Source organism: Podarcis filfolensis, assembly GCF_964270895.1.
Source record: "Podarcis filfolensis genome assembly, chromosome: 1".
NCBI classification, from domain to species: Eukaryota; Metazoa; Chordata; class Lepidosauria; order Squamata; family Lacertidae; genus Podarcis; species Podarcis filfolensis.
The window spans coordinates 72,317,320-72,389,408 of record NC_139604.1 but is presented as its reverse complement, the minus strand read 5'-3'; the positions used below and the strand labels follow the sequence as shown (position 1 = coordinate 72,389,408).

At 41.8% G+C, this 72,089-nt stretch overlaps 2 protein-coding genes across 3 annotated transcripts; one reads left to right on the top strand and one right to left on the bottom strand.

Moving 5' to 3' along the window:
- Nucleotides 1–31,600: 31,600 nt before the first annotated feature.
- LOC310756418 (uncharacterized protein) lies at nucleotides 31,601–51,145 on the bottom strand. Of its 2 annotated transcripts, XM_083600409.1 has the most exons (4): nucleotides 50,937–51,145; nucleotides 43,277–43,372; nucleotides 40,409–40,505; nucleotides 40,112–40,277 (listed from the first exon to the last, which is right to left on the bottom strand). In XM_083600409.1, exons 1-4 carry the CDS (start codon nucleotides 50,953–50,955, stop codon nucleotides 40,175–40,177), a joined length of 315 nt encoding a protein of 104 aa, XP_083456535.1. In that variant the 5' UTR covers nucleotides 50,956–51,145; the 3' UTR covers nucleotides 40,112–40,174. The 2 variants fall into 2 exon arrangements, 1 of the variants encoding a protein (XP_083456535.1); XR_014544859.1 differs by lacking the exons at nucleotides 40,112–40,277; nucleotides 40,409–40,505 and adding an exon at nucleotides 31,601–31,809.
- Nucleotides 51,146–51,231: 86 nt separating this feature from the next.
- RCN1 (reticulocalbin 1) lies at nucleotides 51,232–66,027 on the top strand. The gene is made up of 6 exons (XM_083599943.1): nucleotides 51,232–51,854; nucleotides 56,649–56,842; nucleotides 57,674–57,852; nucleotides 59,283–59,343; nucleotides 63,243–63,442; nucleotides 64,711–66,027. The coding sequence occupies exons 1-6, from the start codon at nucleotides 51,613–51,615 to the stop codon at nucleotides 64,816–64,818; spliced, it is 984 nt and encodes a 327-aa protein (XP_083456069.1). The 5' UTR covers nucleotides 51,232–51,612; the 3' UTR covers nucleotides 64,819–66,027.
- Nucleotides 66,028–72,089: the final 6,062 nt, after the last annotated feature.

Here is a 72,089-nt window from a genome sequence, read left to right as displayed (position 1 = left end):
ATTAAAGAAGCTGCAATTTGAAACTGGCAAAAAAAAACCCCTTAATTAGCCTTTGATGTCTTCATTGTCAGCATCTCCAAAGGTCTCATGGACCAATGCAATTCGAGATTATGAATGTTTTCAGCCATTGCAAAACATGAATGCAATCATGAAATCTAGTTTTGGTCAGTTCTTTTGTTGAATTTAGAATTCTTTTCTGCAAGAAATCTACATAGGAGCAGGTTAGTTACTAAAATCAAGAATATTATGCATACAGATAGAAGGAACATTTCAGAACTTAATCAGTGGAATATTAGGCATGACTAGTTTGAAATTACTCATTAGTACCACAAGGTCCTCAGTTGTTTCTCTTGCTTTTGGACTTCTTCCAAACCACTGGCTGACAGGGAGAATAGAATGCTGGATTAGATGGGCCATTTTATTGTGCTTTTAATTCTGTTGGGAGCAGCAGAATTATTATTAGCCTGAACCAGCAGGGATCTTCTAATGCTCTTATGCATTCACTTTGTGTTTTTTAAGTTGGCTTTTTATGCTTTGATTTTGGAAGCCCTGAAATATTACAGTAAAATATTGGGGAAACAGTGATGCAGATTGTTGTGATGAGCAACACTGAAGCAAAGTGGATGCTGTCTGTTTTGGAAAGAATGGGAAAAACATTATGGAAAGTGTAGAGTTGGGAGGGGTTCTTGTCTTTGACCATCACTTCTTTCCACAGCAACTTTTCTTCTTACATTTTCACTTATAGGCTTCATGGTTTAGTGCCACAACACTCATATCTAGCAGAGTCAATAGAATCGCTGCTTCTCTAAAGACTGGTAACAGATCATAGCTCATGATACCAGCAAACATATGTCCCAATTCAGGGAAAGTGAAGTGCACCTAAGGCTACATTTCTATACCCACTTACTTGGAAGTAAGTCCCATTGAATTTAATGGAACTTAATTCTGGGTTGACATGTATAGAATGGTACTGTAAGCCAGACTGAAAGCAGTGGGACAGGTTATCAGGTACATTTCATGTAACAATAGAAAATGAAAATATAACTTAAATGATTTTCTGATGTCCCCAATCTGTTCATTTCCCATATAAGACAAATGTCTGAAGTTACTCAATTGAATCATGCACTCACTATTCATTTAGAATGATGATACCTTGAGTTATTGATCTTTGTGCTTGCAAGTACATAAGTAATGCACTGGAACATATGAAGTTGCCCTTTGTCATTGCTCCAACCACCCCAATCCTGTCTCTGTTGCTTTCAAGGGTTTCAAAGACTTCTGCTGCAGTCTGGAAACCATAATGCACTGTGCCACTGATACTGGGGATAAATGCATGCAATAGCATCCTGAACAGTAATGATAGGAAAATATAAGGCATAATCTGAGTGATGAAGGAGAGAGGAGATGCAAACATTCTTACTTGGACAAAGGGCAATGAGTATCAGCTCTGACAGGCCTAGATGAATGGGAGAATGCAGAAGGCGATCAACAATCAGCATGGCTATGGTTGGTTTAGATACACAATGAGTAACAGTGCAAAGAGCACAGCAAAGCAGACCCCGATGGCCACAGAGGAAGTCACTGGCAGAGTGGGAAAGGTAACAAAAAGCAAACTTTGAGTTTCTGGTCCATGGTCTCTGATATAGCTCCTTGCCAAGGGTGCAAGGGAGCCTAGGTACGCCTCTGCCTGAGAAGGAGAATGCTAAGCAATTGTCTCCCCTTTCTGCTATGACTAGGACAAGAGGCAATGGTTTTAAAACACTGTGGGTGGGGAGTACCAATGCCAGGTTTAGAGGTGCCCACCTCATTGTCATCAGAATCATACCATGTGAGGAGAGAAGATTTAACTCGCCCCTCCCTAGATGTGAAACCAATTAAAATTCCCTGCCCCAAGACCACAGTTAGCCTTAGAAAAACAGTTCCCACTGGTGCAAATGGAAACTGCCCCCTGCTAAGGCTAACCACAGTCCAGGCTCTTTGCTCTGGATTGCCTTGAAGATGGAAAAGTTAAACCTCCTTTCCTCATGCACTGCGATTCCTATGAATCTGATGCCTTCTTAGAATCTGCTAATCTGGCTACTAGCCATGCAATTGGCATAATATGTAGTTCAGGATGAAATAAACTACTTGTGAAAGTTGAAGACTATTTTTCCTTGGCCATTTTGGTGGTGCTGATTTTAAAAACATAATGTTTACATATATGACATGTATGCAGTATGTGACTGAACTAGGCGATCCACTGAATCATTTCCAAAGCTTTATTTTATCACAGAATGGGATCACCTAAAGCATTTTCCGCAGTCCTTACACTGACTACTCATAATTTGATCCCATTAAACTAAATGGTATTCATGGTATTCGGGCTCTGTGTTGGTTTGAATCAAACCTACATTGGTCTAGGACTCTTAGCAGAAGTATAGGAGCCTTGCACCCCACTCAGAAGGCACTTGGCAGAGAATGCTGTGAAAGGGTGAAAAGCAACTGCTTAAAGATGGGACCCAAAATGTGGGGATTTCAACAAAGCCAGATTCCCTAAGTGGGTAACCCTATTAAACTGCTTTATACCACTGCTTTAGCTTATTCTTTGACACTTACATGCTCATTTAGTCAATTACCCATCTCATTTTCTTCCCCCAAGTTAAGAGAGAAGATATTGTCAGATAGCAGCACTATGGGAATGTTCTCAAAATGCCAACGTTTTTGTTATACTTTGCAGAACACAAAAAAAAAATAAAAAATGTACTTGGCATGATTTTCATCATGGTGATTCTTCTGGGTTCTCAAATATTATGGTCTATGGGAAAAAAATCTGGATTCATGCTTGCTTCTGCTCTCCATTCTGCCAGTCATAGCTGAATCACGAGTCGAGCAGGCTGCAGATACAGTAGGAGGCCTTGCTGAATAAAATACACACCACAGCTGTACCTGGCCTTGTCAGAGAGCCAACTTGCTTTACACCAGTCTGTTCTCCTCTGTTTCCTGGTCATAGTCCATCTGTTTCAAATTCGCAAAATGCTGAAGAACACAAATATCCCAACCTATTATGGGCACCATGCTTCAATTAAATTCCGATTGTGGAGCTGTGCTTAACAGAGTAACACTAGTAATGCATCTCCTTCAAATTTGTCAATAAAATAGATGCCAGCCCATGGATTCTTCTGTACCATTTGGAGCCTTTACATAAGGAAAGCTTGCACATAAGGTGCACCTGTCCAGCAGACCTCCACCGGCCAAGCTGGGGGTGGTGGGGAGGAACAGAGAGTACTAGGTTATGAAGACAGATTAGCAAAGAAGCCACATAGAGAGCAGGATACCATGGTGGGAATACTTAAAAGTAAAATAAACTAGACACATTAATCTGCCAGGAAGTAAAGTGCTTTTAGTTTTCAATTTAATTTAGCAGGAACTGATAGAGAAATAACGTGCCTCATTTAAAAAAAAAAAAGGTTTACCTTGTACATTGATATATATTTTTCCATTGGAGGTGAAACGCTCAACTTTACAAGGTCAGTTTGATAAGATTAAAAAATTAGAAGAATTTAGCAGGCTGTCCATAGCTGATTTAATAGGAACAGACTAAAGTTGAAAACGTAGGTGAGGGATATAGCCCCAGGATATTTGCTGAGGCTACATACAGTTTCCAGGATTAAACTAACTGTCCTCTGAATGTCAGAACTGCTCTTTTCATACGTTCTTGGCTGAAAGTAGGTCTAGCTGCGGTCCAGAGAAATGTCCTTTTCATAGGCTGCTATTGGTATTTCAGAGCATCTATAATCAGAGTTTAATACAAGGTGGCATAATCCAATATTACAATCCAGGGAACATTAAACATACTTAAATCCCATTGAAATCAGTGGGAATTAAGTGCTCAACTGTGCTTTCCTAAATGGGATTTAGGTCTGTTTACATGTTACATTAGTAACATGCAGACCAGTTGAAACAGCTCACCCCTTGGACCAACAATTTCTATGCAGAGTCACCACCCCACCCCCACCCTCATGTTACCATTATTCTGGATATCTTCTACATGCATAATAGACCACTTTGCACAGTAAAGAGGCATGGCAAATGAAGAACAAACAAGCAAATGGCTCTACAAAGATGGTCACTCCAGTGTTAGAATAGTGGTGATGAGGGCTACGGCACCTAAGTGTTCCCTGACTGTTTTTACTGAGGAAATGTTTCCCGTTACTCTTTCTAACCAATCTATACATAAACACTCAGGGCTCTATGCTTCTTAGAGCAGCCTTCCCCAGCCTTGAGTCCCCATATCTTTTTAGAGTACAACTCCCATAATCCTTCATCATGGGCCATACTGGCTGAGGATCATGGGGGCTGTAGTCCATTTCCAATTAACTTGTCATTTATTGTCATTTTTTTTATTTTTCAGTGAGCTAGGACTTTTTGTTGAAAATGTTTAGGCTTGTTGGGAATTTCCCAATACACAGGTTTATTTGGGTGTAGGCTGTGCAGCTTCCGTAGACCCAGGGATTTGCTTGCAGCTGTACAACTCTTCTGGTCATGCTGGTAAGTTTCCCAGACTTGTTCCTTTAGGATTTGGTTGGTGACTCCAGGACTCATTTGAACATTAATGGTATAGGACAGTGCTCCATGTGACCTTGCTACACCAGAGACCTAAGGGTGATGAGACAGGCTGGATGAGTGGCGAAAGACATGCTGCAAAGCTGGCTGAACATGAGAGAACATAATCATGACAACTGACTGCATTCACCCTAGTAAAAATGTTCATGGCAACGTCCCCCAATCATGAGCCTTCCTGATGTTTTGGGCTATAACTTGCACCAGCCCCAGCCTGCATGGCCAGGCTTACTGGGAATGATGGGAGTTGTAGTCCAAAATATATGGAGGGCACCAGGTTGAGGAAGGCTGGTTTAGGGATTGCAGCCTTAATTATTTGCTTAATTGCTTACATTTGACTGGCTAGGTTTTGGCTTTTTCCTCAGTTAATGCAGCATAAACAAGCCCAGCAAATTATCAACTAAAGCGATTGATTAACTAGTCGATGTAGGATGTTCTCTGAATCTTGCACTTCTCTGTTGTATCAATATATCCGAGATTGCTGTGTGCTGGCCTTGGATCTATTATTTAACAAGAGCCACAATCTTGCAAAATGTCAGGCACACCTCACTCTGTGTGCTGGACTGTAGACAAGATGCTTAACTTCTCACACAACAAACTGATGGATAAATGATGGGGTGTGTACCACTGTATTACCTCTTGTAACACAGTCCTATGCATGCTTATTCAAGAGTAAGCCCCATTGTGTTTGATGGCTCTTAACTCCCAAGTAAGCATGCAAGGACAATCAGGTCTATTTCTCTGTGTCAGCTGAATCACGCGAAGCTGCAGAAATGCCGGATTGATGCCTAGGATCAGTAGATGAGGGCCAGTAAACAGATTCAATCCCAACAAAATAGAGGTGCCCTGGATAGATGGTTCTGTGATTCAGGGAGATTGTATTCAGCCATTTGAACAGGGTTGCACTCCCCCTGTAAGTTTTTTTGCAGCTTCAAGGTTCTCCTGGATCCATCGCCGTCACCAGAAGCTCCAGTAGCCTTAGTGTAGGCTGGCCCTGCCATGCAGCAGGATGAAGCAACCATAATGGGAGTGGGGGAGCAAGTGTTTCTGAGCAGTGCAGCAAGAGATGTGTTTCTGAATAGTGCAGCAAGACTTCTAAGTGCTGGCACAGGAGAGTGCCTGTGGGGGATACCATTTGGGCTTCATGTCAGGCACTAAAATGTCCAGGGCTACCACTCCCTTAGCGGCATGCAGTACTGTTTGTTTCCTACAGATGGCTAACTAGTTGTGACTTCTCCTCTCCCCTGGTCATCCATGCTCTGGTAGCTTCCTGTTTGGATTACTGAAATGCATTATACATGGGGCAGCCCTTGAAGATGGTTCAGAAGCTACCATTTGTGCAGAACACAGCTGTGAATCAGTGGTGTGTGGTCAGTGGACTAGGGGGACTAGGCTAGTCCCCTAAATGTTCCCCGGCACTGCCTTCTCAAAGCCCGGGAAGTTTCTGACTGACTTAGGTAGGGAGGTGCAGTGCTCATGCGTGTGACATCAGGACGTCATGTGTGCGATGTTGGCCCCCCAATCACCTTCGCAAGATGGCACCTCTGGCCCTAACTGTTTCCCTATGAAAAATTTCCAGGGACTTCCAAGAGAGCACCACTGGTTTCCTGTATGCTTGTGATCCCAATTCGAAATGCTAATGTCTCTGGTTAAAGCTCAAAATGGCTTGGGGCCCAAGCACCTCCTGGATTACCTTCTCCCAAACCAATGTCTCAATGCTCTTAAGTCACCTGCTCAGGCTTTTCATGGCGTGCAAACCTCATCAGATGTGGATGAGAGGGGAACTTTTCACTGGAAGCTGCACTGCTTCATCACAGGAGCGGCTGGTGTGGAAGGACAGCACCATGGACCTGGCCTGTTGGCACTGGCATCACTGCCAGTTACTGGGATGGGGCAGCAGTAAGGGAAGTACAGGTACACCAGCAAGTGTGCCGGACTGGAGTGTGTGTGTATTGTCCTGCTGGAGATTGAACCTGTGACATCCTGTATGTGCTCTACGCCCGAGCCATGCGCTCCCTAAGGAGGTTTGTCTGGCACCTGCACAGCTTTCTTCTAAACATAGTTGATTTATTCTTATTTTGGTGACAGGTATGTGCCATAATCAGAACAGTTGCATGATTTAGCCTGTATTCTTTGTAAGTCAGGCACGGGGAACCCTCTTCAGCTTGAGGCTGACATTCGCTTCTGGACAACCTTTGGGTGTATGTGTGTCACATGCCAGCTGTAGGCGGGGCCAGAGGCAAAAGTGAGCAGAGCCACAAATGTAAATTTAACTTGTGTGCAGTAAGGCTCCCCCCCCCACACACACACTAACACATCTCTCCTAATTCTCCATCCGGGCAAGCAGGAAACAGGATCAGAATTCAAGGATACATTCCAGCCACCCAAAAACATTTAAAAAGGGTGCAGAGTCTTGGTATTGTCACTCAGAAGCGTGCGTAGCTCAGGGAAAATCCCAAGAGCCAGACAGAGCGGCCAGGAGACCTGAGGTTTTCTTAACCCTTTGTAAAATCTGGCATGACTTCTATTTTCTTGGTGGTTTTGAGCATTACGTCTATTATGTGTATGACGATGAAGATGATTGAGCCAGAGGTTTTGCTCTCTTTTCCACTCAGTTTTCATTTTACTTTGGGGCGAATGTCATACCCCCTAAGCATAAATGGAATGGGAATAAAGAGGACTTTTTACTACCATGTTGGTTATAATTATACACACCATTTTCTCCGAGTTGCTATGAAGGTTCCTTAACAAGGTTTGATAGTTCATTTTGAAAATTTCAAAATGGAACAGAAGGTTCTATTGAAGTGCAAAGTAGTATCAATAACAGGTTTATATTAAAATTATTAGCCAACGCTATGAGTTTTGGTGTGGAGATATGAAATTGCAAGATGGTGCTAAAAATATCATTACAATGCCTCTGTATTTTACTGCTGGCACTTTGCCTCGCATACTAATGTGCGCATATTCTCATGCGTAAGCTGTACTAACTGTCCTCCTTCCTTGTTTCTATTTATTTTGGGAACAGCATATGTTTACTAAATCGATTGCAAAGTGTTAATGATCATTTCGCAGAATACTTACTATTATGGATTCAAAATTACTTTCACATGAATCGAGACAAATGAAAAAAAAAAGTTATGTGATCATAAATTGCTTTAAAGAGCTCCAGACTTTCAAATGCTGCTTAGTTTGAAGATGGGTGGGAGAGATAATAACTAGATTTTTTAACCCTTTAGCAGAGAACACCACCATTCTGAAATCTTGTGAGGCATCTACATATTATGGAAGTTGAACAGACACTGAGATAGGCTTGCCATTAAATAATAATGAATGCCAGATTGTTCCTCCCTCAAAAAAAGTTGATGATGCACACTAACAATGAATAATACCAACATTGTTTATGCATTTTAGAAGTTCATTGGATTCAGTGGGACTTATTCTGAGTAGACTTGGTTAGGGTTGTACTGTTGGAGTTTTATAGCAAATTCATTGGCTGGTTAAATACTTTAGACATTATACAGACTGGGGCCCAAAATTACAGAATTTTTTTTGGGGGGTGGGGGATTTCCTGACCATAAAGGTAAAGGTAAAGGTACCCCTGCCCGTACGGGCCAGTCGTGTCCGACTCGAGGGTTGTGCGCTCATCTCACTTAAGAGGCCGGGAGCCAGCGCTGTCCGAAGACACTTCCGGGTCACGTGGCCAGCATGACGAAGCTGCTCTGGCGAGTCAGCACCAGCGCAGCACACGGAAACCCCGTTTACCTTCCTGCTATAAAGCGGTACCTATTTATCTACTTGCACTTAGGGGTGTTTTCGAACTGCTAGGTGGGCAGGAGCTGGGACCGAAGACGGGAGCTCACCCCGCCGCGGGGATTTGAACCGCCGACCATACGATCGGCAAGTCCTAGGCACTGAGGTTTTACCCACAGCGCCACCCGCGTCCCCTGACCATAACTCTTAAAAAATGGTGAGGCACTGCATTTTGATGTTTGATCCTTTTCTTGCACCATTTTCTTGTGCTACCCTCCTCCAAACTGCTATTAGCCCCACAATGTCTATGATGGGATTATTATTGTATTCATTTATATCACTCCTTTCCCCCAGACTAGGGCTCAAGGCAGCTAGCAGTTCACATAGAAAAAATAGTAATTAAACAGTAAAAGAATTAAAACCATTTAAAAAGATATATTAAAAGTCCACCCAAAAACCTATGGTAGCTATGTGATATCTGTATTAAATCTCTGCTATAGAACTCATAGCATCAGGGATGAGGGAAGAAAATTTTTTTCTGGTTTTGACAGGGGCTAATGGCTAAGCATCCCCCCCTCCCCGGTCCAGTGCCATTGCTATGATCAGAATCAAAGCTCCACGCAGGGCTTTAAAGTAAAAAGGAAGTAAGGAGAGCTGATTGTGACTTGGCCCAAGTTAATCTTTTTTAAGTCCCACTGTTAAAATGCAGTGAGGTCTTTCCCCCGTGCTGTGCTTCAAGTCACACTTACACACACAAGAGCAGGGATGGGCAAGGATGTTGTTACCTAATGCAGGGATGTCTATACCTCCTTACTTTCCTTGCTCCTGCAACCCCCAACCCAAACTCCTATTTATGAAGCTGTCTACTGCACATGTGCTGCTTTCTGAGCATCACAATGGCTGTCTCAAATGTACACAACTCTGCTTAACTGCAAAATGAATGTGGCTTAAGTTTTCCTTTTGGACTGTAGCCAGTTTAAGGGAAACCAACAACGTTTCTCAAGAAACTATAGGAAAGCTCTGCATCATGGGTAACGTTGTGTGTACACAGATTAAAAAATGTGTACACAGCCTGCAAGTCCAGCACTTAAACTTGATTGTGTCCCTCATTTTCTAGATTTCTGATCAGCAGCTTCAATTATTTTTTCAGCACAGCAATTTCTGTCAGAGAAACACAGCCTAATGCAGATTAGGTACGTAATTTCCTAACCCGTGCGCCTTTTGAGGACAGTCATTTATCACTCTAGTTTTTGTGCCATACACCACCAAACAGAATGAAAACCCTGGGCTGGTTCATTTATTGCCAAGCATCTAAATGCAAACGTTTCTGTTCCAGGAGAATTGTGCTTAAAACTTCAGTGTGCGGTTGAAGGGGAAACATTGTTCTTTTGCAAAGCAGCTGGTTGGTCCGTTGAAATGTGGGTGCTGTTTGGATTATGATTGGATGAATATCATGGGCAGCTATTGGACTGTGCCCTTAATAAGATTATGACAGAACTGCCCTTTGCCATGCCCATACCTCATGACCTTTGCTTCATGGTAAATCTTCTGCTGTGCATGCAGAAGGCCCCAGGTTCAGGGTATATAGAATACAGTATATCCCTATGGATATATCATAGGGATAAGTTGAAACAGTGGTTGAGTTTCACAAAATGTATTTGACCCTCCTGTGGAAAAAAAATTCCATGGCGATTTGGGAGAGGGAGACGGTTGACGTGGAAGAAAATGTTTGCAAACATCAGAATGAGGGCAGGAAGCAGTGCCATCACTATGTTATGGCTTCATGACAGCACCACAAACTAAACCTGATTGGTTATGCAGAGAATGATGGCAATGCTTCCTACCATTGCTCTGATTTGGATTCATGGCATTGTTGCACAGATCTGATTAACTATATGTAATTATTACTATGTGAGCCTTCACAGCCAGGATTGCCGGGTTTGATTTTTTAAGTTAAAGAACTGGCATGGAAGCAACTGTGAACAAGTGGTGAACCATACATGAAGCAAAAGTGAAATATTAATCTCTCTGAAAATTTTACATAGTGTTTTTGTGCATAAAAATTCAGTGCAGCCTTGGGTATATTCCATGTTAAACTGGAGTGGGGAGGCCATATGGTAGGGAAGAGAGTCTGTCCCCTGCCCTCCTCAAATGGCAGCCCAGTGAAAATTGTCTGCCTTCTTAAGCCTATACAGTACCTTGGCAAGTAGCAATACTAATAGTTCTGCCTAGCTAATTTCTAACAATGCAAAACACTGTCCACATCTTCTCTTACTGTGAGGAATGGTAATCAGGTCAAGCACCACTAGCTATGAGAATAGTGAACGGTAGAAAATGGCTTTTCAGCACTAAGTAACAGTGTCATAGGCTGCCCAAGGTAAATAACATGTTCATTATTCAGGATCTCATTCTTCATATGTATAGGAAAAATTGATACGCGGTCAAACCGCAAGCTTTGGAGCTTTTAACAGTTAATGAATGCCACGTGCGGCCTCTGATCAGTATCTGATCTATTATCATAAAAGGCTTCCCAAAATGAAATTCAGTGTGGTAATATAAAGGGCTAATTTAGAATGAAAGATGTGTGTGGAAGGTCCATTGCTATTACAATTATACGACGACAACTCGCTTAAATGGTTAGAAGGCTTCAGAGAAATTGTTCTTTCTGTACAGAACACCCATCTATATTACTAGTAGTACTATTATTACACTGATGGACAACAAAATAGTTAAATTACTAAATCTGGGATCATAAATAACAAGATGAATATTTCTTATAAAATGCAACAGAGGAATATACATTTGTGTATTTTTTATTTTTGCTTTTTAATTGCATATATATGCATAATAAGGTACCCAAAAGGAAATGGTTGTGCCCTATTTACCCCTCATGGGGGTTTGAAATACAATGGTGTTTTTTTAAAAATAAAATCAGAACTCAAAGCACCACTTCTCTTTTATTGAGATAGATAGATAAGTAGATAGCTAGCTAGCTAGCTAGATATACGAAGCAACAGCAAAGGGAAAGAAAAACAAAAACAAAATTCTCCTGTTTCTACACAACAGAAATGGCCAAACTTATTTATAACCATTATTCTATTCTGCCTGCCATTCCAATAGTTTAAAACATTTCCAATTTCTCTCAATATTAACACTGTGCATACCTTGTCATGTCCGCTTACGGTAGTTCTTGTGGGTTTATCAATGCAACTAGATCCCACACTTTAAGATACCATACTCTCAGCCTCAGAATTTGAGGGATTTCCCAATATCTACTGCACATAATTCTGGCAACCACAGTTGGAAGGAAATAAGACTTCTTTTTCTCTATAAACTTTACCTTTTAGAAAGGTTAATAAAAAACACATCAGGATTCAGCATTAACCTGTCTCCTAAGGAACCACTAATAACCTTGAGTATATTATTCCCTACCCTGGCACAAAACCACCATCAGTGGAGGAAATCACCTTTTATTCTTCCACATTTCCAGTAAATACTTGAATTTAGCTGGTGTATAATCTTAAAGTATTTTTTAAACAACAATTTATTCACCTTTGTCCAAAGGTTGGGCTATTGTTCCATCATGATAAGGATGGGAAATGGCTGCCCACCTGTTCACATATCCTGGATTTAAAAGCACTTTTCTATTTTTTTATTTTTTATTTTTTTTTGAGAAATTAAAAGATAAAGTGCGAGACTGGCTACATTATTATCAAATAAGAGAGGCCTACAATTTGGATAAAAAAAATTGGCTTCCAGTTGGAAAAATCAAAATTGGAAACAGAACTGTTAGATCCCAAAACTAAGATACTTTCAAGAATGTATAACTTGCTGTTAAAATGGAATACACAGGATGAAACGGTTAAATCTGCTATGATTAAATGGGCACAAGATGTTGGACATAACATTAGGGAACAGTTGTGGACCACTGGTATGAAATTTACGGCATGTAATGCCTTAAGAGAGAATATTATGAAAATGATATACAGGTGGTACATGACACCAGTCAAGCTTACAAAAATATATCATCTGCCCGATAATAAATGTTGGAAATGTAAAGAAAATGAAGGTACATTCTTTCACCTTTGGTGGACGTGCCCAAAGATTAAGGCTTTCTGGGAGATGATCTATAATGAAATGAAAAAGGTATTTAAATATACCTTTCTGAAGAAACCAGAGGCCTTTCTCCTGGGCATAGTCGGCCAATTGGTGCCAAAGAAGGATAGAACTTTCTTCATGTATGCAACAACAGCAGCAAGAATACTTATTGCAAAGTATTGGAAGACACAAGATTTACCCACCCTGGAAGAGTGGCAGATGAAGGTAATGGACTATATGGAATTGGCGGAAATGACTGGCAGAATCCGAGACCTGAGAGAAGAGTTGGTGGAAGAAGATTGGAAGAAATTTAAAGACTATCTGCAGAAATACTGTAAAATCAATGAATGTTAAAATGATGTTGGATTGAAAATAAGTGGCATTAGCAACAAAGTTAATAAGAATATGCAAAAATGAATTGATAATGGATGAAAATATAGAGTTAAAAAATGTTAAGATATAGAGTTAAGATAAATGAAAGAGGGTAAGGATTTGCTGACTTGATTATGTAAATGGGAATACAAAAAGGGGAGGTGTGAGGAGGTCAAAGAAACAAGCAAAGGAGTTTAAAGTTATGAAAAACGGATTTGTTTTTAAATTTTTCTTATTTTTTTTTGGTCTTTTGTATGTTGTATTTTTTATTTTTATTTTTTCTTTCATGTATTTTTGTATTCATGCTTTTGTAAAACTTTAATAAATAGTTCTTAAAAAAATAAAATAAAAGCACTTTTCTAACTAATAAAAACGAGTGCATGTGTGTATAGATGTGCAGTGGTTTTTGTTTCCACTTAAACTGGATATTACTGCTATTGGTTCAGTCAAAGATAGCAGATATGTGCCTGCCACCGTGGATTCCCTGCCTGTCTGATCAATTGCTAACTAAAAATTGCAGACCTGGCTGTACTGACCCACTTTCACTTTGCCTCCATGCAGCATAGCACAGCTGTGATGAGAAAGGAGGAAGGTAGGCTGGCAATGTTCCCTTATGTAATGATCCTCAGAGTAGTCCTTGATCTTTTGAAGTGTCAGAGCTATTGCCTCCATGCACGGAACAAAAAAAATTAAAAAAAATGAGATGGATCTTCCTCTCTTTCCAAGTCAAAGCATGATGTCAATAACACCTCCTCCCATATAGCTGGATCAGGGCCCCCACAAAACTTTGTGTCATAGTGTCACACTGTTGTTTCTGTACCTTATTTTTCATTTTTCCTATATCACTATATTACTCTGGGCTTTGCAGAATGTGAGACTGTATAAAATATTGCCTGCAGAGCACTGAAGAACTCAGGATCACTTTGTTAAAGCATAGAATGACTTTTTTTAAAACAAACAAACAAACATCATTTAAGTTATAGGGAAAGAGACACCCTACATTGCTTTGCTTTAATAACACCAACTCTGCAGGGCAGTATTCTAAATAGCCTCAAGTTGTAAAGCAAGAAATACAGATTGCTTGGCTACCTCTTGTTTTAAGGCAAGAGATAAATCCCTGCTGCTCTCCTCATCAATATGAAATTAATGTTGATTATGGAGGAAAGTAGATTCCTTTTACTTACGCCACAAAAAGCTCCAGTACTTATTTGTCTGACAAGTTTAATCCACTGTGGGGGGGCTTCTGTGCCTGAAAATTTCATCCGCTTTGGTCAACGGTGGGAAAAAAGGCTATAGTCATTTCTAGATTCCCCATTATAATTTATAGGGATCTGTAAACCTTCATGTTACTCACAGCAGCTCGGAGTACGGTGCAGATGAAAGTGGAAAGAACATAGAGTGACTCAGAAGCAGACCAGAATTCTCTCCACAGTGGCAGGCACATATCTGCTACCTTTGATTGAACCAATAACATTATATTTGTCCTTGTGTTTCAGCGTCTCTTCTCACTGATGTCCATTCCTGGCCTCACATAGATTGTTAGGTAGCCACTTACTGACTACTAGAGACAGAGTGACTTGCTCAAGCCCAACCAGTGAGGTGGGTATACCCAGAAGCAAGTCCAGCATCCTATCTAAAATCATTACCACAGAATGTAGGCTCTGGAATGAGTGTAAAACACTAACCCACCAATAATACACAAGCTTTGATGTCCTTGAGTGCCATGAAGAATTCAACACCTTAAGGTGCAGGGGGTGAAGAGAAAAGAAGGGGACAGAGAGGATTTGGAGTATTACGTCTCAAGCATTTTCATTGGCTTATATCCAATGGTGGTGTTGTGCACAATGCTCTTTAAGTCACACAAGATCCTCCCTCTTTCCCCCTATCTTTTATCCTATCCACTGCAGCCCCTTCCCTGGTCTACATCTCTAAAATGTATCGTACAAATCAGGGGTCCCACCTCACATACAGAGAAATATTTTTTCACACTCAAAATCCAAAAGCTTCTCTCTGTTCCCTCTATGTTATCTTTACTTTCTATTCTTTCTCCATCCTACTTCAGTTCCTTGCTAATTTTCTTAAATTGTGTACAGGTCTTTATGCTTGGGAGCATTTAGTATAGGCTGATTCAGGGAAAGAGAGGAGAAAATTATTTGAACTATATCCTGCCCCACAATATAATTTGTGTTTCATGCTTTAATGAAAATAAAAAAAAATGTGATTGGTAATTTAAAGAAACATGGGGGCATGAGGACCATGCTGACACTTCAGCATCTTGACTCACAATTATCTCATGAGGTATACATCATGCTTGGTTTTCAAATAAACAGATCTATTTTGCAAATGTTTGCATTGGGGATCCAGTAATTTGCATACCTCAGGAACTGAGTTGCCCCATAGCAGACTACTGCTTTTGACATTATCTTGTAAACTCTGCCTCATGATGTGATTGAAAGAGAGGAATGGAGAGCACAGAATGAAACATCAATTAATTATCTTCAGAAATTATTCCTGATTCTCATTGATCCCCTGTTCCTCGTGTTTAGCGGTACTAAATTGCTAAATTAGATTGAGCCAAATATATTAAAAGGCACTTTACCTGGGCAAATAAATAGCAGCTTTGACTGTAAAAATTGTTTCCTTGTGCAAAAAAACTGCTTCTCAACCTGAATCAATACAGAAGTCTGTCTCTAAATGCTAGTTATCTAGCCTTTTTTTTAGTACTACAAATGTTTGTTGACCCAAATTATGAAAATATGATTTGTAATCGTGTTTTTATCTGCTGTGAAGCAAGTTTACCTAAAAGCTAAACTGCATGTGATTTGTGCCTAAAAGTAAATTGGGAAAAAAATAGCCAATTAAAAATGTGGAGATTTATTTTTAAGAAAATGCTTTAAAATTGTTTGCTTATCTATGAGAGAAGTGCACTGCCATCTGTTGGAAAAACTTTGCAAATTCACTAAACTGTACAAGACTTTTATTGCCATGTAAGTAAGAATCAGGGAGAATAAAAGGCTAAGATTTAATACTGTGTGAGTTGTCATGCTGTTAGATATACAGTGTAAGCTCTTGCTATTTATTAAGCACAATACAGATAAAACAATATCTAGTGAGCATTATATGTAGATATGCTTATGGGCAAATAATCTTTCAAAACTGCAAGATTCTTAGCTTGAAAGGATGTGTAAAGATTCACAATAAAGAGTGTAAGAAAAACAAAATAAGTTTATATGTTACTTATGTCAAATATTTTCCAATAATCTTGACTGCAGAACTCAGCACTTATCAAGTAAATAGCATGCAACAGTACTAACATGTTATCTCTTATGGAAGAAAAACAATGTTATGTTTGATATAGGGAATAAAGATTCTTGTGGAATATTCAGCAGCATTTGATCTTTTTAAATTTAGTTTGTATGATTCAAATAAAAAATGTCACGTAGTAGATTCAATAGCTCCTCATTCACTTTCATTTTAAAAGCCACACAAAACTGTTTTTAAAACCTGAAATTGAAACACTACAAAATGTCTATGATTTTTGTTAGCTAGTCATTCATTTGAATATTCAAGGAATAGCAGAGGTTTGCAGATGTCAAACTATGTAAAATGTTGTTCGCATCAATTAGATTTCCCACAGATGTGCACTCAACAAAATTGTCACTTTTCCCTCAGCTTTCCATGCAAAATAAACCCATATTCCAAATAAATAGTAAAGCAACTACATTTTAATAATCTGGTGAATATTTGCATGGTGGGGGTGGAATCTGCCTTTTAAAAAAGAAATAAAGGCAAATAGGGAACGTGTACTGAAAAAATATGCTGCAATGAACTATTTTCCAATAAAATTTGTTTCACAGAAGATTGCTGCTAAATTTTATATTTTTAAAAAACACATAGCAAAAAAGGCATCAAGAAATAACATGTAGGGCATTCAAGGTAGAATTAAAAGCTGCCCTTTTTTATTTTAGGTTATATTTCTTGCTTCGCTTGGATCATCTCTTTTTCCGTATTAATTTCCTGAGCTCCACAGAGCAAAGCCCACAAAATCTCTCTTGTTTTTGAAATTTTAATCTGGCAAACCTAGGCTTGGGCTGCATGGAGATGTTCTTTTCCACAGTAAGTACAAGATGAATGTTTTATTCAATACCACCAAGCAGTTTTGTAAAAGCTACATGCATGGCCAGAGAATGCATTAACTATGACCTTGACCAGACTTAAACACATGAGCTTTTTTTTAAAAAAAGTAGATTTGTAATAATAAAATAAATAAATATTACTTTAGGAACCAAACCATGCTAGGTTATTAAGTATGCAATTAAGCTCCGGAAGGTAGGACCCTAACCAATGGATTCAAGTTACAAGAAAGGTGATTGCAACTAAACACCGGGAAGAACTTCCTGATGGTAAGAGCTGTTCAACAGTTGAACTGGCCCCCTTGGAAGGTGATGGACTTGCCTACCTTGGAGGTGCTTAAGCAGAGGTTGGTTAGCTATCTAGCATGGATGCTTTAGTTGAGATTCCTGCTTTGCAGGGGGTTGGACTGGATGGGTTTCGGCGTCCCTTCCAACTCTACAATTCTTTGATTCTATGAAACTCAAAATCGATTGTCTACATACATCTCTCCTGGCAGTGGAATACTAAATCTTGATGAAGAGAACCATACATGTTTGCTTAGAACATTTTAAATCTTCAACGCCAAAGGATTCTTAGAGCATCTCACAAAAAGCAATGTATAGAGAGGGCACTGGTCCATACACCATGGACATAAATGAGAACAGTCCAAGAGCATTGCTGTAATGTATCTGGGCACAATGCAGCAGGGAAAAGGCCATAGGTCAGTGGCAGAGTACATGCAAAAGATTCTAGGTTTAATCTCTGCCCTCTCCAAGGAGGGCTGGGAATGGGTCTGAAACCTTGGATAGCCAATAAGTGTAGAGAATACGGAGATAGGTGGGCCAATAGTGTGACTAGGCATTATGAAGCTGCCTGTGTTTCCTTTGTGCAAGCAGGGTAAAAGTGAATGATAGTATCAAAACACAGCATATCAGATGCATTGTACACTAAAATTCTCACAATACCTGCAATCCTGTACATATCTATCATGTTGCAATCCTACATATACAAACCGGAGGGTAAGCCACTGGACTCAATTGGGCTTACTTCTAAGTTGATATGTTTAGGATTGCACTGTTATCCCGATGGTGTTCAGGTTTAACCCTGGCAACTACAGGTCAACTCAGATGAGGAAGATATTACATCACTTTTGTTGATCATTTTGTTCCCTTCCCCTGAACACTTTGGCTTTTGACAGCACAGATGCATATTCTGTTCCACAGTAAAACAGTGCTCGGCGTTCCATGGGCAGCTGTAACAAAAGGGCAAATTGCAGGAGGAAAGATGTTTGCCTGTGACAACCCACACAACATCCAACACTCAGAAATACTCAGTGACCCTTAACAGTGTCAGTGCATAATTTGAGAAACTGGTATTTTCCATTGGAACATACAGTTGCCAGAAACGCACCGTCACCATCTGCAAGACAGTCTGATAGCAAATGATGTCCATCCAAGTCCTACATTGTATTTCACAAGAATATTCCTGCCAGGGCTGGAAAATCCCCCCTGCACACTGTCATTCACTTCCTCATGGCACCCCCCCCCCATAACCCTTACCCTCTCTCCTTTTAAAAATCCCACCTCCAAGTGATACATCTTTCCTGTTGGAATGTTCTTCTTAATATTTTCTTTCTTCTTTCTTCTTTCCTCAACAAAATACATCATGAGATGAAGAGGTGGCTCTTAAGTACCTTCGACGCTCACTGTCTTGCTACAAGGGCTCTGCAGGAAGAATCAGCATCTTTCCAAATCTCAGAAGTGAAGTTCTGCCACCTTCTATTTGTCAAGAATTAGGAAAGCCCGATAAATATTGAAAATGACATTTTTGTTTCATTGGATCTCTTCTCCTCCCTGTTCCACTAAAGGGAAATACTACAATAACGCTGCTAATTTTTATTTGCCACTAACATTCTTTTGTCAGGTTATGCCTAGAAAGATAATACTGTATATGGCTGAGTAACATGTATTTCCACTTATTTTGAGTCTCATTCAGGAAGATACTGCAATGTATGCACTAATTTAAGCTTAAACAGGACTGCTCAAGTGCCTAAAACTTGGTTGCTGAAGCTGTAAAGTAACTGCTGCAGTGCAGATGGATAGTTTTAGTCTTAAAGACTTTGGCTAAATTATTTTATTTAGTTATTTATAAACACACACACACACACACTTGTTTACAACCATTATACGTAAAATAATACAAAAAAAAACATATTAAAGAATTAAAATAAGAAATCAGCTAACTATTGCGGAAAGACGTATTCTTAATTGGCTGTGCAACAATTTTTAGAAGGCATTTAAAAGTTGAAACAGAAGGTGTCTGCTGATTTCAGGTTACACAGGGTATTTGCAGTTGTAGCAAAATCTGTTCCCATCCAGCACCATTTTACTTCACTACGTGGAATAGCAATAAATGCTGCATGTGCAGCAGTCTCACATGTGCTGCCACCCCATTGCAGCAATGGTGGCGATTGTCTTTTTAAAGTTTAACTACAGCCAACTGCTATGCTTTAAACAGAAATTGCTGCTGCAGCAAATCAGCAATAGTGCAAATACTCTCCAGGGCCACCCTGCCCACAGTGTCTCACATTGACGAAGGAAGGACCTTACTCAGTGTCACAAAGTAGGGTCCTTCCTCAGAGTGAGGCAGTATGGGCGAGATGGCCCAGGACATCCTAGTAGTGCTAATCTTGCCACTACAGCAAGTACTTTTAAAACAGAAGCAGCAGCCTGGGGACTGTAGAAGGAGGAGGTCAGCGCACAGGGGGCAGACAGAGAGAAGAAGACTGATCTGCCTCAGGTAGAACAATGAATTATACTGACCCTGTACAAAGCTGTGCTAAGCACACCACTCTCTGATCACACTGACACTGATGGATTTGAGCTGATTTGGACTTAATCTCCAGCCCAGGCCTACTGGATTCCTCCCTCCTGCTTCTTTTAATGGCAGTATTACTGGACGGAGTAGCCAGTGAAACTAGTGCTTTTATCAGAGCAAATAAAAGTACTCTATGTGCAGAAATTAACTCTCCAGACACAGTACAATTCTGAGACATTTCAAGTGCTTTAGACTCTCCTTCCAACGAAACCCAAAAGAGAGAGTTTGTTTGTTTGGGACTGCTTTGGTGCAACCCCTTTCATCTGGCAGTCTCCCTCCCTTCCTTCTATTTTAAGGGATGGAATAACCCTAGGGAATATTATTTAGTGAGTATAAATGCTTACCTCCATTATCCAGCACTGCTCATTTGACAGAGTTGGCTACCCCTAAAATTGCTCACACCAAATTTGAGTTTGGATATGAGAAAAGCAGTGCCAGGAGGTATTGGGAAGACTTAAAAACTAACAGCATTCCATATTTTGCACTGGTACAAAATCACATATGTTATATTAGAATCACAGAAAAATATTGCAGCAGCAGTTTTCATGTTTGGAAAATAAGGAAAAACATATTCCTGCTCCCTTCTGCTGTAAAATTGAAGATCTGGCAGTTATTTCCCTATTTCTTAATAATCTCCCACTACAGTCAAATGCTAGTAAATAATGTTTGGTGGATACACAATATTTATAAATCCAGAACATGAATGAAGAGAGTCTGATATGCTTTGTTGCTCCCAGCTAAGCTACATATGGGACTTCTGATGTGATCATTCACATCTACTCTGATTGTCAATCCAACATCTGCTTTCACCATATTGGACTGTGAATATTTCAGATCAACAGCTCAAATCCAGATGTGTTTTTTCCCATGAACTCTATGCATTATACGTTAAATTATTGGTGTTTTGAAAAAAAGAATTAAAAATGCATTCAGGCATGCAAGAGTGACCTAAAATGTACTTGATGCATTAAAAAGATTTTGTGACAGACTCCAGGCACCTGGGTACAAGCATATTCCTTGTCCCTATCACATTTGGCAAAGAATGCAAGCAAAACACTCCTTTAAAATGCTCTATGAAACAGCAACATAAAAGACAAAATGTGAGTCACAAAGGTTTTCACCCACACCGTTACTTCTGACTTCTAAAATGAGAATGTTATTGTAGTTTTTACCAAATGGACTGTCGGGCTCCTCTCAAACTGTGTCCATAATGGCTCTAATAGATTTGTAAAGGAGCATGGCATTAACAATACATCCATGCCTGAAGCCCATCTATTCACTCTAATCTAATGACCGGTCAAGGGAGGGGTAGCCAACGCGATGCCATCCAGATGTTGAGGGACTCCAGCTCCCAACATTCCTGAACACTGACCATGCTGGCTGGGACTGATGGAAATTGGAGTCTATCAACATCTGGAAGGTGCAATATTGGCTGCTCCAGGCTGAAAGTGCAAGAAACACATGAAGCATTTATTGCTCCTCCCTACTATAGTCAGTAGGGACGCGGGTGGTGCTGTGGTCTGAACCACAGAGCCTAGGGCTTGCCAATCAGAAGGTCGGCAGTTCAAACCCCTGCAACGGGTTGAGCTCCCATTGCTCGGTCCCTGCTCCTGCCAACCTAGCAGTTTGAAAGCACGTCAAAGTGCAAGTAGATAAATTGGTATCGCTCCAGGGGGAAGGTAAATGCCGTTTCCGTGCGCTGCTCTGGTTCGCCAGAAGCGGCTTAGTCATGCTGGCCACATGGCCCAGAAGCTGTACGCCAGCTCCCTAGGCCAGTAAAGTGAGATAAGTGCTGCAACCCCAGAGTCATCCGCGACTGGACTTAACGGTCAGGGGTCCCTTTTCCTTTTACTATAGTCAGTGCTACAAGTGAATGTTGTGGCCTCCTATGATGTATCTCTTGGTGAGTGACCCAACTTTTGATGCCAAAACTGGGCCTGAAACCAGACTGGATCTAGATATGTTGCTTCCTTCAGGTACAGCTGCAGTTGGCTGGCTGTAATCACTGTGCCCCCTAAAGGTATATTTAGTACCTGGTTGCTAGTTGTCCAACATTTCTGGGTCAAAGGAGGGCATCTTCTGGAGGTGTAATACCACCACTTCTTTTCATGCAGTTGACACCATACCTTTCCTTAGTAAGGCATCAACCACCCCCTGGATCCACCCAGTCAATTCCTCTCTGCTTCTTTCAAAAGGAAGGCTGGGCAGGGGGTGAGACACTACATGGTTGGCCTCACTCCTGTGGGTGCCCTGTTCACATCCTCAGGTTGCAACACCTGAAACTGATTCCATATACATGGACCAAATGGTGCTCTAAACACCTCCTTCAGACTTGCATTGACTCTGGCATCATGGCTGAAGTGGTTGTGAGCATTAGTTCTCTCAAAATACTATGCAAAACTCTCAGTGTTTTGTTGCAGCTCAGATTAACCAGTCCACTCCTCGAAAAAGCACAGGGGGGGGTTCAGACCCCCTAACCCCATGCAACAAGGTCTGGTCCAGATCAGGGGCTCCCACTATTTCAGTGTTAATTAATAAATCCCCAAACAACCCCAGGATTAAGCAATCACATGGCAAAAACATTTTCTGTTCCAGACACTGGGCTAGGAGATAAATATAAATAACATACAAGTTTCAACTTATTGCAGACACAAATGATCATTATTTATTAAGTTTATATACCAGCCTATACCTGCAAGTCTCGGGGTGATTCAGATCCTTGAGGAGATAATTCAGATTTCATATCCCATCTGCAGTTTCCACACTTACACAGGAATGAATGTGTGAGATCCAAGATGTTGGATTTAATAAGGACCAGACCTTTATTAATAGTAAAAAGTTCTGATCCTTGTTAAATCCAACAACTTGGATCTCACACATTCCTTCCTGTGTAAGTGTGCAAACTGCAGATGTGATATGAAATCTGAATTGTGTCCTCAAGGATCTGAACTTTCTTTTCTGAATAAAACATTGCTTCCAATATTCTACAGTCCCAGTAAATGCCACACTACCTGCTGCATTCCCCATACCATTGAGATTTGTCACTGTTTTTCTGCTTCATAACTGTAGGAATGAGACTATATTAGGAGTGGCAGTCTAATCAATGACCACTGTGGGCATGCATTCTGTCACAGCTGAAAATTCATGAATGGGCTGCAATGGGTCAGCAACTTCCTAACATATCAGCTTAAGTAGGAGGTTCCAGTGCACTGGAGCTCTATTTACCATATGTGCTAGAATGTGCTAGGAATAGCAGAAAGCTGTAGATGAATATCTTGCAATACAAAATAGGTACAGAAGAGGCAAAGCAGATGTCCTGCTATTGCTCCCTGAAAGCACGTTAGACACTCAGTTGTCCTCTGAGAGTACTGTATTTTGTTGACTGTCATTCAGGGTAAGCTATTTTTAATCTAAGGAATAACATAAATCCCCCATTTTTTCCCCACAGCAGTTGCAAACCTGACAAAGAACCTCAATCGCAGAGAAGCAGATGCAGAGAACAGAATTGGATCCTATTCATCAAATTGCTTCAGTGGCCAGGAGGTGGAGCATTAGTTCTGCAGCACCATCACTTGGGCCAGGTTCCCTGTCAGAAGCCATTGGATCACCATGTTTTCCAGCCTCATCCCTGAAAGACTGTCCAAAAGGATATGATGGTCTATGGCAGGGATTTTCAACCTTCCAGATTTTGCTGCTCTACAGGTTCCATAATCACTGAGCATTGGCCAAATTGGTTGGGGCTGATGGGAATTGGCATCCAGTATCTGGAGGGCCACAGGTTCTGGCACCACAGGACTATGATACTGAAAGTTCAGAGAATTAATAGAGTGGCACTCCCTCTGTCCATCTCCCAGTGTATTTTGTCTACACAAGGTAGCTTCAATTATGGGCCAGGAATGTGAGTGATAATGATGTAGATAATGAGTAACTTCCAGGAAGACCTGGAGATAAGATGCCACTATGAACTCCATCATCTTGCTCGAGAATGGTAAATTGGAAAATGCCCAATAGTTAGTCCTCCAGGATGCATTGAAAGCTTTTTCAAGCAAAATCATACAATGTCCTTCAAAGGGGCAACAATGACCACTTCCCTCAAGGAGGCATCACAAGCTCTCCCTCCCAAGATGTCAGCTTTAACCAGCTAGGAAAGGCAAGAATCAAGAACATAATTACTTAATTTCACTCCATCAAGAATCCTATCTACATCCTCCGGTTGCACATACTGCAAAGTATCCATAAGACGACAAGATGGAACCCTTGCCTAGGTACATCCAATGTTATCTTTTTCATTGTGGAGCTGAAGTCAGAATGGATACAACCAACTTTATCTGCCAAGTGTGCAGCAGACTGATCTTGGCGTGTTACTGAGGTTTCCCCAAACAGGCCAGAAGGAAACAGCTTTTCCAGATGACAAAGGAAATGCAATGAAGACACAGAAATAGAACCCCTTTGCCGCAATCACTACCATGCAGTAGTATCTAACAGCAGTTCTATATGCAGTCAGATACATCATAAGTTTTCTTTGACCTTCACTCGGGTCATTGGCGCAACTGTTTCAGAATCCTCAGTAAATGAAGGAGCCAAGCAGGCTTTGCTTAGGGGAGAGTGTCTAGAAACAATTGTTTCTAGTCATGATTGCAGAGACTGACCACGACATTAGCAAGACCACTAGTCCTATTCACAGAACCCTCTCCCACAGTATTTTGTAGTTGCTGGTCAGATGCAACAAAAGGGAAAGAAATTATAGAAAGGCAAAATTTGTGATAGAGGAATGGTGTTCAAGGAGATGTGATGTGTCTGTTTTAAATTGTAAGCTTCTCAGGGCCAGGATCCAGTTCCCTTCTCTTCAGGAAAGCGCCATGCACACTAATGGCACTAAATAAGTACATGATAAGATCATCTGCCTGTGGCTTATCCCTGACACTTGGACACAGGCCAGTGCATTAAATTCCATTTATAGACGGCATTTCTGCCAAGAGACACAAAATAATCTAAAACTACAGTCATCAATAAAAATAATAAAACATCCATCATGATCAATAAAACAGCCAGTGAAACTCAGAGAGCACAGCCAGATATAAAAATTCATAACCAGAATAAAACAGCAGCAATTAAAAACAACCAGTTACACACACTCTGTATCTCTGTTCTCCAAAGGCTTTCTATGCTATATATAAACTTGCTCCATTGGAAGCAAAACCTACATATGTTGATGCCAGGGAGGCGGATCTGAGATAACATCTAGGATTGTGTGTAAACTGTGATCTAGAATTTGCTCACCTATCTGTCTGTGTGCAAATCTAAAAGAAGCATCATTGGTGGCACCCAGTCCACCTCCATGAAGATTCATCAGAATAACAAGACTTAGAGACCCCTATGGCAGAACAACTTTGGGAAAACTGACTCTTCTTCCATCTGTGGTGAAATTGCTACATGACCTAAATATTATTTGAAATGGCCTATATGAGCAAAGCTGCTTGAACAGCTGTGAGCAGAATCAAGGTGAGCACAACCTCCTACAGTCTTACCCCCCCACACACACACACATCTTGATCCTGGACACACCCCTGTCTTCAGGAGAGAGGTCAAGGGACCAGGTGGAAGAGGGCTCCTTCAGAGATGGTAAAGGCCCACTACCTTCTCCTCTTTCCTGGATTTTAAGTAAAGCATTTACTATTGGTGTTTAGGAGTTGAACTATAAGAGAGTTGCTGAAAAGGAAAAATACAGCCGAATGTCATCATGCCAAATCTCAGTGGTTACATATAGATATTTAAAAGTGCTGGGTCAAGATGGGGCTTAGTAGCATCCCACAAATCAAGCTCATGGGACACAGCAGCAATCATCTGATGATGCTGACTTACTAGATGAGGGTGGAGTCCCTGCAGAGCAGTGACTCTCCAAAGCCCAATCATCTCTAGAAGTCTAGAAAGGTTTTCTACTGTATAACGAGAGTGGGAAATGTGTGTCTCCCCAGATGTTGTTAAGACTCCAGTTTCCAGCAGCTGCAATCAACAAGGTCAGGGATTGTGGTAGTCCAAAAACATCTGCAGGGCTATGGCTTCCCCACCCCTGTTGAATAGATCACACACCATGGAGAGATCAAGGAGAATGAGCAGGGTCACCCTCCCCCCCCAACAGATGAAAATAATCAACCATGGTAGCAAAGATGATTTCGGTCTCAAACCCTATTCTTATCATCCAAATATTTCATTCAGTCTACAAATTAAACATTGGAGGCAGGATCTGAAATGTGAAATGTTAATACTGAATAGGGATGAAGAACAACTCTTGGGTTGGGGTAACCGGCTAAAATGTTTTTTTAAAAAAATTAAATGGTTCTAATGGGATGCGGGTGGCACTGTGGTCTAAACCACAGAGCCTAGGGCTTGCCGATCAGAAGGTTGGCGGTTCGAATCCCCGCGACGGGGTGAACTCCCGTTGTTCGGTCCCTGCTCCTGCCAACCTAGCAGTTCAAAAGCACACAGTGCAAGCAGATAAATAGGTACCGCTCCGGCGGGAAGGTAAATATCGTTTCCGTGTGCTGCTCTGGTTTCGCCAGAAGCGGCTTAGTCATGCTGGCCACATGACCCAGAAGCTGTACGCCGGCTCCCTCAGCCAATAAAGTGAGATGAGCACCGCAACCCCAGATTCGTCCGCGACTGGACCCAATGATCAGGGGTCCCTTTACCTTTACCTAATTTTGATTCCTCTGTTTTATTTTTGTTGGGTTGGGGTTGGTTAAATGTTTAGTTGGGGTTGGTGATTATTTTAATTTGGGTATCTGTAAACTGGATGTTGTTGTTGTTTTCTATTGATTTATTGACTGGTTTGTTGCTTGTTTTGTTGTGTTTTTATATATGTTGTAAGCCACCCAGGGGGCTGGGGAATCCCAGCCAGATGGGCAGGATATAAATTTAAAAATTATCATCATCATCTTCAGATGCGCTTGATAAATGCTGTATTAGCAGATGTGCCACACCCTGAATAGCCATGCAGTCCAATCATGAGTCATTGTTCTGGAGATGATTTCTATCAAATGATACTAGGTTGACTCCTATTGTCCCTGGATGACATTCCAGACACTAACTCATTTCCCTTTGGCAGGACTCTTTTGGTTTGCATGCACTTGGATTCCTGAAACAGTTACTCCAGCGCATCCATCATATATATTTGCGTTCCCATGGGAAATTCCTAGAGCTTTATATCATGTATCTCTTATCTTGTCTCTTAAGGTCCTACTTTGAGAGCAGTTTTATACAGCGAACCCTGTGCAGGTTTTGGGCCTGAAAAGAGTTTTACCGTCCCTTAGGGATTTTTGAACAGGCCAGTCCCCTACACGAAGAGAGTGCTTGCCAGATGATTTCACAGGTGCATTTCTAACATAAATATCCTTCTAAAGTCTGGGTGGGAAACCAGCCCAAGGGCCACATTGTCTTCTGGGGACCATAGGTTGTAGCCTGGGGAGAATCCCAAAGGTTAGAGAGGCCTGGAGGATCATATTCAGCCCCTGTACCTGAGGTTCTACACCCATGTTCTAAAATGTTAGATACCCATTTGGTATATGACATATACCATAGCCCAAAGGGGGCATTATGGGGATATGGCAGGGGTGGGACATGACAAAGGAAGACTTGTTCCTTTCCCAAACTCCATTCAGCTTGGCCATTTGACCTAGCAACCCAGCAGAAGTCACACTGGCAAAAACATTCAAAACTTTAAAGGCTCCCCCCACCCCCTGCAAGGTTTGAGATAATTCAGCTGACAGTAGCCTAACTTTTGAATGGAGTTTAAAACAGGGTAACTTATACCAAGATAATTTACTCTTGGTAAATGATGCTGACTTCCTTTAGTTTGGATTGTTTCGTGAATTGGATCCCCACCTCCCCAGGAAAATTGTCAAAGTTAGCACTGCTTCTGGACAGTGACTGGGTCAAAACAACTACTAAACTGATAGCCAAGACCGGATTTTCATTTGATTGTTTATTAATACAGGGAGCAAATAAAGCTTTGAACTTGGTGAATCAGCATACCTTGAGTTTAGATTTTCATGAATTGTTGGCAGAGATTAATACCCAATGAACATTTTTCTCCTCCCCAAGAATGGATGTCAGGACTTTCCTTCCACCATCCAGAACAAAACCTGTTTCCTAAGTGCTAAGGAGGCATCATCCTGACAAGATAGAATAGTTTACCTTCTGCTGTTATGTTAGGACAGTTTCAAGGGAATCTCCCGGAGGCATGCTGATGCCAGTGTAGACAACCAAAAGCGGAAACCTTGGAGCATATAGTGATGTAGTTCAGTCTATATAATTGCCCAAGACAGAAATTTATAGCAAAGTGGTTGGGAGTCAAAAGAGATTGAGCAGAAAAGGATGTATTGGGCCTTTGGCTGACAAACCAGACCTAGGATCAGATTTGACTTAGCTAGCTTTCTAGTTATGGTTTTGTCTATTAAAAAGGAATGGGCCAAATCTCATATGATTGATTGCCAGCATGATTTAGAATAATGAAGGGGGATGAAGAATGCAGGGGACTGTCAACCCTATTGTTAAAGTGTTGAGCTAAATTGTAAAGGAGTAGGATCCTGGGGTATTTTTTGGAATAAATAGGGCTTTTCCTACTATGGTAAAAGAAATTGGATATGCATTATGTTATTAGTTGATTTTGATCATATTTTGAGTTGAGTGCCATTTTTTGGATTATTGTATGATTGATAATGGCAAAGCAATAAATATTAGTGATTTGTAATTACAGTGTATATTTTTGTTTCCATAATGCAGATGAATGGGCTGAGGCTTGTGGTTGACATCACCTAGTGACTTCATAGATGAGGTTAAATTTGAACTAGAGATTTCCTTGCTCCCAAGTCACATCCATAGTCACTGTGCTATGCACTACAGGTGTGCACCACCCATGAGATTCAATTTGGAGTCTGATTCTCAACTATTATGGAGATCATTATTATTTTTACCAAACCAGATAAAATTTACAGGCATAGTAGTCCCTCCTGAATGGATAAAACTTGGCAAATTAAAAAAAGTTGTTAAACTTTGGAGGTTCCTGCTTCAGACTGAGATGCATCACAGATTCCATGTCAGCTCAGATAAGCCCTAAACCTGACCAAAGTGGTCCACTTCATTTTGGGATTTGCCCAAATCTGATGCACACCCCATTACACACCACTTATGATTATGTGTTGTGAGAGCTATTCAAAGGTCATTTCCCCTCACTTCCTCGTTGAAAAACTTTACCATGTAATTGCCAAACTGCATGTTGATTTTAAAGAGGAATTTGAAGAATAAATTTGGGTTTCCTTCTACAAAGGTAACAGGCAAAATAAAAATAAATCAGATTAATCTGCAGAACATGTCTGTGTATCCCTTTGATTATTGAGTACTGTTCCTGAACCTAGATCCCAAGAGACTATAAATAATACAATTGTATGCTGCTAAGGTTCAGCTGAAGGATGTAGCCAAAGGGCTGAGCAGTTGCACACAATAACAACACACACACAAATGCATCACAATGTAATAATCAATGTGTAATCCAAGCTGGGGGGTTAGTTAAATAAAATGTGAAGGCTGTATTAATGAAGCTTTTTGGTGTCCAACACAGCATTTCATTTTCTTTCACAGGCTGCATAATGCAGAGCCTGGGAATAAATTATAAATGAAATCCCCATCATATGTTTATAAATACACTAACATTAGCATTTTACTTCCTCATAAATCTACACTAAACATTCAGGCACAAGATCGAAAGCCCTGTAAAACAATGATATATTCTCGGCTCGCAGGCCTTGACTAGTGGCCCATTCATTTCTACCGCTGTTCTTCAAACATTACTTCTTTCGCTCATGCCCCCTCATTTAAAATCCATTTTAATTTAAAGATGCTCGGTGCCGTCCTAGTGGTACATTTACTCATCCTAGTTATACATCATGGAGCAGGGAAAAGAAAATTGTTTAATCTAGAGATACGGTTCAATGTGGTCACCACTGAACAGTGGAGTAATTACCAGATCAGCTCCGCTAAAAATGCACTCAGGGTGTTCTGTGACCTATCATCTTCTAATCTGCATAGTGAAGTATAGCTTCATAACTATAAATTGCTGACTTAATTAAAACCAGGACCTTTCTGTCATTTAATTACAGGGAGAAAGGTTATTGCTTAAATGCAATTTTCCAAATGTGATTTCTTAACAGTTATTAACTGCTTCACCATCATTTATTGTTTCAGATTTTTCAATTTGAAAATAGTCCCTGTGACAGAAGTAATGACTTCATGAAAAACTCAATCTAGATGGAGCTGAGTAGACCCATTTGTTTCTCGTAAGTGGAGCAGACAGAAAACTTGAAAATGTCACCAGAGGATCCTCTGATTGCTCTCAGTTTGCAGGAGTAATTAAAAACCAAGAGGCTGTATTAGAGGTGAAGGGAAGAGGTTTATGACAATTTCAGGGTTTTATCCCCCATTGCCAGAATATGGAGCTTGTATTAGCAACTCTTTCAGGGGAATGGATAGTTTCATAATTATTGACGGATATCAATTTAATATACATTACATGGAAAGTACCTGAGCCATGTTATAGATCTACTGGAGAAAAAGTGAAGTTTAAAAGGAAGAAATAAGGGTTCTTTATAGCTCTCATGTTCCCTCAAGACTTTCTGAGCCCCAATAATTATGATGGACAAGTTTTAAAAAATATTCTTCAAAAATTATTTTTATTCCCTTTTGAGAAAAAGTTTTTTCCCCAAGCAATTAATCAAATGATGGGGAAATCGCTACAACCAAACCCCAAATTAGCTCTACTATCTTATTTTAAGCAGTGGAAGACAGGAGTGCCTGTCATGCTCTGGTCCATGGGGTCACGAAGAGTTGGACACGACTAAACAACAACAATCTTATTTTACTCCTCAGATTAAGAACATAACCAATAAAGACCTTATCCTCCATTTATTAACTGCAGGTAGATTAGGAGTGCAAAAAATTGGAAATTTTAAAATGCAAATATTTTTGAAGCCTGGATTTCACGTGTATGGGACATCACAATTATGGACAAATTGACCATTTCACAAAAGAAATATCAAGTTGGGAGGGGAAAGATTCACCCCTTCTCTATGTTTTGTTACTTGAAATTAATGATTCTGGATGTAGGAGCAAAAGCACCAAAGTACAATACCTCTAACTCCCACCTTCCTGAGCTGTTCTGGAAGAATATTTTGTTCAACATTATCAAAAGGTCATACTTCTGAGGTCCTCATCCGAAGACTCCCATGCAGAACCCTCACTGAAGCCACATTTCCCCCTGCATCCTTGGAGCCAATGGCTTCTGTAGCAGGCGAGGCCTCTTTAAGTGAAAGAAGTTGATCCAAGGAGAAGCATGGTTAACCAATCAGACTGGGTTGCATCCCAGTTTAGGTCTCAGTCTGGGTTGTCAGTGTCTTAAGCAACGTTTAGGCTGCTTGTATGAATCTCCAGCTCGAGTGCATCTTGGAGCTATCCATGGTACTACCAGAACTTGAACTTTGTCTTTTTATGACTTACTGGAAACTGAACATTGACACGCTTTGCTTGCCTGGACAGAATCCAAACTTTTGCCTAGAACCCCCAGTTGGAATCTCATCTGACAGAGATCATCTCCACAGAATATCTTGCAGACCCAGGGATTGCCAAAGTGCTCAACCTTTGTGGAACAGAAAGAAGCTAACCATTTCTCAGGCACAATTTTAATATAGTTTTGCACAATGCAATTTCAATATAGTTACCTACATACAACTGAATGCAGAGAACAAAGCCTTCTTTGTTCTGGTCTTCATCTGCATCTGGTCATGAGCATCATGAGTTGATTGATTCAGGTAAGTATAGTTGTCACAGAACTGTTTGAGAAGGCCTTGAATTTCAATGGTATAGAGATGTGCTTAATTCCACTCCAGGAGTTGAGAGGGCTTTGATTATTTCTTCCCAGGAGTGCTCATGCTCAGAGTAGAGAGCATATCTCTGAAATTAAGATCAGTTGGGGGAAGATAATTCATAGTTGCAGCCTTTAGGAGTCAGGAAAGAGAGGCCATCCAAGATGGAATTGAAGCGTGGAACTTTGTGCTTTGAAACTACAAATTAACAAGCCCCACTCCCAACAATCCAAAATCATACAGTAAATAAAGTAAAACCACTTTAAAACCATGGATTGGAGCCTAACCTTTTGTTTTGTGAATGGAAGAAACTTCTATTCATGGAAGGATCCATCCTGTGGGTATAACGCTTCTTCCTTAATTGGAAGCTCCTTCCATTCCTAAGATCCAAACACATTTTTAAAAGAGGGGAGAGGAGGGGTAAATAATTCATGCCGAAGAGAATAAAAAATGTATCTCTTCCAATATCACTTGGAGAACCCACATGACTTTCAGAACTTGTAAATGTATGGCAACAGTTTCCCTTTAACCTAATCTTATAGCAGGGATTACAAACCTCAAGCCCAGAAACCAATGATATCAAACCTCATTTTGTTTAGCTAGCCCCAGGACGCTGAGGTCACCCCTCCCTGTGCCACACCCTTTACCTGAGCTAAAATGTGTTCTTGAACTATGATAACACTTATTGCTTGCCTGAACAGAAGATACAGAGATGTGTGTGTGTGTGAGTCCTTTGAATTTTTAGTAGCTGCGATGTAGCCTACTGTACAAAGGTAAGTCACACGAGTTGCTCTGTCCTTTTTTCCATCTGGCCCCACCTACTTTATTCCTCTGATTCTGCTCAACCACTGGCACACATCCTCCACAAGTTGCTTATGAATGAATGTAGCTTAAAAAAAGACTCCTCTACATTTTGCACATTGCCTTGCGACATGTGTGGAAGGCTGTTTAGATCGATCGATCGATAAAATAATACCTTGTCTTCTGTGACTGAATGTATGGAATGGGTGTATGGCAATAAACCTTTCCAATTTCACTGCAGAGAATACGAACATGGCCTGTGTCATTATTTTCGAAGCAAAAATTGAAGGATGGAAAGAAAGAAATGACTGGGATCTTAACTAGGCTTCTGGAAGTTTCACTCAGCTCATGCTCCCATCAGCAGAAGAGAGAGGTGATTTTCACTGATCGCCTTTTTCCTCTGCAGTCCTTTTTGTCCCTCCTAAATCTGCTCTGGAGCGTTGGGGTGGCCCCTTGGAGCAGAACAATGGGTAGCATACGAGGATGTGGGTAAGGAGGAATAAACTAAAATGGCCTTCCCACTTCTGCTGAGATCCTTTCGTGGGTCTTGGTCATCTCCACGAACAACAGGAGTCTTTCCATTTGCAGATGGCTACTTAGGATCCAGGTAAGAATTTCAAAGGCTCCATTGAGAGAGAGAGACAGAGAGAGAGAGAGAGAGAGAGAGAGAGAGAGAGAGAGAGAATGAATTATGCCTGCTTTTCACAAATGAATCCAATTTGAATAGACAGCTGAGGTTTGGTAATGTGATACAGGAGTGTGTGTTTACAGATTGGCAGACTGTGTTGCACTCCTGAGCTTTTCCATGTGCATAATGTACAAGAATACATGCCTATCACATGAGCAACTCATGGGTTGCTGACCACATTGTACGACATTCAGGTTAATAGCCTGAAAAATATAGCAAGCCTTGTTCTGGTTTGTTCTTTTGATAAACTGTGACAAGTCAATTGTCATGCGAGATTATTCTGAAGTCTGTAGTCCCAGTTATTTAATGTCTTCCAGAAGCGGTTTTGGAGACTTCAAGAACTTAACATTCTAACGGCAAGTCCCTGACACCATTGTCTCTTCCCACAATTCTAATTCTATGTTCTGATAATAAAATTTCATTAGTGTCTGCACATTCCCTTCCATACCTTTGAAGGACTGTCTTGTGCTGAAACAATTAGCAGTACTTTTACGTCCTATCACTTGACTGTTTGACAAGCACTGTGAGTGAACTAAATTGTGAGGAATTAAAATTTCTGACAATTCCCATTACTTCTAAATTGCTGATAAATTAAAGGATATTTACTTCTACAAATATTAAAGGTTGTTTAAAATTTAAACTGACTTTATTTTATCAGGAGGTTCTACAATGTGCTAATTCAAAATGACTACACGCCTTTATTTGAATAAATTACCAAGTCATATTCCAAACGCCAAGGACATTTCCTCCAGGCAGAGTTTTCTTTTTTTCTCCCCTCTTTTTTTTTACTGTTTATGTTCAGTATTTAAAAAGAAAACAGAAATACATATGAACATTTCTGGATAGAAGGTTGATGAAGAGCTTCCTTGTTTTTAGTTCAGGAGAATAATGCTGAAGATTATTAGCATACATCTAATATTTAAGGGACCAACCCTATACACAAGAAGCTGGTATAAAACAAGGTGTATGTTAAGCAAGTATAAAGTTACACTAGAGCCAAACTCTATTCAGCAGTGTGGCTACCACTGGCTGAGTCGGCCTAAGTCTGGCAGAAGGAAAACAAACCTTTAAAATAGTGTTTCAGTCACATCATCCTTTTTGACAGCTTAACCATCAAGCCCCCCTCCCCGCCCGTGGAACACCCTTTTTTCAGGGCTTATGCCATACAGTGGTACCTCAGGTTACATACGCTTCAGGTTACATACACTTCAGGTTACAGACTCCACTAACCCAGAAATAGTACCTCGGGTTAAGAACTTTGCTTCAGGATGAGAACAGAAATCGTGCTCCGGCGGCGCGGCAGCAGCAGCAGGCCCCATTAGTTAAAGTGGTGCTTCAGGTTAAGAACAGTTTCAGGTTAAGAACCGACCTCCGGAACGAATTCAGTTCTTAACCCAAGGTACCACTGTACTAAGCTCATACCCCCCCAACTGTCCCGTTTTAAGTGGGACACCCCACGATCACAGAAATCAATCCCAACTTTTATTCTTTGCTAGATTTACAAAAAGATAAACACGCACCAATAAATAAATTTTACAAAGGGGAAAGATTTTTTAAAAATAAGGGTTCCGTGTGCTCTGCTCAGCTTCCCCTTTCTTCCCACCCAGTGTGTCCCTGCCCTCTGCCTGCCCCTCAGAGCTGGTGCACCACACAAGGCTGGGCCTCAGCGGTGGCAGCTTCCCCTCTTCCTTGCCTGCTCTCCAGCAGCCACTATGAGCTGCCCAAGAGAGAAGGGTGGCAGCAGTGGCCCTCAAAAGCCTTGGAGACACAACGGGACGCTTCCTTGCCACTGTCACTCAGGACAAGTGCCGGCTCGTCCTCCTCCCTGATCTCAGTGGCAGCAGCACTAGCAGGGCAAGTAGGGACATTCCGGGATCAAATCAGAGGCCAGGATGGCTTTCATAATTCTGGGACTGTCCCTGGAAAATCAGGACACTTGGAGGGGATGGGGTCATTGCTGAACCCTACATATCTCGATTTAGATTGGACTCACTCTTTTCAGGCAGAGAATTCACAGAAGAATATTGGACTTATTTGGAGAATTCCCCTCCAAACTCAGAAATACCCAGCAATTAAGAGTCAACCTGCTGAAAATAACAATGAGGAAAGTGTTGCCTCCTTCCCCTTTTCTGTTGAGGACTAGAATCTTCCCCAGAAGCTATCCCTCCCTCTCCCTAGGAAGACTACTCCCATGCTTTTTGATACTGAGCTAAGTGGTGCTGCCCATGCATTAATAGTGGTTCCTGGCAATGTAAAAGGACATTTTTCTATAGCCATTTGGCCTCTGGAACAGACACACACACACATCTTCCCATCTCAGTTCTTTATCATTTAGCAAAGTGCATTTTAGATCATAAAAGCACTGGAAGACAAACTCTGGGATGAAAAAGTACTCCCAGAGAGCAAACGATTCTTAACTTACTATTCTAGCTTCTGTTCAAGGCTCTTTTATATGAAGTCCGTGTTTTGAATGAGGGAGTGCGGGGGAGCTTTTACATTGCTGCTTTATTGCTTTAAAATACACACACACACAACCCAATGACTTCTGCAGCTTGCATTTGTTTGGAGTCATCATACATATTCTAAATGCTAAAAAGGGAGAAAGAATAGCATGTCTGAGTGTGAATAAAGGGTGATTTATATCACGGAAAAGCAAGCAAGCAAAAGTTCCATTGTTGAATGAGCGCATACGCCAAGAGACAGATATTCAAATATAGAAACTTTAAAAAGTTTGAAGCATTCTGATTAAATGGAGGCCTTCATGAATAATGTAAATAGTGTAAGAAATCTTGAGGCAAGGCTTGATGAGAGGCTCTTAAAGGAGGACGATTACAATGTTGTTGATGCCTTTTTGTTGCTGTTGTTTTGAGCAAAGAAGAGCAGTTGGAGTGCTGGCAAGTGGAACTTGCTCCAGACACCACTGTCAGGGCTCATTTATTCTCTTTAAGAGGTGTTCATGCACTAAACATACCAATTCACAGTAAGCAGTTCCCTGGTGGAGATGTTGGGGAACCAGTCAAACATTTTGCACAAAAATAAGGGTTAAAGCAGTGAAATACTGGGCTTACTGGGACCTCTTGATGCTATAATCTTCAGGATAAATTAATTTTCTATTACGTATCAAATTACATACATATAATTTTGTTTCTATACCATATGTTGCTATACCCTCTGCTTCTTGGATTATTGATTGCATGGTATATTAGAAATCCTGGATTATTCTGTTTCCCTTTTCCTTTCTTTTTTGTTAAGCTAGGCTATGAATGTGCCCCAGGGTGAGGCTCTCCCCTCCCTGTTTATTTTTATAGTTTATTTTATAAAGCTGTACAGTGGTACCTCGGGTTACAGACGCTTCAGGTTACAGACGCTTCAGGTTACAGACTCCGTTAACCCAGAAATATTACCTCGGGTTAAGAACTTTGCTTCAGAATGAGAACAGAAATTGAGCGGCGGCAGCGGGAGCCCCCATTAGCTAAAGTGGTACCTCAGGTTAAGAACAGTTTCAGGTTAAGAACGGACCTCCGGAACGAATTAAGTTCTTAACCTGAGGTACCACTGTAACTGGTGTTTAGTTAATTCAGAATTAGTTTATTCGCTTTTGGATTTGTTTTTTTGGAAAACATTATTGTTGATGGGAGACCCACCATGTCTTCTGTCGCCTATTACATTTTAAATCTGAATGGGAGTAAATTTTCAGGATTTTGTTCAGCATTCCACAAGGACACCATACCTGCCAACAAGGGTGCCAACTCTAGGGGACCCTGGGCACCCACAACTTCCTGCTGCCGTGTGCGGCCACCACCACCTGCCCGCCCAACAATTTTTTTGCTGCAAGTGCCCAAGTCCCCTGTCATTGTGTGGGGCTGGCTGTGTGCCATTACTCTGCCCTACTTAGGCTAATCTTGGGATCCCCCTGGCTTTTTTCCTAACCATGTTTATAACTCTGCAAACCTTGGCGTTTCCTCAAAAGTTCTGATACCTCCCTCTTGTGCACAGATGCATAAGGATCTGCATAAGGATCCACACATTTCCAGAAACTGCACCATATGCAGCTGACAGCTGGTGTATATGTTACCATTGCAGAATCACAGAATTGTAGAGTTGGAAAGGACCACAAGGATCACCTTGGCCAATCCCCTGCAGTGCTGGAATCTTTGACCCAACCAAGAGGTGTTCCAATTAACCCTTATACATAATGTTCTTTTATGATGTACAAACCTGTTAACATTGCAAGTGCTTGTATTTAATGCTGTGGTAGCCTGAGACAAATGATGTACTTTAAACAAATGCCTGCATTGCCACAGCTAACTTGGTACTTCTGCTTGGCAAATGATACAGAGCTGCCCAACGATTTTCCTCCTGCGTTACTTAATGGCCCTCACAAACATCAGCTCTGTCTTGTTCCCAGCAGACACAAAGGCAGAGACAATAATCATGCTAAAGTCTGCTGCTGCTCTGTAGTCTGTCCGGCCCCAAATCTAGTGTAAGGGTATGCATTATGCTCTAATCAGGCCTGATTTAAAGTGTCTGGCAGCAAAATCCTGATCACATGACCTAATAACACATGTATGGAATGAAGTTGTAATCAATGGGCTTTTGTTCCTGTTATTGGTTTCGGATCAATACAAGTTTTCTTGAATAGCATGTAGCTTGAACTGCATATGCTGAAATTACTTCATAATCTTTATTCATTGCTATTGTCATCAGAAAACCCTACAAAGTTAATAAATATTCTTGCTCTTTTATGTATTAGGCATTGAGGTCACCAGCATGCTCTGGGCTCAGCTGGCTTTTAAACTAATGCCTCAGCTTCCTAGCTAACCATGCAGTGAAAGATCATGCACGCAGACATTTTTGAATTTTTTTTTTCTTATTGCAGATTAACCTGATGCAACAAGGGAGATCTGTACACAGAAAGAGGCATTTATATGTTCTGCTAATAGGAGTACAGATGTACATATGGATTCCAGGTGTGTAGCTAATGTGGGTACAGATCTGTAGCACTCATCTGAACCCATTGAAAAGGATGGATGCTCCCTTTGATGTAAATGGGATTTTACACTGCTTTCTGAGGACACAAGCTGGATGTAACTAGGGTAACTAGAGTTATAATGCAGTTGAGGAAACTGTTTGGGGGTTTTCTACAGGGGGTGGTGTTTGGTTCCACACATTTACATGAAGTGCAGAGTTGGGCCTTGAGGAACACATAGTTAGAAACACTCTCTTGAGACACAAAAAATGTTTTAATTTGTTCAGATTTGTACAGTGCATTCAAGTGAATTGAGACAATTGCAAATATAGCTTGTTAATTACACACTTGAAGATGTTATAGGCGTGTGTATATATATCAGATATGTTTCCACCTCCAAATAATTAATTTTTTATATTAAATATAGTCAAGGGAAGGTATTGACTTACCATGTTCATGCAGAAGGGAGAGACTTAAAAATCTTGATAGAATAACTTCATAAAAAGTGATTGCTTGATAGTATCTTTTGCTCCCTAAAACATCCAAAACGAACAGTAGAAGCTGTTCTTTTACATTTCCTCCAGCAGGTGGAGCTGCAGCAGTTGTCAATAGTTGAGAATAACTGGCCTTTGCAATTTGTATTTATGTATAGTAATTTTAGCCTCCAGGTAAAAAAATCTTTTTAAAAAGAGGATACAGGTTCAAAATGCTAAAATTAAGGCAAAAATCTCTTAAAGGTCAGAGTATAGCATATATTTAAATAAGAGTGGTTTAGGCTACAACCCTATGCGCACTTATCTGGAAGTAAGCCATATTACAGCTGCATAGCTCTACACAGAATTGCGCTTCATATTTTCAAAGATGACCCAACTGTGGCTTATTGCTTTAGCCTGATATTTAGGTGTTTGGCATCTCTTTAGTTACTTTAATATGGATTTAGGAGAATGTCACTCAAAGAGACCCGAAAGGATTGGCAAGCTCAAATATGGAAATGAGGCAGAGCGATCCAGTGCTTTTGCTTATTATGGCGTCTTCCCCTTTTTCTGGGGAAAAACAGAAAAATGAGAATATTACATTTTTTTAAAAAAAATGCTGCAATTTGCTTTCAATATGCAGTGTGGTTGGTAGCCTACATGTTAGAGCAGTGGTGGCCAAACATGGCCCTCCAGCTGTTTTTGCACTACAACTCCCTTCATCCCTAGCTAACAGGACTAGTGGCCAGGGATGATGGGAATTGTAGTCCCAAAACAGCTGGAGGGCCAAGTTTGGCCACCACTGTGCTAGAGGATTATGAGCCCAAGAAATCACATATATATATTCTTACTTATGAAGATGCAGCCACGCTAAAGGGACCCCTGACCGTTAGGTCCAGTCGCGGACGACTCTTGGGTTGCGGTGCTCATCTCGCTTTATTGGCCGAGGGAGCCAGCGTACAGCTTCCGGGTCATGTGGCCAGCATGACTAAGCCACTTCTGGTGAACCAGAGCAGTGTATGGAAATGCCGTTTACCTTCCCGCCGGAGCAGCAGGCCTCTGCTGCTACCAACTCCTCCTCCCACACAGTCCTTTGATACCTATGACTGCTGTTTGTTCTCCCTCCTTCTTCAAATTCTCCATTCCTTCATACTTTCCAACTGTCTCCCTATGGCCTTCATCACTGCTGCTACTTTTTAAAGATTCCCAATGCACACAGTCCTTGCTTCTCAATCCATCTCTCCAATGAGCGTACCTTCCTATTTGTACTTAGCATGGTGTATGGTTCTGAAGGATCTTCATGGGTTGCTCTTTGCCCTCTTCTCACAGGTCTGGCTTGCGCCTTTGCAGCAGTGCTAAGAACTTTGTGTTAAACACTGCAAGGTGCGCTTTCAGCAAAAACAGATCATGGTTCCTAAGCTCAGGACATGGCACATAAAATTAAATCTAAGAAATCAGGTTTGGGGGGGGAATTATCCGATCATGACAAATACAAACCCACACCAATCCAAGGTCAGTCTGTTCACAAGCTGACGAAAGAGGATAAAAACATGATTTTTGAAAGGTAGAAAGTGGAAGGCAGTGCAGTTGTTGGAGGGCAGAACAGCAAGGAGGGAAGAGATGTCCTAAGGAGGGAGAAAGGGGAGAAAGTTGATTATGCAAGTTCAAGGAAAACAGAAGGAAGGATAATTAGCGGTAACCTATCTGCATGTTGCCCTGTTTGTGAGACTCCAGCTTTTGCTAACCTGTGACTTACAGATGGCCCTGCTGGCTATGTCTGATGGGGACTGTAGTCCAAAACATCTTGAGGTCACTAGGTTGGTGAAGGCAGCTCCAGAGCATCTGCCCAGTCTCTGTTGAAAACAGAAATGCTGAATGAGGTGAGCCTTGAGTTTCAGCCAGTGTTTACTTTATGAAGTAAGGATTACAAAAGTAAAAGGAAAGGTACAGATCCAAAGGAGTGTTTCATTTTTCTTGTATATTACTCGCTCTGTCTGGAAATGTCCCCATACTCCAGCCTCGATCCATCCCATCCCACTTTGTCTCTTGTCGTTTTTTTAAAACTCCAATCCCGGCCCATTGGTGGATTTTCCAGTAGCACTTTTTCTGATGCCTGTCAGGGCTCTCCAGTGTCAAGTATGATTTTGTCTTGCTGCTTTTGATGATAAATCTCTTATGATCTAATGTTTTTTTCTTGCACTTCCTCATTTTTTGGACATTGAAACAGTACATGTCTCTCTCTTTCAATCTCTTCTCTGTCATGTTGCTTATACATATTTTCCCTTCCCGCGATTTGCTCGCTCTGACTTCTGCCATGAATTTATGATCACCAGTATTATCTGTGGTAGGGCCCTGTTTTAGTTTTGCACATTTAACAAAGTATCTACGTGCACATACTTTGCAGCAAACTACCCGCTGTCTTGTGGGACATCTTCAGGAGAAGAAAAGGCTAAGGAGTAAACAAATCTGGAGTGGAGTCCCTAAGATGGTTGGATGGTGCCTTCTACACCTCCTTCCAGCAACTCCTGCAGCCAAGCTAGTGCCAAATGTATTGCTCTGCTTTCCTTTGGACCACATCAGCAAGGCCAAGAGGAGGATCTTCTTGTGTGGGCAGCCCAGGACCTCCAAACACACTGTCCAGGCTTGCACCCCAAGGAGATGACTTTGGTACTGCCAATGCAGCACTTTGACTTCACCCCTGGAGGCTTACTCCATTGTCTCTTGAGACAGATGGACGCCAACAAAAATTGTGCATATGCAGTCTGGAATCTTTGCCCTGATCTCTAGGCTGGGAGCTGGGAATGGGTACACTTGTCTTGGGGTAGTAGGTAAGCTACTAGCTGGTAGTTTTGGTTTCTCCAGCTGCATGATTGTATTTTTTATTTTCTATTTTCCTCAGAGTAAAACAAGGTACAGTGGTACCTCTACTTACAGACGCAATCCATTATGGGGTGCCGTTCGCACCCCGAAAAGTCTGTAAGTAGAGCGTCACTTCTGCGCGTGACACGATAGAACGCTTCTGTGCATGCGTGAAGCGGCAAACTTGGAAGTAAACACGTTCATAACCTGAAAAAACGCAATGTGAAGCAAACGCAACTCGAGGTATGACTGTAATACAATTATGACAAGCATGAACTGCATGCTGACATTGAGTCTTAAACTCCTGCCTAGTTTTGAAAACTAGAAATGGGGGAAATTGGCATATATATATATATATATATATATATATATATATAAACATATTTTCTCTCTCTCTAATTATTAAGTTTTTCTATTTTAAACAACCTTAAAATATCAATAACTTCCCTTCTTCTCTTTCCATGTTTCATTTCACATAACATAAATCCCTGCATATTTTACATGAACTAAACCGTTCAGTATTCCATTATTACATCCATCAAAACTTATTTACACTGTGGAATTTATCTTAATGCTGTCAACACTTTCAAATATACACAATTTCCACCCATATAGTCAATAAACACTTTCCAATCTTCTTTAAACATATCTTCTTCTTGTTCTCTTATTCTGTATGTTAAGTTCCAACTAAAGAAGAATGGCAACCTAAGCTGATGGAATATGCGCAGCTTGCAGGCTTTAAAATATATCACATATTCTTGATGGCACAGCAAAGTAGGGTGGAGTTTCGATCAGTTTGTGCACCAGCAGGGGTGGTGTGTCCTGTTTCATTGCTCAAGTTGAAATGGGAAGTGCTGCCCTGCCACTACCACCTTGTCCTGTGCTTTCTAGGCATGGGTTTGAGTGGTTTTGCCTTTGCCCCACAGCTTTCCCCTGGAAAATGTGCTATTTACTGCTGAATCAGAGCAAATGCCCCCCCCCCCCCCCGAAAACCTGATTGCTGTTTGGTCCAATTTCAGCGGTAAACTGCAGGTTTCCCTGGGGGAAAGTGGCAGGGCAAACGGAGGTGTGGATGAGCACTGTGAGACAAAGCAGGTATATTGTTGTTTTTAACCTGGCAGAAAGTTCCTAAGTGGTGGGTGATGGATGCTTCTGATAATATACCTTTCAAACCTTCAACTCCAAAATGCAGGACTACATGAAATGAAATTGGAAGGAGAATTAAAATGGAAGGCAGGGTGCAACACTGAGACTGAGGAGGAGGAAGAGGAGGAAGAGGACAGGCTGTGCCGCTCCCTGGACCAGTTGCAAGTGAGAAAGGAGGCAGGTGGGGGCTGGCTGAAGGCAGACTGAGGTGGCTAGGGCAGTGCTCCATTTTAATAAAGCAACAACGAGGGGGGGGGATGTTTAACTATTCTCCACAGAACTGCTTCTCTGATCTAAATCCCTCCTCCTGAGGCTGCTATCAGCTTCTGTGCCTGATTTTATTTATTTATTATTATTATTGCTGTGGACACCTTCAGAGATAAGTTAGATCAGAGAAATTGCACAAAGGGAAAAGGTGAAACAATCCTTTCCCCAGTGCCACTACCCCAATCAAAACTGCTCCCCCACCCCCGCAAAGGTAGCCACTTTTAAATAAAACGAAACATGTCTTACTGCTCACAAATATTAAGGACTTTCCCGTTTAAGGAAAGGGGGAACGGGTCCTCTGAAAAAAGATAACCATTTCATATTTCGGATTCAAGGCTTTTCTCTTACTTACCAACATCTTTAACCTTCTTGAGGGAGGGGAGACCTAAATTCACTGAGGTAGATTTACACTGTCCTACCCTTTGACTGCATTGTTGAAGATCCTCACCTGCACGAGAAAAATGACAAGCAAAATCTCCTTATTGTTCTTGAAATAGCTCTGTACATACATCAGGAAAGAAAAGCATCTGCAAAGCTGAACCTTTTACATTTCACATTATTTAAATTTGCAGGGCTGTTTAATGCTCACCACACTCTCAATCCTTAAAGTGTAAGCAATTTTCTTTCAGTAGGCTTCCTCCCCCGACCCCCATTTTATTTTTAACAAGGAAAACTGCCCCTCCAAATAGAAAGGCTGCTTGTTATTTTGAGGCAGTGAGGCAAAACATGCAACATGAAGACTACATTTGGCTTGCCGAGCAGATGTCTACAGATCACTTGATGTTAATTTCAACATAAAAGCTATTATATTCCTGGCCTTGCCCTATTAGTTGTTAAATAATTATTTATGGTTGGCGCATGAAATCTTAGGACCTTAAAGAAGGCCCATCAACACTGCTAAGCTAACTGTGTTTGACATAAAGAGTTTTCTGTCACAAATCGGCCTCAGTGTAATGTTTATTTCATATACAATTCCATTTTGCAAACTAAAAAGTAATTTGGCACTTATATTTTCAGAAAACCTGTGCTTAATGTGACCACTAACACTACCTCAGTGGTAAGGCATTAGACGGTCTAGTTCACTGACATTTACAAAAGTGTACTATAGGTATCCAATTACTCAGTATATCATCATAATCTTCGTCTCACTTCACAGCTCTGTTGTTTGCTAATATGTTTTAAGTTTAGCTTTTGTGGTCTTGGTTAACTCTACGTGGGATTTAATCAAGTCTGGTTGGCTGATACAACACAACAATAACTAGAAATTGCTGACTGATAATTTACAGATTCAGCTATCAGGTTGTGTGTGCGTACGCAGATACAGAAATGGAGGCATTTAATACAGTGACTTCCGTCACCATCTGCTTAACTGAATTAAACGCCAATCTTATACAAAACGTAGCAGACTTGAATGTGTGCTAACAAGAGTTAAATGTACAAGGCATTGTATGAACATTCTCGAAACAAATCTCTGGCTTTTCATATGCTGCTGTCGGAAGCCCTTTTGATGATTTGCCTCATCTCATGAGCATGCCCTTTTTTTTATCTAATTAAAGTTTTGCATCTCTAACAGTCAAGCTAGAATTTTAGAAAGTTGAAGGACAAAGATTCTGAATGTGGCATTAGACACAATTCAGTTGAGCTGCCTACTTCAATTGCGTTTGTCTCTTAGGAGAAGCACTGTCTCTCCATTAAAATAGACATTATGGCTGTGTTTTTATAGGGCTTCCCCGCCCCCTTGTTTATTATTTGTTTGCAATGTCCACTCAAATAAAATGTAGAAACCCAAAATAAGGGAGTCAATGAATTCAAGTGCAGAATTTACACTTTAGTGTATTCTTGGCTTCCAGTCCCAAACTACCAATCCAGGGTTGCTAGGCCGAGAATCTGTGCAGGAATTATTATACTGAAGCAGACAATTGAGCCTTAGTTAGAATAACAATTGGGAGACAAAAAAAAGCCCCTGCAAGAACTCTGTGAGATAGGTCATTATTATTTCTAGTTTCGAAACGGGGAACGGAGGCTGACAGAAAATGACTTGCCCAATCAATGGCGGAGTTACGATTGGAGCCCAGGTCATCAGCAGATCAAATTTAAAGCAAAACCAGAGGTTTATGCTTCTTTCTTCAGTTTTCTAGTTTGCAAGCACAAATAGCTGAGTGCAGCCAAGGTCTCGATGGGTCCCAAAGACAATTCCCCCCCGCGTTTTCTGACTCCCCGTCTTGAAAGGCCCCCTTCCTTGTTGGGTGCTGTGAATTTCACCCTTGGTCTGAGCATTTGAGTAGCTTGGAGGGGCCTGGAGAGGGTTTAATGTCTGCTTTCATGAGGGAAAGGCTGAGACCAAGGAAAAGATTTTGTCATATGATTGGTTTTACAATTATTATTAATGACAGAACCATTTCTCTCTGCAGGTGTCTGCTGTCTGTGATAAATGCAACGTTTCCTTGAACATTATGGCATAAAATAAACTAGCAGAGGGAAGCAACCACCCAGGCAGAAACGGCAAGAAGGAGGCAAAGTAGCAAAACTCATTTACATCCATCTTTATTTATCAAACTTAGCAGCTTTTTGACACGCTTCAACTGGAGGTAATTTTAAAGATCTCTGGTAAAGTATGTCTCTTTTGCTAAATGTTGCATGCAATTAAACTTTTGGGAGGTTAGTGATGGGCTGGCAAGCTCCTCCCTGTTCGTCTTGTCAATGAAAATGACACAAAAAGTCGTGTAGAGACTAGGCAACCTCACATAGCACCAAGTACAAAGACTTGCCTTCAGTTCCGTTTCAATCAATGTAATGTGGAAATTAAATGAACTACACACCCATATATGCCATCAGGTCCTTATCCTTCCAGAAGCTTCAGCCTTGGTTCTGAAACCTGAGCTCCTAACTTGCATTCTGGTCCAGGCCTGTATTTTGCTATAAAATGCTGCACTGGTGAGCTACCGAACCCACTGGTTTTAATACTACTATTATTTATTACACTTATTACACTTAAAAGATCTCAAAGTGACTTACATTTAAAACCATGGAGTGTGGAGAAAAATTCATTGAAAACAATAACATTTTCATGCAACATTCAGAACACAGCCCTCACTCCCAAAACAGTCATAGGAGGCTTTGGCAGCACATTAACAAAACAACAGATTCTGCTTACTCCATCAAAGGCCTGCGGAGGACAGGCAAGTCTCTATGAGGTGGCAAAAAGATGTCAGCAAAGGGACATGACGGACCTTTGCACATCCTGGGATACAAAGCTCTAAACAGCTTGAGACCAAAGTGCTTAAGAGGGCTTCTCCCAATATCAACCATTTTGACTTTGTGATCAGCAGGGGAGGCCATGTCGGTGCTGCTGCCACTGGATGCTTCCTCATTGGTACTGATATGTGGTAGGGCCTTCTTGGTGGTGAGAGGTGTGTATGTCCCTCAGAACATCAACATCTGAGTAGAATTTAGAAACATTCTGGTTCATCCAGGCGTTTGTTGGCTAAAAGATACTGGTCCTGGCAACCTTGAAATTATTAGCTGTGATGGTATGTAGCTGTTTTTAGAGGTGCTTAATGTTTTAGGTCAGAGGTTTTCAACCTTTTTGAGTCCATGACTCCCTTGACGAACTACATTCTTTCTGCGGAACCCCTGTGGGGCTCAGGAACCCAGTTATGTCATCCCTTGCCTTCAGAGCTGGCAGCCTCTCATCCTTTCCCAAAGACCCTCCCTTGTGGAGTGTTCCCTCAGCCTCCTCTCCTTTCCCCTCTCCTCTGGGCAGCCGCAGCTGCCACCCCTGGTCTCTGAGCTGTCCCCCCTGCCCCAAAGAGAGGTGCCTCCTCACACTGTCCCACAGGAGCCTGGTAAGCATCCCCTGGCCAGCCCCAGAGGCACCATTTGCCTGGGGAGCTAATAGCCAGGGCCGCTGCAACAAACAGCTGTGCAAGCCTTTGGGAGGCAGAGATTCAAGAGGGCATCAGAGGAGATGGGGGGGGGGAAGAAGGACAGAGGCCCGCTATCATTCAAGGCACCCTAGGGTGCCATGGCACACCAGTTGAAAGCCACTGTTTTATGTTTTGTTTTGCTGTTTTGGCATCTGAGCAAAGGGTGGGATAGAAGGTCTATTAATTATCATCATCACTGTTGTCATTATTTCTATTCCATAATTTCTCCAAGGATTCAATCTGAGAACCAAATACAGATTTTCATGAAAATTCACTAATTATTCAATTCATTTATATCCCATCTTTACTCTAAGGAGCTGAAGGCACTGTACATTCTTTCTTCCCCCACTTCTCATTTTATTCTCACAAGAACCCTGTGAGGTAAGTTAGATAGTGACTGCACCATTGTCATGCACTCTTAATGGTTTATTTATTTTTTATGAGTTTTTATACTCTCCATTCCTCCAGATCAGAGTAAAGGGTGGCTTACAACACAACATACATTATAAACAGTATGTAAATATATGTTGTGTATATAATAAAACACAACTGCAACATTATGTCTCAACTACAACCAGAATCAATAACAGTAGCTTTCAGTAGCTTGGACAAATAAATAGACTTTCACCTGTCACCTAAATATAGCCTATGTGAAGGATTACACTATCTCAGCTGGGAGGAAGTTTCAGTAAAGCTAACCACTATAGCGCCCTGGCTCTCAGGTTCCCGTGACATTTCCAGGTCCAAATGTACCAAGCTTTGCAAGCCAATTTTCATACATCTTGCTATACCCTCAATGCATCTTTCTGCTATTAACATGCAGTATTTTTGGGAGTCAGCTTGGATTCTCACAGGGAAGCAGCAGCAGCAACCTGCCTCTGGCTGTGCTCTTGAGAGATGGAGTTGGCGAGGCAGCGATGGCAGAGATGCTGCTGCTGGCTCTGGGCCCAAAGTTGCTTCTGAGCAGTTCCTTTTGGACTGCCACTCTTAACTGTTATGGTAGAATCTGTGGACTAAGGAAAGGCAGGCGACTCCTGGCAGCATGTGAAAGTGCAGCAATAGTGACCTCTCATTGTCAATTCCTGCTGTCTGGCTGGAAGGATTGAGATGTTCCTTCCAGTCTCAAAATTGAACAGAATTGTGAATGCTCAGCTTTTGTTAAAGAGAACACACAACATGGCTCACGCCTTTCTCAATGGAGACTGGTGCCCATTGAGACTGGTGGGGAGGAAGGCTGGGAGCCCAACAGTAGGTGGAGCCAGAGCCAAGGACAGAGCCAGCTAATTCTACTTTTGCCCCCATCCTCCTCCCATGCTGCGTTCTACAGGGCAACACTGAGAATGAGGAGGAGGAAGGGGACAGGCTGTGCTGCTCCCTGGGCCAGTTGCAAGTGAGAAAGGAGGTAGGCAGGGGCCACTGGTGGACGAAGGTGGGGGGCGGTCCGCCCCAGGTGCCATCTGGAGGGGGCATCACAGCCACCCGTCCCCCAGGGCGCTCAGCGCGCATCTCCAGGCCGCTTGCCACCCGCCCCGCGACGCGCGCTGCTTGCCACACAACCCCCCCCGATGCGCGCCACGCCCCCTGGGACACGCGCCAGCCATGCCCCGGATGTACGCCGCCCCCAGTGATGGAGCAGGTAGCTTCACCACTGGCGGGGGCTGGCTGAGGGAAAATGAGATGGCTGGGGCAGTGCTCCATTTGCTCTAATGGACCAGCCAGCACTGCCTACATCACTTCCTTTCTAACCAGTGGTCTTAATTAGGGAAATGGGAGAAGGAAACCGAGAAGAATGTGGTTCCTGATACCATGGAAGTAGATCAGTTAGAGGTATTGTAATAGAAAGCAGGCTGCTTCTTCCATCATTGATTGCGACCTATGTGATCAGAAGATCTATTCTGCAGTTATGCAAATATGTTACTTGGTAAAGCAAGCCTCACCATCAGGCAGAGTAATTCTGTTTTAGGTTTCTGATGGTTGCGTGCATCTGCTTCTGTGATCTCATGAATCTGCTCCACCTGCACATTTTTGCAAGCAGATTTTTGAACTCTTGGGTTATAATTTCCTGATCTTCATCCTCTAAGAAAACAGCTCTGGGTACAGAAAGCACAAAACACTGTTCAGTGTCAACCATAAAATGCCTTGTTCTGACTAAACCCATCAGTAAAGAAGAAGCAAATAAGTGGGGATATTAAAAGGATGGGAAATAAATATAGTTAGAAACAGAAGGAGAAAAGTTGCAAAAAGTAAGCAATACTTTCTTATCAGCACTGTTTTCCGCCCCATAAACTCTTAAATACACCAGTTTCCCATTAAAAGTTTATATACGTTTCCATTTTCTGACGGCTGCTTCAGCCTATCACCACCAAAATTGCAGCGTATGTTGCAGACCAATTTTTTGAAATGTTTTACGCAACACTTGCGTGTGCATGCAACTCAGATGAGTCATTTAGCAGAACTGTAGATTAGGAAAAGAATTTTTTTCACTGAACATGGGTGAACAATATTTACAATTTAACTGCTATGAATATCTCGCAGCCAACATTGTGCGTAAGCATATTCATTAAAGTATTTGAATAAGCACCAATGACTATGGTTGCTTCAGTGCTAGGTTGCCCTGCCGAAACATTGCTCTTCTACAATTAGATGGAAGTGGAATTAAAATTCCACCTGGGAATGCTGGAGAGGACAATGAAGAGGCAATCTGAGAACCGTCTTCAAATATGTGAACCACTGTCACATAGATGGAGCAAACTTGCTTTCTGTCGCTCCAGAGGGTAGGACTTGAATATCCAGTGACTGAGACCAAACATAAGGAAAACATTCCAGATGGTACAAACTACTTGACAGTGGAACAGGCTGTTTCAGAAGTTTTAAGCTGGGTGTGATGAATATTTGGCCTTCCTGATGCTGCTGAACTTCAGCTCCCATCAGCCCTGACAAGCATGGCCAATGCCAGGGATGATGGGAGCTGCAGTTCAGCAACACCTGAAGGGCCAAAGGTTCCCCCCACCCAATTAAAGCTGTGGCTGTTGGAAGTCCCATCTACCAGGATACAGTAATTTTTTGCATTGAAAGAGGGTTGGCCTTCATGAACTTTCTGCATCTGGTTCACATGCAACAGAGAAGCACATTTCAACCATCCTTAACTGCTGCAGACCTTTTTTTTAGTTTTCAGTGTGAACAAAGTGAATATTCCACAATGAAGTATATTAGAAGCTTCCTAACTCCTAAACCTTAGGAGAAATGACAGGAAGAATGGGGAGAGCTGCCCAGCAGTGAAACACTCCCTGAGGAAGTGGCTGGCTCTCCTTGGCTTGGAAGTATTTAAGCAAATAGCCATCTGCCATGAATTCTATAGCTGCAAGACACCAACTTGGGGAGGGGGGCCTGGAGTAGATGACTTCTAAGGTAACTCCCAACTCTAACCTCCTATGAAAATAACCCTTCCATATACTAATACACACTGTATATTTCCTTTCTTCAGAGCCCAGAATTTGCCTGTGCTCTAGAAACCAGTGATTTACTGTGTTTTAAAGAAGAAAAGAACAAAAGGGTACTATCTACAAGGCAATACAGTGACTTCATTGCTGCATAAGCGTCTGTGAAAACTCTTCTGTCATTGCTTAATTCAGTCTAGCCAGTCTTCCTGTGCATGTAAACTCAGGCAAATTTTTGAACAAGGAAGCTTTCTTGCAATTTGCATTCGGTTTGCAATTGGCAAACCAGTGCTTATGTGTTGGGGATGGATACTGAACGACAGCAATCTTTTTGCCTAATTTTGTTAATTAACAGTAAAACGCCATACAAGTCGACTCAGAAGAAAGTCCCATTGAGCTCCGTGGGGCTTACTCCATAGCAAGTGGGAAGAGGATTGTAGCAACGCGGATTAGGCAGTGGGAGGTCAGGGGCTTAACATAGCTTTATACCAAGCCAGGCAAATTGTCTTTCTAACCCAGCACTGTCAGTGGTTCTCTAGAGCCGGTATGGGGGCCCCCTGGCTCTCCAAATATTGCTGAACTACCGATCCTGTACATGTTTACTGGGCAACAAGTCCTCTTGAACTCACTGCCTCCCATGCAAACATACATAGGTCTAGGATATCCATTTCGCGCAAAGCCACCAGCAAAGCCACACCACGTCGGAGTCGGGAACGTCCCCTGGGACCTTTTCCACGTTGCAGCCCGTTCCCTCCCGCTCTCTTTCGCTGCTGGCTCCCGCCGGAGAAACCCGACCCGCCTTGCAAACGTGGCGGCCCAGCGGCCTCTTCTCGGCGCCGCCCACAGAGACGCTCCCGTCCAATGGCAAGAGGCGTAATATCTTGGAAGGGCACGGGAGATCAATCGTTTGCGACCGCACTCCTGACTGGCTGGGAAGGGGGGGGATTCCATCGGCCGGCCCAAATTAGGTCACCCCTGTGCGTTCCTAAAAGCAACACTTTTCCAGCCGGCCTTGTGCAATTGGGGGTGGGGTGGGATCAGGGGCAGGAGTGCGATCCCCCGTTGAATCTTTTCTAAGTGCATGAGGAGAGGGAGAGAGAGAGAAGCGAGGGGGCACGTTTGCTGGTGCTGCTGGGCTGGGAACTCCGCTTAAGCACGTGGCAGGCTTTTGCAGAGAGAGCAGCCCGCAAAGAGTCGACTTGACCCTCCACCGCCTGCTAGAAAGTTGAAGTTTCTGCTTCTTCAGTTCTTTGCAGTGCCCCGACGTTGCCGCGCTCCCCCCCCCCCCCCCCGCACGACAGATCGCCCTTTGCCCGGTGCACACAATGGGCTCTGAAGCCCCTCTCCGCTACCTCGCGGCGGGGCTGCTGCTGACGCTTTGCACCCGGGGGTCCCTGGGCGTCCCCACTTTCAGAAAGGAGAGGGGAGTTCATCCGGAGCCCGAGCTCAGCGATCGGCAGCACGAAGACAACCAGAGCTTCCAGTACGACCACGAGGCCTTCCTGGGCAAAGAAGAAGCTAAAACTTTCGACCAGCTCACCCCAGAGGAGAGCAAAGAAAGGCTGGGGTAAGACCGACCTCCTCCTAGTCCCCCCCCCCCACATAGGTTACTTGACCCGGTGAAAGTTCCTTCGCTTTATTCCTCTCCCACCCATCTTCATCTTCCCAAAGTAGAAAAATAAAATTAAAAAGGTGCGCCTCTTGAGTTCAAAACCAAAAGCAAAACCACGCTCTACGAAAAAAAAAAGTTTTCACTATGTCAGGTTGTCACTTTTAGCCCCAGGGAGTGTATTGTGAGTTCGACAGAGGGTGCAAGGTTGGGCAGAGACGGGAGAGCTCCCAGGATTTGCTGATAACGTGGCAGAGGGGAGCCCGCCCCCCTGAAGCTGCTTGGAATGGAGGGAGCGCGGAAGGGAGGGGAGAGAGAGATGGTTTCATTCGGGGAAAGTGCACTTGTGCGGGAAAGGAAAGGCGCTTTCGGATTCTGATCGTTCCCCACTTTGTGCAGTCGATTAAAAGCCGGTGGCGGCTCTTTTGAGTGAGAGATCACTTGGCCATAGCCGCTATGGGGAAAATGGTGATCAGGAACGATGGCACTTGTTGCAGAAAAACAAGCAAGCAAGCCAAAGGGTCCTTTGTCATCTTAAGAGACCAATAATGTTATTGCATCTTAAAAGACTAAGAATGTTATTAGACTTTCGTGGACCAGAACCCAACTCATCCTATGCATGGAGTGTAAAGTTACAGACAGAAAGTGTGTGTGTGTTGGGGGGGGGGAGTTATTACTATAAAGAATCAGATTCAAACAAGGTCTGGTGACAAGGGTAAAAGAAACGCTAATCCAAGCAGGTGTGCCCCATTCCCAACTCAGTTGTAATGTACTAATAACGAATGGGCAAAATTTCATTTAAACCCCCCCCCAAAAAACAACAACTATCTGTTAGAAATCAGTAGGGAAGCTTTTCGGTCCCTCTTAAAGTTTAGTAACTGGCTTGAAAGTTGTCATACTAAAGCCAAAAAGTTTTAAAGGAAGACTGGTGAGTTGGAGTTTATAGATGAGTTGGGCACCATTGGACTTGGGTGAACAGAATCTAAGAGTGCTTAGATCTCTACAGAAAACATTTGCCTGTTTTTAAGGTTCATTTAATTGCTCTACTTTGCCAATCCAGTATCAGTTTGGATGTGAGTCACACCCATATCGACTAGAACAATCCCCTCTGCAATCCTATGGATTTATTTTATTATTATTCTCCTGCTTTTTCCTCCAAGGAGCTCAAGCCTGCATCATGTTTATCTGCAAAACAATCCTTTGAGTGACTGGAGTGACTGGCCCAACAGCATATAACGTGTTTTGCAGCAAAGTGGAGATTTGAACCTGGGTCTTCCCAGGCCTAGTCCACCACTCTAACCATTACACCACACTAGCTCAGAACTGGGATGGAAGGTAGAGGAGTGTAGGTTTCCCTCAGTGATGAGTGAGCGCTCCAAGCTCAGAATGCAGTTGGCACACAGGTGCAAAGTGAGGCTCTGCTTCTGTCCACCTCTGAATTGTTGGGGGGGGGGTAGGGGGGATTTCTTCTGTTTCCCCTTCCCAACTCTGGGTTTAGGGGTAGAAAGAGGAATAGATTTCCCTCCTGACCTAATGCTGCATTTGGGGAAATAAAGGAAATGATATCTGAAGTAAAGTGGTAAAAATTGGTGTGAAAAGCATAGGCACAATAAAACGCTATTCATTCTTCACTGCTAAATCCCTTAAAAGAGGGGCAGGGAAGCCATTACGGTGTCCCCAGTACAAACAACCAGGGCAAAATCTGGTCAACTGATGCCATTATGATGACATGCGATTGAGAGGTTGGTGGTGCTACCCACCTGTCAGGCTGGGGTTGCAGATCCAGTTCCCTACCCATGCCTTTCTTAAAAGGAAAAAAAAAAGTCCTTAATTTGTTCGGCACCAGTTTGCAAACTCGGAACACAGAGTAGGACAATGGAAGGAAGAGTTCATTATTTCTCCTGCATTATTCTTGCCATCTTGTACAGTGGTACCTCAGGTTAAGTACTTAATTCATTCCGGAAGTCCGTACTTCACCTGAAACTGTTCTTAACCTGAAGCACCACTTTAGCTAATGGGGCCTCCTGCTGCTGCCGTGCTGCCAGAGCACAATTTCTGTTCTCATCTTGAAGCAAAGTTCTTAACCTGAAGCACTATTTCTGGGTTAGCGGATTCTGTAACCTGCAGCGTATGTAACCTGAAGCATATGTAACCTGAGGTACCACTGTATTTAGGCAATTTTATTGGCCCCATGGGGTAAACATTATAGTGCATAGATTGGTCATTAGAGCTTCAACTTCCAGTCCCTCTGAAAATGTTTGTGGAAAATTGTTGCAAGCACTTATCATCATATTGGCTTTGGTAGCTTGTTTCTCACAACATGACTATCCATAAGCACTGCAAGTTGGAAATTAAGATTTCTTCAAAACAGTCCAGCAATCTTTCATTCCACTATCATTTATTTGAAACCAGTGTCTCCAGCTTTTTGCTGTTGCTTGCTACATCTGATCTGATCTTTGCGGCCTAGTTCAAATGGTGATCCCATGTTGAATGTACTACTTCAGGCTGCAAGTGGGAACTTACATAACTGAATGCTCTTCCATTTTAAAAAAGAAATCCCTGCAAATAAACATCTAGATGTCAGGGAGAAAACTAAGCTAGAATGTCCCTCCCTGGCATCTAATTTTGTGCATGGTAGTTTGTTTGTTTTAGAGTTTTTGTTAACATAATTTTGATAGGACAGAACAATCCTGCCCTCATCTCCTAGAGGAGACAAGGAGAGTCTAAGGTAAAATAAAAAAAACAAACTAGCAAACAATCTGTAAGTAAGCTTCAGAAAGCATCAAAATTCAAATTCACAAAGTTCATAGCAGCCAGAAAGTTTTGTATGCTGCTGGGAGATGTATTTTATCTATGCTTGCATAAACAATAAAACGGTGCTAGTCTGCCTCAAAAGAATCTTTAAAGTTTGTTTCTCCAGCCAGATGTGGATTATTTGTTAATTTTTCCAAACTGTCTTCTACCAATTATTTATTTGTATTTTTATGTTGTGACCCACCCTGTGATCTTCAGATGAAGGGCAAAATACAAATAAAACAAACAAATAGTAACGTGGTGCCCTTTAGGTCCTTCCAATATTGAGCAACAACTAACTGGGCAGCTGCAAGACAATAACCAGTTAGAGGTTTGAAATGACAGTCCCTTTTGATGTTTTGAAAAACGTTCCAACAGGACCAATTCCAGAAATTTCAATAGTTGCTGTCCAGTCACTTTAGTAATTTCTACAAAGGCCACAGTCTAAAACTGCGGCCCTTTTTCACAAGTCCCCCAAATAAGCTGGAATGGTCCTGGTTCCTTACATCCTCTCCAACATAGCCTCAAGTTCAATATCTTCATTTGAAATAGTCTCATAGGCGTCATATACATGGTTTGCATAATTTTTAATGTTTGTTCCCTTGTGCTTGATGTTCCCAATTTAAATGGGAATTTTAACCATTAAGGATTTCCAGCAATTCAGTCAAAATGTTCCAGTCTGACTCCCACATTTGTCTCAGGCCCTCTGCAGAGTCCACATCAATGATAAGAAGTAAATTATCAATATGGGATACCAATCCCTTCCCTTTGCCATCAGAGCTCATGGAAGTTTTTGATCGTGTGAACTCCCAACTACAGTCTGAAGTGGGACAGTCAACATGCAAGTTTGTTTTCTATTCGAAACCTTTTCGGAAAATTTAACTTTTGTATGCTAACTCTGACTTGCCAGCCCTTTTCTATCTCATTGGAACGGAGAAGAGAAGAGAGATATGTACGAAGAGGGGGAAATCATAGCAACACATAGGAAGTTGTCTTATTTAGGGTCTAAGTTTAGACCTTTGGTCCATCTAGTTCTTGTTCAATATTGTCTATGCTGACTGTCAGTGGTTTCCCAGGTCTTCATATGGGTTTTAGCCCTACTTTGTAGCCTGCCACTGAGCAGTGGTAGGCTGGAGAAGATTTAAACACTGTGCTGACTGCAATCTGTAATACAGTAGTGTCATTTTGCTACAGTAAGCAGAGAAGGGGAGCTGGCATGCATATTGCATTTCTAAGCAGAACATTCTTCTCTAATGATAAATGTTTCTGTGGTTTTCTTTCTCCTACTGACAGTGGGAAAATGTCACATTTTCCAGCAAGTGTGGAAACGCAGTTCCACATGCTTGATCAACAATATTCCATTAGAAGAGTTTTTGACAGAGAATGACAAGGACAATCCAACTGTGACTGAGAATAAGTTGTTGGCTACATGAAACTCCTTCTCTTCCCCAACACACTTTCTGAGAGATAGTAGAGAACAAATATTCCAAATGCCCACCTTGAAAGGCCCTGGGAGAGTGTTCTTGGAAGATAAAAACCTGTGGAAAAACTTCTTCTGACTCCTACTGATCTGTCTTTAAATTCAAAACTTCTAATCTGTGGCTGGCAACCAGTGTTACTTGGAGTGTTACTTAGAATAAACCCACTGAAATTGATGAACATAACTAGGTCCATTTGCGGGAGGCAGTGCAAGACAGGAGTGCCTGGCATGCTCTGGTCCATGGGGTCACGAAGAGTCGGACATGACTAAACAACAACAACAACTAGGTCCATTAATTTCAACGTGTCTACTCCTAAGTACTCAACTTAGTTGAGTACCACACTATGTCATTTATTTAGAAATGGGTCATCATAGGTACCAGTTGGAAGCCCTGTCTCTCGCAAACATAGTTGTTCAAGAGAACCCTGCAGAAATCTTGCAGTTTCTAATAATCCATTTTACTTTTTCTATTACTGCAGGAAAATTGTTAATCGAATTGATGATAACAAAGATGGCTTCGTCACCACAGAGGAACTGAAAAACTGGATTAAGCGAGTGCAGAAACGCTACATCTTTGAAAACGTGGCAAAAGTCTGGAAGGATTATGACCTCAACAAAGACAACAAAATTTCTTGGGAAGAATACAAACAAGCCACATATGGCTATTACCTCGGTGAGTAACTTTGAGAGACAAAATTGAACCTGCATACTTGGGAATCCCAGAGTGATAGCCAACATGTTTGCCCACCTGTCCTAGGATGTCAGGAAATCACAGTTCAGTGGAAGAATCAGAAGCAAATTCATAGTTTGCTCCTGATTCTTCACTTTCAGCTGCAGATGTGAAAAGAGAATCTTGCGCTGCTTTCCATGCCTAAAGCAAAGCTTATATATATATAGCGCTGAAAGTAAGCCCTGCTTGTGGCAGGATTCACCTGCAGTTAAGGACTCCTGAGTGGAACTAGTTCTGGCAGGACTTTTATTTGGCAGAGCCAGGGGAAAATGGTTTCTGATGCGCTTAACCAGGCCTGTGGGGCCAGATGTTCCTCACCTGTAATCTGAATACAATCAGAGGCACAAACTCACTTTGCTTAGAAAAAAGAGAGACTACTTTACTTGTTTTGATACTATTTCTGGAGTTATTATGACATAGCAAGTGTTCTCTCCCTATGTTTTTATTAGCTTTGAAAGCGGTTAGACAAATTTGCGGAGATTAAGGTTATTGGTGGCTACTAGCCACAATCACTATATAGTACCTCCAGATTCAAAGGGAGGGTGGCTCTGGATACTAGTTGCTAGGGAGCGACAGCAGGAGCCGTGTATTGCACTCAAGACCTGCTTTGGGGCTTCTTGGAAGCACAGTGCTACATGAGATAGGCCTTTGGTCTGATTTCTTACTTCTAGAAGGGTTTAAGTCACGTGTCATCTGTAGACATCACTCAGGCCTTTGTTACATACTCACCAGTCCTGTTTGTCTCCATCTTGTCTTATTATTCTGGTTTTCTAGAAAACCCAGCTGAGTTTGAAGATGCAACAGAGCAGCACAATTTCAAAAAAATGATGCCCAGGGATGAAAGAAGATTCAAAAGAGCTGACCTGGATGGTGATTCCGAAGTCACTCGTGAGGAGTTCACAGCTTTCCTTCACCCAGAGGAATTTGAGCATATGAAAGACATTGTTGTTCTAGTAAGCAGCAGAAAAGCCAATCTCCTTTCTTTCGGTTTCCGTTTATTAAAGAGGTTTGAAAGCTGGCTTCCTCATCTTTCAGGGCAAGGTTTCCCAGACAATAGTCGCCAGCTATTTCAACAGGAAGGAAAGCTGTTTAAATAATCCTGCTTTGGTTATTTAAACGTGACCTGCTTGGTGACCTCCCTAATATGTTGATCAATATCACATGAATAGCTAGAAAGCTTGGAAGCAAAGTGATAGGTTAGGCCTGAACCAGTTTTGCCCAGAATGTTGTCATCTTTAAGTGTGCTGCTGAGGACTTCAATCAGACAAGCAACCTGATTTTATCATGCTACATTGGCTGACACTACAGTGTGGGGGAAATTTTTTAAACTGATTTTGTAGCTAATACAGCATCCTGTGTAAGTCAATGCAACCAGAACTGCACATTTCTGTTGCACCTGCCTTTGGTAAACCCTTTCAGCCTCCTGGATTTTACAGGCACACCACTGCTTCAGCAAGACAACGCAGGTCCATTGTAGTGGCCTATGAGATGAGGTTTACAGAGTTGCCTATGCCCCACCACCACCTCGCTCTTCCTCAGATGTCCCTTATTCAGGGACTTGCTAGGACACAGAAAGTTTCTGGACCAGGTATGGGGAACCTGTGACCCTCCAGATGTTCTTGGACTCCCCCATAATATGGCTAATGGGCAGGGATAATGGGAGCAACATCTGGAGGACCAGAGGTTTCCCATCCCTGGTCTGCACTGACTGGAAGCAGCTCTCAAGGGTATCAAGACAAGAGTCTTTCCCAGCCCTGCATGGATATGCCATGGAGTTAACCCAAGACCTAATGCATGTAAAGCATGTTCTCGGTTACTAAGCTACAGCCCTTTCTTAGTTGTAGGAACTGGGTACATCATTCCTGATTTAGATGACAGAATAGAATTCTTTTATTCTAGACCTTTGTTTTTTAATTTTCTGTTGTGAACCACCCTGAGGTCTATGGGCATAGGGTGGTATACAAAATAAATAAATAAACAATAGATTAAATATTTATTTTATTATTAAGCTTAGAATAAGCTTTTCTTTAATTTCATAAGATATTAATTCATTTATAGCAGTCCCTATCGCTTATCAATGTTTATTGTGAAGCTATATCTCTCTATATATATCTGTAGGACGTGTTCTGTTTTAGTTGTTTGGTGAATTTTTAAATTAATACACTTTTATGAGTTTGGGGGTTTACTTTTGGGGGATTTTTTAAGCTTAGGGATAATATTTTCTCTTTCTCAATATTATATCATTATTGATATTTCCGTGTGTGTGTGTTAAAGGCTTTACCCTTGATGTAAAGTGACAGCTCAGAATGAAATGGTTTTATAATCAGTTTGGGCAACAAATACACACCTCTGCAATGACAGCTTTTTTCCCTTATTGTGACAGGAAACCCTGGAGGACATAGACAAAAATGAGGATGGATTTGTGGATCAAGATGAATACATTGGTAAGCTGCAGCAAGGGGATTTCCAATATTTATTATTTTATTTTAAAAGTTTTATTATGCCTAGTTTGGACAGTCTTCTCCCCAAGTCAAGGGGAGAAAGAGGCATGCGACATTTGTCATGTCTAGTTTGCACCTCAGATTACCGAAGTACATGGTACCCTCTGTGGTTCTCTCAGTGGAAGTGGGCGCCTTTGGAGTGCTGGTTGTGTCAACCCCATATATTACAAAAAAGAATGTTCTGGATGCATAACAATGAAGCAGGCCCCTGTTGATTCCCCTCATGTTCTTGCATTTTCAAAGCACCATTGGCATTTGCCACAGAGTGCTTAATGTTGTTCAGTACTAAGGAGTTAATATGAGAGAAGTAATTCTTGGGGCACTGAGGCTTCCCTCCCACCCCCTAAGTCTCTCTAAAAGCCATCCAGTTTCATGTAGATGATTTTTGTTTCCCCAAGTTTCCTTCTGCCTTTTATTCCCTTTCCCACTATTGCTCGTTTGATTCTGATGTTATTCACACAGACACTTGCTGGCAGAGACAAGATGCAATGTTGCTCTGGGTCCTTTTTCTTCCCATACTTCTGAACCTAGCATAAAAGATTGTGATTGCATCGTAAGAGGGGATCTTGAAAGAGTTGTGACTTCTCCAGCCTTAGAAGAAACCTACTGAGTGAAAGGCATTAGGGCCAAAGTTCTCCTTTACATTTTATTTTAAAAAATATACGTTTCTCCATCGGGATGAATAACAAAAGGTGATAAAGCAACATGGAACCTTATCAAAATGCCACATAGCATTACAAATAAAACTCTAATAGTAAAAACCAAAATAGAGATGCAGTTTTTTGTCTTTGTAGAAAAAGAGGGTGGGGGGCTTTTGCTGAGGGTGCTTGTAACGATTTGAGCCACTGAAGGCAAGAACCTGGGTCAGTTGCTCGTGAGCATGAGAAACGAGGAGTGAGTGGACAATCCCTGGTGTGAGACAGAATGCAAAATGTTGCTGAGGCCGTTTCATTGTTTTAGTAATCTCTATGTCCTTATTTGCTTTGCCCAGGTATTTGACTAAACTGGAAATTCCAATTGTAGTTTAGCTTGTTTTATGATGGAGCCCTTAGTCTGCTTAGTCTATTCATTGGACTGGTTTTGATGAATTCTCTTAATTTTTGTACATTGGGAGGAACATTATGTTCATTTGTCAACACAAACACTTCTGCTTGCTAAACAGAACAATCTTTCTCGGGGTTCCAACCTCCCCCAGAGCCCATAGGGTGTGGCCCACACGGGAAGAGAAGAGGGATGGAAAGCCTGTTGCAATAGCAGGACGTGTTGTGCTAGCGCACATTAGTGCCATTGCTTAGTTCAAACCCTTTCTATATATTTTTTCCTGTATATTTTTATTATTTTATTGTACCCTGCTCTGGGATTGAAATATTCAGTGAAGAGCTGGTTATAAAATCATAGATAGATAAATAGATGGATAGCTGGATAGATAGATATACGGCATATGGGAGAGGTAAAGAGAGTAAGTAGCAGGTAGGATCTTATTTTCCCCACTTGAGAAGTATAGTCAGACTTCCATAAAAGTTACGGATAGCATATGGCTGGTTTCCAGTACCTGTGTGGATGACAACAGTAATTCAGTGGACGAATAGGAATACAGTGGTACCTCGGGTTACAGACGCTTCAGGTTATAGATGCTTCAGGTTACAGACTCTGCTAACCCAGAAATAGTACCTCGGGTGAAGAACTTTGCTTCAGGATGAGAACAGAAATCGCGTGGTGGCAGCAGCAGGAGGCCCCATTAGCTAAAGTGGTGTCTCAGGTTAAGAACAGGTTCAGGTTAAGAACGGACCTCCGGAACGAATTAAGTTCTTAACCCGAGGTACCACTGTATGCCTTTTCCTGCACTGTGTGCAATGCAATGTGTAATGTGCACTCTCCACAAATGGAAGCCCTCACTAATGGTTGCCCACTTCACATGATTTCTCCTTCCTCATGAGAAATTATGAGATTCCACCTTCCTTGCCTACAGAACCACTGTCATTCTTTTACATGTGTGGAGGAGAGGAGAGGATACTCCTCCTTTATGCAAAGACACTTGCCACTTTGGCCAGCAGCTGGACTGGGCCTAGATATTGGGTTTTTTTTTTTTTTGTATTAACTTTCAACAGCACTAAGGCTGTATAAGCTTGCCAATGGCCAGGGGGATAATCCCCATGTAGATCTCAAAGTCTGACAGATACCATCAGCCTCCACGTCGGTTTTCATTACCACCATCGTATGGCTTAATTGAGCATTACAAATACGTTGACAAAAGTTAAAAGCCCACATCACTTTTTACTAGACTGCCCACCGACGAAAATCCTGATGTAAATCATTTGTGGTATATCAGCAGCATGAAACAAACAAACTCTGTACATGTAGAAGATGTTTGTGCCTGCTTATCTGGAGGCAGTTCTCATTCTTTATAGGTGAGCAGTGATATTCAAGGCCAAGTTAATTGTGCCCATAGTAGATGGTATGATGGGAATGCAGCTTTTCTTTAGGTGTTTGGCTGGAGCATTGCTCTCCATCTTTTCTGGCAGGTCTTGATAAGGCAATGCAGAAGTGAGCAAGCCCAGGCCTGGTACCGAATGTGGCCCTTTAGGCCTCCTTGTATGGCCCCTGGAACTTCAGGCCACACCCCTCACTGAGCCTTGCTTTTCACCCTGAATGTTGTTCCCTGGCTGGAATATGTCCTTGAACTTTGCTAATGCCTCTTGCTTGTCTAGATGGAGGAGAGGGAGGCCTGGTGAGCTGGAAAAGCTTCCCCTCCCTTGAGGTAGCAGAACAGTTATTGAATGGTATGGGCATAGTGATAACAGTGAGGGTACTAGGCGGATAAGTCATAATTCAATAGATAACTCATAGCAGTGTTCCATCTGTCTTCACGAGGGTAATTTACGCAGTCGATGGCTGGAAAATGACACCTCTTTCTAATACACCATATATACAGTGGTGCCTCGCAAGACGAAAAGAATCCGTTCCGCGAGTCTCTTCGTCTTGCGGTTTTTTCGTCTTGCGAAGCAAGCCCATTAGCGGATTAGCGCTATTAGCGGCTTAGCGGGCTTAGCGGATCAGCTGATAAGCCGCTTAGCGGACCAGCTGATAAGCGGCTTAGCGATCAGCTGTTAAGCGGCTTAGCGGATCAGCTGATAAGCGGCTTAGCGATCAGCTGTTAAGCGGCTTAGCGGATCAGCTGATAAGCAGCTTAGCGATCAGCTGTTAAGCGGCTTAGCGGCTTGGGAAAAGGGGGGGGGAAGGAAAAAAACCCCGCAGGAACTCGCAAGACATTTTCGTCTTGCGAAGCAAGCCCATAGGAAATTCGTTTTGCGAAGCACCTCCAAAACGGAAAACCCTTTCGTCTAGCGGGTTTTCCGTCTTGCGAGGCATTCGTCTTGCGGGGCACCACTGTAATGACTTGTATCTCCAAAGATGCACTCAAAATTACCTACTAAGTTGTACTTATTGGCCTTGCATCATCTTACATTATTTCCTGCTCTTCTTGTGGCCTACTGCTTTGTTGTGGAGAGGAAATTGCAGATGAGAGTAGCAGATCTAGCTTTTAGGAAAGGGAAAAACGTATATATGTTGTGTGAGATATTTAAGCTTGGTTGCCTCCTTATGGTGGTGACTGGCATTCTGACTCTGACAGCAGCTGGCACAGCAAAATGCTGAATGAAGATAAAGACGAGATGGACCTGCCACCAAGCAAACACAAAATAGGCATAGAGAGCAGGTCATCATTGTGAAAGTATTTAGAGTGAAGTCTCCCCTCCCCAGGATTTATAACCAGGAGAGGTTAAGAATGGAAGAAAGTGTAACAGATAACAATAAATAATAAACATGACACTGTTTCCTCTCAGCTGATATGTTTGCGCATGAAGATGGTGGTCCAGAACCTGACTGGGTGATAACTGAACGGGAGCAGTTTGCAGATTTTCGAGATCTCAACAAGGATGGGAAGATGGATAAAGAGGAGATACGACACTGGATTCTCCCACAAGACTATGATCATGCACAAGCCGAAGCCAGACACTTAGTATATGAGTCGGATGTCGACAAGGTACTTAGTTCTTTCACAGAGTTCATGAATGGTAGATTATTGGTTTACTTGCTGCCTTTTTATATAATGTCAGCCTACCAAGAGTCAAACCTGAAGGAATATGATAACGTTAACCCACTGATCATTCAGGAAACACAGAAAAGGTAAACTATGATGGAAGTGGGAGAGATCCAAATGTTAGACCCAAATGATAAGAGTTTACATTAAGTGTCCTAATTCCGAGATCAATGTGTGGTCATATTTGCATAGAATTCTGTGTGCTGTATTAACTTTTCGTAACAGTGGAAGTGTGCAGATAAATTCCACAAAACTTTCAGTGCCTACAAGTCATTATATCTATATGCTGTTAGAATTCCTCCATATATGCCTTTGGATTACCAGTTGTTGGTAAGCGGCAGCAGAAAAATGAACTACATGGGCCTTTGATCTGATCCAGCAGGGCTCTTTCTATGTTCTAATCCTGCCATTGTAATGAATGGGGAAACGTTTTATGCTGGAGGAGCCCAGATATTCACATCAAACTCCATAATACAGAAGGGGACTGGGCTTGATTGTTTCAGAGACACTCCCCACTCTGCAACTAGAAATATGAAAGATAGTGGTGTAGGCTGGGTCTGGTGTGTGTTATTTGATTGATATGTTTATATTCCCTGCCTTCTCCCACATCCATGCCTATCCAGCATATAAGAGAAACAAATTCTAGCAATAAAACCTGATAAAGTAAAATCTTTATAAACTTTATAAATTTACTTTATAAAGTTAAATCCTACAAATACAAAACTAATTTGTTTAAAAAATCCAAGGGCAGCCTAAAATTGACATAAGATAGTCCAGGGTAATAGACCAGCCTCCACTACAAATTTCAAAAGAGTGCTCTTGTTTAGTGTTCCAGTCAGTTTGCCATGTCCCCCTCCAGGACACTATTCCATCTTCGTTTTTTTGGCCAACAGCCTGTCAGCATTCTGAGGACACATAGTCTTCATTTATTAATTTTTGGTGGGGATGGGTGTGTGTGTGTCACTAGATACTTTTATACTTTGGTAAACCTCAGAGCTCTACTGACATTTGGTTAAACACAAAGAGTGCTTATGTTGCCCACTCTTTGAGTAAATACAGCTTATGAGTATATTGCCTCATGCCATGAGGGTCTTTTCTTAGTGAATCACAGAGCAGAATAAAGTTCTGTTGTTTTTAGACACAGCACTCAAACCCTTTAATAGAAGCTCAGTTTAGATTATACTAAAGATTTTCATTTTCACCCCCTCCAGGACCACATGTTAACCAAAGAAGAGATTCTGGACAACTGGAATATGTTTGTTGGAAGCCAAGCCACAAATTATGGAGAAGACCTCACAAAAAACCATGATGAGCTATGATGTTTTTTGAAAAGCAAATACACTAGAGACTTGGGTCATGTTTTCCTGTATATAACCAAAGTAATAGTGGCTATTTTAGCAGATTATATTTTTAATAAGGCTGTTTTTAGCATTGTTGAATATACAATAGGTTTACCACTTTTTTAATTGCACATTTTTATTATACATTTCAGTATAATTTTGAGGATGCACTTTTCAGTTATAGCTTTTGATACACTTTCACCTCAGCCATAAATACTCAGACTTGGAATTCTCACTGACATTGGTGAGACTTAGCTTGTAAAATGTAGCATGGAAGATGAGTAGCCTCATAGGATGCCCTTGTATGTTGTTGACCCACACTGTCTCACACTGCAAGTGTGTGTGTGGCAGGTCGCTAATGGTTCAGTGCTCCCTCATAACACATTAAAAAAGGTCAGGCTGCAATTCTGTGCACGTCTAGCTGGGAGTAACTCCTGTTAAACTCGGTGGGCCTTCTGAGTAGACGCATGCAGGATTGCACAATAGGTAGGATAGTCTTCCTGACATGCTGGTTTCCTTTGATAGAGAAGACTTTTTCATAAGGACATAATAAGAACTGTACTGAATCAGGCCATCTGTTCCAGCATCCTGTTCTTGCAGAGGCCAACCAGATGCCTATGGGAAGCCTTGAAGCAGGACCTAAATGCAACAGCACTTTCCTCCCTTGGGATTTCCATGTGTACAGAGTTTGGGCTTCCCATCCATTTCCATGGCAGTGGTGGCTTTCACATACCCTTGCAGATGGAGAAGCCCTGGGTGGAGGGAACTATATGAATGGTTGGAAGCTCCTGCCTTGGCTTAAAGACATTGTCCTAAATTAGAACCAATAAATCTCATTGGCATTTGAAAGACAGCATTGCCACATGGTGTGATGTTTCTGTTCAGACGGCAGAGCTGCTGTTTTCGACACTTTCCCTGTGTTTGGTAGAGGGATCCGCTTCATATTTATGAAGTGGGTTTTGCCAAATATTATGAGTGGATAGCAGTCATTTCACAGTGGAAATGAAGACACACCGCATTTCCAAACTGGGCCTTTTGTGAGCATTCAAGAGCCTTTGAACTTTGTATTGAATTTCCAGAGAGGCTATACAGCACAACGAGTCTGAGTTTGTTGTATGTGTGTATATACATATGCATTGCCACTTTAAGGAGGTTTTATGCTATCAGCTAATAAAAGCTTTTAATTTAGGGGCTTAGAGAAGAGCTGTATTTCAGAATGCATATGAGCTGTTGCGTATGATACAATTGCATTTTTGCCTGTATTGACTTGAAGATACGAACGATAAAAAATATTACATCTTTTTGATAATTTAAAGGTCTTAAAGTGGGAATGAAGAAGGGTTTCATACAAAATCTTAAAATGCTAGTTTGCTCATGTCCTGATGAAATTTTCCTGCCTGTGATATCAAGTGGGGAGGGAAACATACAGCATAAGAATGTTAACATGCAATGTAATTTATATATCAAGGGGCAGGGTTTATCCCTTGCTCATCCCTGAAAGCTGTTTACTACTGCTGTGTAAGAGTAATACTTTTTCCCATTTCTTCCCCCCCCCCCCCGCCATCTGCAGACTAGACTAAGAGTGCCTCTTTCAAAAATGGCACAAAGCTGCATTTTGTGAAATGCATTGTTAGTGACATGAAGGTGAGAAGTGGAATCGCTGCAAACACACTGCTCCCCCCCCCCCCCAGCTGCAAGAAACTCACATTTTTTTCTGGGCAATGGGTACAATAAGGGGATACACTCTGTGGAAGTGAGAAAGCTGAAGATTACTAGCTAGGCAAACTAATGAATGGTTACCAAACCCAACCACAATTTGTGGAATCTTGCTGGGGATCCTTAATTTGGCTGTAGCTCCCTGATGTAGGTCCCATATATGTTTGGAGATACTCAAAGCAACCGTATAGAGTAGAAAGAGGGTTTTTAGAGAGGGCTCACTGACAGATTCTTGTTTGAGCCTTAAGTAAGGTGATGCTTACTTAATTTTAGCAGTAAAATAGCCTCATGGATTTATTTACTAGAAGAAGAGTTTGGATTTGATATCCCGCTTTATCACTACCCTAAGGAGTCTCAAAGTGGCTAACAATCTCCTTTCCCTTCCTCCCCCACAACAAACACTCTGTGAGGTGAGTGGGGCTGAGAGACTTCAGAGAAGTGTGACTGGCCCAAGGTCACCCACCAGCTGCATGTGGAGGAGCGGAGAAGCAACCCCGGTTCACCAGATTACAAGTCCACCACTCTTAACCACTACACCACACTGGCTCTAGACCATTCTCTGCACAATAGGTGTTAGGCCTGCTGGAGTTTTCCATTGCCCTGGCCTACCAGATCCCCATGTGTTCAGCCCCCCCCCTCAAATGTGCATGCCCCTGAAGATTGGTGTAAGGAACTGCCACCAGAAGATCCGAAAAAGGCAGTGGGGAAAAAATCCAATTAATTTTGGATTTTAATCACTTCAGTAACACATTGGAGCCTTGGTTATAGTGTAAGGTGATTTTTTTTTTTAAGGGGTAAATCACATTTCCTAATTGGACTAACCTTGAAATATTTTGGTAATCCATATTTAGGCACAATCTGTTTCAACTGGAAACTAGCACTGGTGACCCACAAAGCAATAAACAGACAGGCAGCTGTTACTACTGCATGCTTTCTGCAACTTCAGTAACAGTGAATATGTGCAGTGTACTAAATTCTCCTTTCAAGCTCAATGCACCGAGCAAGAGTAACTCTAAAAGAGACTAGGGCTCCTGGGTTTAAATTTAACACTATTTAAGGAAAGCAAACCTTTGCTAGGGGACATAGCTGTTAACATTGTGATTTTTCAAGCATTAGGGTTCTAATGGGGTTTGACTGTTCCAGAGATAACATATTTTTTTCTAGGTAACATATATCAAGTCCGATTACGAGCAAAAGCTACAAAATTTTACTGTAATGTGAAATACTGTAATGTCAGATAGCATTATTTATCTGCTTAATATGACAAAAAGCATTAATTGCTGGGAGCCATGATTCAGTCCAGCAATATGGAAATCCATTTTGTGCCTATCTCATCAGTTGTTGCAGAGTTTTCCTAATGAATTGTGATGTGAGATTCTGCTGGGAAATGTGTTTGTCTCTCTCCCCCCACCCCCGCCCCCACTTGCAGGTTCAGTGTGCTCACTGTTGTGACATAGATCCTCCATTAACTAAATGTTTTCATTAAGGTAGTGCCACGACACATCACGGGCGCATCTCTTTCCTCTTCGATATCTGGAATAGCCGTAATCATTACTCCACATGCAGTTTTAATTATTAGAATTTACCAAACGGACTAAGTGGCTAATGCTCATTGTTTTAAAAGTCCCTCTTAACTATTCAATCAGATTAAATGTGTCATCCATTTCCAATCAAGGTGGTATGCAGATATCCCACAGGAAAGGGAAAATGCAGCACACTCTGATCTAATGACTTTTACATAAAGGTTGCCTTAATGCTTTACATTTTGCAACACAGAAACTGATCTTAATTCCCACTGAAGTCAGTGGTAAGTTTCTCATAAAATTGAGGAGAGGAGCAGAAACCACACCTTCTTCCTGGTTAATAGTGATAATTGACTATAAGTTTTACACACTTATAAACTATAAACTAGTTTTACACTCACGTTTGACCTCAAGTGCATTCACTCCTGTCCATGGTAGTAGGCTTGTGCATGCAGATGCATCTGGATACATATGATCACAATGCTCATGTAGACCCCATTAACTGGACGCATATTTTGATGTGGATGCCTGGAGGTGGTGGTCTCGACCACTTTGGCCACACCTGCCACTGGCATATGACTTCCAGAGGGTTGGTGAAAAGACAGTAGCAGCCAATGTGGTGGGGCAGAATTCCCCTTCACCCACACCAGTGTTGCTGCAGCTTACCTGGTGATGTAGGAGCCAACTCCTAGAGGCCAAAGGGGCTTCATCCCTCCCATAAAATATTTGAGTAGGCTGCCCCCCTCCCCATGTTGATGGGCATTGCCATTCAAATAGTGTATGTGCACCACACCATGTGACTATGTGGGGTGGGGCTTACCTGTCCCCCAATACTTTATTCAAATTGCACCCCCTGCCTGGTGTGTGTGGGGGTGTTGCACTTGCAGGAGCTTTCCACCAGGGTACTGCCCACTCCTCACCTCACCACCACTCTGCCCAGCCTATAGCATCCAGGTTAGATTTAGCAACACCCATCAAGAGGCTGGCACAGCTTATGCCCCACCACATAGGGGACTACTGCTAAGAGGAACTTAAAAGGTTTCCTGCATTATACAGCCAGTGAGGTGATATTCTTTGTCTTATCATCGGTTTTCTTAAAAATGATTTCTGCTACCCAGAGCTTTCGATCGGCCCTATCCACCCCCTTTGCAAAGAATGTCAACCATGGGATAGAGGTGCCTCTCATCCATGCGGACAATGGTCATAATTATGCACCCGTGTTAGAGGTTACCTTTAACGCCCTTTGCAATCTGGCTGTATGAGTGGAATGGATTGTTAAAACCCAGAGAGTCACCAAATCTTGCACAGGAAGGATGAATGGTCTAATTCCAAATAGCATGAAGTGACTTTGTAGACAAACTGCAGAAGCTTGCCCTCCTAAGGGTCAAACTAGGTGCTATGTTAACACAGTGTTTTAAATTGTATATTTAGGATTCATCACATCTCTCTTGCAGGGAAAAAAAAGCTATGTGGGCCTCTAATCTGGATCAGAAGTGCAATGTTGGAAGTGAGATTCCTTCCCACTCTATTTTCCTGTTCAAAACTATCCCTGAAGCTGCTAGATTCCCCCAAAGCAGTATGGTTAAGAAAAGCATATTGTACTGCTTTTCCTTGTAGATAAATGGAATCTGTTGGTCTTTATCCACTGAATTGGAAGTGGAGAGGAGGGGAAATTAGCATCCCATCAGAAAGATTAGATTGTAGGGCAGGTAAACGTAACTAAATTAGAATTACCAGATTCTTTCTGGCTACAGAAGTCAAGTGGATACAGAATCTAGTGCAACAGCTGAGGATGACCCTCAGACGCTAATTCTGAATGGCTGCATACAGATTAAATGGATATTTTTAAAAACAGTATTTTTACATTTTGCAAGATAAGTCACATATCAATGTGGCCGAATAAACACAAATGCATCGGACATGTTAGGCAAGCATATGCAAACAGTATTTGACATTGTGCTATTTTGGGTGTTTGTTTCCCGGGAAAGAATTGGCAATATACTTCTCGGTTGCATTATATTTTACATGCTCCCCTTTGCAAGATATATTAGCTACTCAAATCAGAATGCTACATTAACCACACATTTAAACCAAAATATTCATAATAGACCTTAAAAAAAAAAAAGAGCGGAGAGGCCAAATCACAACAGTGCAACAGATTAACCCATATTTTGCTATTCACTCTGGTTTTACACTGGCACAGCTAAAAAGTTCATAAATTGGGGAGGGGGAGGATGCAGGCTAAGTAGGAAGCTGCCTGTAGGTGTGCTTGCTATGGATAAACCAAGTCAACTACCATGTGCATATGTCATTCTGCAAGGAAGCTGTTAGGGAGAGCCAAAATTAGAATGGCCTTTTACAATAAGAGAAGGAAATGAAGGTAAGGAAAACAACAATTCTTAATACAACACAGTTGCTTTCTTAAAGAGAGTGGGGGAGTTACAAACTGATCCCTTAAGCCTTTGCTCCTGGCAATTATGTGCTTGATCAATTGCTATATACAGCATCTAGAGAGCATTTTGACAACCACAGACGATGCCAGTGAAACTTAAGCAGGGCTTCAGCTTAGAGATCTGTTTTTAGTCTTAGGGCTCGATCCTGGAATATGTGCAGAGGATAGGACCTCGGAACTATGAGTAGAAGACTATTCTATCATAAATGAATTCCCTTTCTCTCACACATGATGAAGTACAGGAACCACTGTCCTGTAGCACTATCCTACAGTTCTAAGTAGTAGGTATATGAATGAATGAATCCATATGTCATATTTTTGTATACCGTATAGACATTTTAAAATGTTAAGCAGTGTAGATATGTGTTTCAATAAATAAATAAAGTTAATTACTGGACTCTGTGCTTCCCAAGTTTTATTATGCTGAGACACTGAAATGCTGTAAGTTTCACCAGAGCTATTGTAGTCTACATTTTACACAAACTTTCAGCTGTGATGGAAATTATTCTCGTTCCTAAGCAATGCTTAGGCCTTGTGGTCCAACGCATTTCAGAGATGACAAATATGAATTAAAGATCACTTCACAGAAAGGTAAACTGTGAAAGTTCATGGCTCTTTCCCTGTTAGAATTACTGAAATGGCAATGTGAAATTTGAAAAGATTGGCAATTTTTGAGGGGGGAAATCGTAGAAGGCTATTATTGCTTATAATAATTTGTATATACTTTTAAGTCACTTGCATTCAAGCTTCTGACTTACGTCTTTGAAATGCTTGTGACAGTCTAGAATGGATTTGCTACTGAGCTATAATTCAGTGCAGATTTCCTATTGCTGCAAAAGAGAAAATGGATTTCTCCAGCTCCTATTCAGCTGTAGCCTTTCTCTCTGTCCCTGTTGAGCATGAAAGAGAAAAGTAACAGCCTCACAGCAGCTGCTTCTCTCTTTGCACTGTGGCCCTCAATTCAGGTAACTGGTGCAGAGGCAAAAGAGGAGTGGGAGTTGCTCTCTTGTTCCCAGTACAGGCAGTATAAATCATCCCATGGTGGAGTCCTAAGGAAGCCTGGAGACCAGATGTCATCTATGCAAGAGCACAAAAAGAAAGTGGGAATGGAAATGTAGAGAAGTCTTCATTGACATCCTACAAGTTCACATAGTTCAAGCAAGATCCCCACAGACAAGAAAGAGACAATTATATTGCCATTAGTTCAGAAACACTGTGGGAAACAGAAAGCATATGAGGAAGAAAAGATTTTTAAAGAAATAGTTTAGGAGACCAAGTTGCAGAGGTGGTGGGAAGAAGTCTTTAAGCAGGCACAGCAGATAAAATATTTAAACAGCCAGCACATTCTTAGGCATCCTGTTCCTATGCATGTTGCTTTTGAAATGACTAAAGGGGCTAACTTCTGCCATTTAGTGTGCAGCCTTAAAATATTACTTTTGGGATAGGCTTCCAACAAAAAATTAAAAACACATTAAAACATCAGACATCAAAAACTTTCCTAAACAGGGCTGCCTTCAGATGTCTTCTAAACACCAGATAGTTGTTCATATCTTTGACAT

Excerpts from the sequence above, each read along its gene's own strand:
- LOC310756418 (XM_083600409.1), bottom strand. Across the intron at positions 40,506-43,276 it reads CAAGAAGGTTAAAGATGTTG|AGACTGGGCAGATGCTCTGG; the intron begins GTAAGTAAGAGA and ends TGTTTTCAACAG. Across the intron at positions 40,278-40,408 it reads CATAGCCAGCAGGGCCATCT|GACATCTCTTCCCTCCTTGC; the intron begins GTAAGTCACAGG and ends CTCCCTCCTTAG.
- RCN1 (XM_083599943.1), top strand. The coding sequence starts at position 51,613 with ATGGGCTCTGAAGCCCCTCTCCGCTACCTCGCGGCGGGGCTGCTGCTG. Across the intron at positions 51,855-56,648 it reads GAGAGCAAAGAAAGGCTGGG|GAAAATTGTTAATCGAATTG; the intron begins GTAAGACCGACC and ends CTATTACTGCAG. Across the intron at positions 57,853-59,282 it reads TGAAAGACATTGTTGTTCTA|GAAACCCTGGAGGACATAGA; the intron begins GTAAGCAGCAGA and ends TTATTGTGACAG.